Source organism: Diabrotica virgifera, chromosome 6 (genome assembly GCF_917563875.1).
Source record: "Diabrotica virgifera virgifera chromosome 6, PGI_DIABVI_V3a".
NCBI classification, from domain to species: domain Eukaryota; kingdom Metazoa; phylum Arthropoda; class Insecta; order Coleoptera; family Chrysomelidae; genus Diabrotica; species Diabrotica virgifera.
In genome coordinates, this window is record NC_065448.1 from 69,319,348 (window position 1) to 69,391,436 (window position 72,089).

Consider the following 72,089-nt stretch of genomic DNA (forward strand, 5'->3'; position numbering starts at 1 on the left):
TTGATTCAAACACCCTGCTTATGTGTTGATGCCACTCTTCTTTTCTATTCCTTACCCAGGTATTTATATTGCCTACCCCGCACATACGTCTGATTTCCTCACTTCATACCCTGTCCTGTAGTCATTTTCCAGCAATTCTTCTTAATATTTTCATTTCGTTGGTCTCCAGATGTTTTTGTCTGGTCTTCTTTCGGTCGTGTAAGTCATAACTGGTCTAATAACTGACTTACAATTCGGGCCTTAGTTTCCACTCTTTGGTGTTTGATTTTTAAATTTGTGTCGTTTAGTCATCTGGCCTAAGGATCCTACTGATTTTAATTTTATTATTTGGTCTTTAACCTTTTCTTCGATATTGTTGTCGTTTGATAGATTAATTCCCAGGTATTTTATAGTCATTACTTGTATAATTTGATTGTCTAACTACAATCTTATTGGTTCTTTTTTGAGAATCTGTTTACGCCGTATAAAAAATGTTTTAACACTAGAAGCACCAACATTTTTGCATACCTAGAAGCACCGGAGCGGTCAAGATGACGGGTATTAAAATTTTCTATCGCCAGTCGTTTTCATATCGTTTTTTAATTGAAAAAAAACCTACATTGAGTTAATACTTACCAACAAAAGACATTTAGTTAATTTAAATAACTTATTTAATTATTTAAGCACAATTTACGTAGTAACAGAATTTTTTAATTTTGCTTGTACAAGACCTACACACAAATTTTTTACATAGGTATATGATTTTCACATGTTTTATTTTAGTTTTAGTTCTCAGTTTTCTACTTCTTCTTCTTCAGGTGCTATCTCTGCTACAGAGGTTAGCAATCATCATAGCTATTTTAATTTTTGAGTCAGTAGCTCTGAATAGTTGTTTTGAGCTGCATCCAAACTGAGCTGCATATAGCTTTTGTCACTGCCTACGTTTATTATTTGATTGAGGTGTTGTATCTCTGATTTGTTTCCGTTAATGTTGCCCTGCCCTTAATCAGATGATCTTGTCGCAATTCTTCTGCTAACTGAAGTAGGAAATTTTGCCCAGATATTTGACAACCAGTAACTTCCTTATACAGAATCCAAGCATTTCTTCCTACCATATCTAAGATATTAAAAAAAGCATGCAACGGCCATCTTCTTGAAGCTGATTTGGTTGAGCACTGTATGGCCATCTGATCTACAACGTCTACTCCGTATTTTGTATGTTTGTAGTAGATAATGGTTTTAGGTTTCTCCTTTTTGTCTATGCCTCTTTCAATATTGTTTGAGTATAGAGAATTCAGCGCTAGAAAATATGTGATCATTTTTCTCTGGTACACCTGGTTTCCCTGGTTAGCTCAAGTCTTCATGTATGAAAATTTTTGATTTGTATAATTCATCTTTTCGTTTTTTATTGACGGAGGAGTATTCTTTCTTGCTCGGTTTATTGTTCCAGTAATGCTGGTAGCCTTCTTTCGTAATACTTTTTATGTGTCGTGATATTTCTTCCCTTATTCACAAATGGGCTCATTAGACGGCTAATTACATGTTCCCCTAGAAGTTGATTGTCTGGTAGTTGTTCATCTTTCCGTAGGTAAGGAAATCCGTGCAATAAATACTTGGACTAGACATTAGCTGTAACCCAGAATTTGATTCCAAACTTATCGGGTTTATACGCCATGTACTGGGTGAAGTGACATCTTGCCTTTGTGGGGAAAAGCTGTTCGTCGGTAGATATGTTTTAGCTAGTTGTAGGTGGAGCAAAATATACAATTCTCTATAAATAGGTTCCATATTGCCGACGCAAGTGCAAATTTATTTGTTGATCATCGCTCAGATCTATTACTAAGTACATTACACTAAGTACCTACCTGCAAAAGAGAACTTGTAATCCTTAAATAGATGTAGCAAAGTCCTAAATTTTAAGTTTCTAGAATAACTACGAATAAGTAGTAATACAGAGGGTTAAAAATAGAAAGCAGTCAAAATGACCGTCCTGGTGCTTCTAGGTATATATTAACACATCTCAAAAAGTAATCACACTAAGTACCTGTAAAGGAGGAATTATAATGCTCAAGTAGATCTAGGAAAAGTCCTAAATTATGAAATTTCTAAAACAACTAGGAATAAGTAATACAGAGGGTCAAATATAGAAAGCAGTCAAAATGACCGCTCTGGTGCTTCTAGTGTTAAACAACGAATTTTAATGCAGCTGAGATTTTGCAGCAAAATGTTTGTTAGCCCTTTTTATGTCCAATAAACCGTTCTCTTAGAAACAACGATTGAAGCGACCGACGATTTTGAATGTCAGCTGCTAGTGATGTTGAAAAATTATCTACTCGTTACAAAGTACTCGTTACCTACGAATAGAGAAAGTAACGATTACTATATACAGAGAGGCAAATCGTTACTTTGATTACTCTGATTACTTCGTACCAATCGTATCAGAGCGAGTAACGACTATTGTATCTAATTTGATTACTCTGATGACTTCGTTACTTCGTACCAATCGTATTAGAGCGAGTAACTACTATTGTATCTACTTTGACTACTCTGATTACTTGGTTACTTTGTACCTATCGTATCAGAGCGAGTAACGACTATTGTATCTACTTTGATTACTCTGATTACTTCGTTACTTCGTACCAATCGTATCAGAGCGAGTAAGGACTATTGTATCTACAACCAGTACACTTGATTACTTTCTACCAATCGTATCCCAGCGAGTAACGAACGTAACCGGTATTTTACGAGTGTTATCGAATATCGTTATCGGTATGAAGCGTTTTAAGAGTATGAGGGTGAGGAGAAGATAGAAGATGAAACAGAGGGAGGTATAATGGTAAACGTAAAATATGTAATGTATGTCATTAACAAAGATCGAATGCGAGAACCCTATATTTTATCTACATCTACGCGGTTTGCCGATGTAGATTAGATAGTAGATAATTCACAAATTCACAGAATGAAAATAAAAACAAAACCTACCTACTGAGAAATACGATTCTCGATATGATTAACGGTACTCAAATACAAAAGTAACAAAAGTAATCATAGTAGTCACAAATACTGTAAATGATTACTTTATACAAAAGTAACGATTTGTAACGAATACTCGAAAGTAACTATAATCAACATCACTATCAGCTGCGCGTGCGAAATAAATTTTTTAAATAAAATTTGTATCAACTCGACGGCAAAAATTCGATATCTTTTAATCAGATTGTTCTTTTGTCAAAAATCAAAATGCGTTTTACAGACCAAAAATGTGCAGCTGTGATATATAATTTTTGCATTTTGTCGCAAATGAAGTTAGTTTCTATAAAGCTGTTTATATCGCGATATAATTCTCATGAGATCAATAAAATTGATTATTTCCATTAACTGGTTACTATGGAGTTTTCATTATTATACCACAATCCTCAAAACCTCTAACATGGTAGTTCGTTGTTAAGCTTTGGCAACAAATATGAGGCATTTGAAATATTCCTAAAAAATTCTGAATTTACATCACATTATAAAAGATCTCCTGTCACGGGAAATGCTTCCTTACATGAAGGATGCACTGAATATAATTTGTAGCTGAATCGAATAGAAGTAGTTTCCAATGTTGTAAATCGTTTGTAATGTTGATGTTTAAGTGTTCCTGAAAAAATCAGTTTTCATGTACGAAACTTCTATAAAAGATGGAAGAAGTATGAAAAGCAAACATGGGGATCCACACGCCTCGCCGGCAGCACTGGGAGTTGACACATCGAGGAGAATCCTGAAGTGGGATACGGTTGTGACTATTTTGATCCTAGGGAAAAAAGCTAAAAGAGGGTGGGCCAACACCAACACCGAGCACAGAAAATTAAACTGAGTGTATTACTAGCAACATCAAAGAAAATACATTGGTGGATCTAATGAAAGAAGTGAAAAATAATCTTGAGAGGACGAAAGGACAGCGATATAAAAAAGGTTCAGACAGACCAAAGATAAAGGAATATTACAAATTTTACCAAATGGCACCAAACTGTAATTTTTATTAGTTGTGTCACTTAAATGCTATAAAATCTATGAAGATTTTATAGTTAAAAATGTTGGTGTTGGTGATTGTATTCTGTATACCCACCACTGTGTGGGCTCAGTAAATTTTATGGGTAATTATTTTTTTATTGAAATTATACTTCTTTAGGCGCGATTGGGAAAAATGTTGGGAGTGAATTTTTATAAAAGCGACAGTATGAAATACGCGCATACCGACAGTATGAAGTTAGATGCTAAATTTTTCAAGTTACTTATATATCAGTGCAAATAAATAAGTGTGTGAAAAATATAGATATTGGTGTATTTAGTAAATATATTTATTATAATTGTTGTGCCTTTGACTTTGTCTTCGTTAGGAATAGGATAATTGATATTGAAATTTAATGAAAAAAAAAATAAATAAAAAACTTGTGTGGAAAATCTGACGTTTTTTAGATTTTCTACGATTCATCAAGGGAAAATTATTTGCGGGGAGGCCATAGTTCATAAAAAATGACGTATTAACTTTATTTTTAATTTTTGGTATTATTCTAAGTATTAAACTTAGTTTAATATTTAAATGAAAATACAATTTTTTTAAGGTTATGGCAAAAAGACCAGTCATGAAAAATACAATTAAACAGTTTTTCTACGACCGTTCACAGTGCTTGGTCATTATTGGCTATTTTTTAATAGTATTACTTTACCCGTGAGTAATAGTTCATTATTCATGTCAACTCATGCACCTATTACTCAATCGTATATAAATTGGAAATAAAATTACTTAAACTTGCTTATTTAATACAATAATTATTGTAATTTTCATCAATAATTAACGTCGAAAAATTTTTAAAGGAATTTTAGCTGTAACAATGTCAGTATATTTTTTACGTTTATATATTGTTAACTAAAAATTTTGACGTTTATCATTTATTTTAGTGAAAGCGACATTAGAGTATTTTGTTTGTATTAATTGGAACTTATAACTAATACCTATTGTGTTTACTTGACTTACTATTTTAATTTAAAAGAAGGATAGTGTGATTAATAACTGCCACCCCTTGGCTTTAAGTATATGCATATCCAGAGTATCAGCTTTAATAAATGTATAAAACTATTTAAATAAAAAACTTTTAAAAAGTTTTCCAAACTTTCGTGGTTGAATCATTTTAAAATAAAGCAGTATGTAAAATATAAGAGTAATTATTTAAAGTCATAACTTTGAAATGAAAACACAGCGTCTATTCAAAAACTTTTTCCTTGGTGGTTTTGTTAAAAGATTAATTTTGAGCCGTATGTTTTATTAACGACTTTAAGTTTAATCTGGAATTATAAAAATATACTGAAGTTCTAAATTTATTTTTAAGTGATAAATTACAAATTTACCGCGTATGAATGCTCTATAGCGTGTTAGAAATTTCCAGCTAAAAATGTCATTAGTTCCTAGTTATCATCATCATTTATAATCGTTATATTATACAGTATACTACCTTTATACCACAACCTATACAAGATTATACACAAGCAATAATTATAATTGGACTTCGTAAGTTCTGTGTTTTCACCTAGGTGAACGGAAGTGGAACCGCAAATCTATATTTTTGAACTCTTCGTGTAACATTATAAAACAGCTTAGAGTGCTGTCGCCAGAGGGTACAACGGCTTTCTTTATTTAGTTGGACAAACCCCAGTTTGTTATGTATTTTTACCCTTAGAATACGAATTTTTTGGGTAACAGTTGATCCGGATGTCGATAAGATTGCTATAAACAAAGAACTTGCAGAATTACATAACAGCGATTTTTCGCAAAACCAAACATTTTTTTGTATTGTTTGGGTCATTCTAAGCAAAAAATTTTCGTACAAGTTTTTTCGTAGGATGCATAGTTTTTGAGATAAACTACGGTTAAACTTTCAAAAAATAGAAAAATTGCAATTTTTGAACCCGAATAACTTTTGATTCGAAAATAAAATAGCCATTCTGCTTACCACATTTGAAACCTCAAGTTAAATTATACCGGTTCTGATTATTTGGATTGCTAAAAAATAATTTCATTATTGTTAAATATAAATAGTGTGTGAGCGTTTTGACGAGTAACCAATGCATGCGTTTTAAAGTAATGCTACGTAGAAATTGCCTATTTACAGGTGCTTGCACTTGTACCTACTCGTTCGATTTTAAATGAAAAATTCGTTGAAAACATCACTCAAGCACCATCTGTTTATACCTTTGTTTAACAATAAAAAATTAATTTTTAGCAATGCAAATAATTAAAATCGGTAAATTTTACCTGAACTTTCAAATGCTGCAAGCAAAATTGCTATTTTATGTTTTAGTGAAAAGTTATTCGGGTTCAAAAATTGCAATTTTTCGATTTTTTTAAAGTTCAACCGCGTTTATCTCGAATACTATGCATCCTAAGAAAACACTTGTAAGAACATTTTTTCCTTACAATGGCCAAAAAAAAATAAAGTAAATTATCAATCTAAGTAGCACAGAAAACGATAATAAATACCGTTCCCATACCACAAGATTGACAATAGGTGGAATACTTTCTTTGGTTACAACCTCCCGAGATTTTCAAAAATTATAAATCATACAGGATGCCGAGAAAATTAAGATGAGAGAATTTTAAATAATTCACAACCCATCTGCTCAGCGTGGTAAAAGTTCCAACAAGAAAGATTCCTTAGTACTCAACAAAAGAGTAAATGAATTAAAATGTATAAACATTTTCAATTTCTTTGCCACACGAAAATGCAGCATCTGCATAATAATCTGGTTAAATGGGAGAATGCATGAAGAGTCTATATCGGTTTCGGAGGTTTCTTGCTCCTCATCAGTAGTCCCATATCATCTTTTCTCCGATTTCCCCAGGTATCATACTTTGGGCCCTTCCGAATGGCAAAGAACGAAATGCCGCGGATGAACTAGAGCCATCTACCGAAAAACAAAGTAAGTTTGTTTTTTACAAAATATTTTTACAGCAAGTACGGAATAGCTCAAGAAACAAAGTTTACATTATATTCTATGCCGCTTTTACCTTGGGGTGGTTCGCACCCGCACCCCTCCTTGGAGGTATAACCCTAATTTTAAGCAAGAACTGTTCTATATTTTTTTGAAACTGTATACTTTTTGAATTATTCGTGGTTAAAAATATGCCATTTTCATTGAAAAATTACACCTTTTCGGACAGTTTTTTGTTAATACACACCGTCTATTTCCAAACCTTTTTCCTTGGTGGTTTTGATAAAAGATTAAATTTTGAGCAGAATGTTTTATTAACGACTTTAAGTTTAATCAAAAATTATAATAGTATGCAAATTATGCAACAAGCATTTAATGATGGCCATTATGAAGCGAGTAAGAGGGATACGAGACGAGCCGCATAGCGACGAGTTTCGTATAGAGTACGAGCTCCATAATGATAATTAAATGCAAATTGTATACACGTTTTTCTCTATGATCATTCACAGCAAAAAGTATATTTAAATTTATTAATTTTGTAACGCAAACAAATTATTGTTGTTCTGAAGTTATTTCCTTGTGGTATTTTTATAATTATGTATTTTCTATGGGAAATAAGCCACAGTTTTACTAAAAAATGAATTTAATAACGTTTCGAAGCCCAAATCGGGTTTCGTTGTAGTATTTTGTACTTTGACAACGAAACACGATTTGGGCTTCGAAACGTTAATAAATTAATTTTTTAGTAAAATTGTGGCTTAGTTCCCATAGAAAATACTTAATTGCAAATAGTCCAGAAAGCCACTGCGCATCCGCTAGGAAAAATATTCTAATTCGGATTTTTTGCACAATCTTACTCAAAAAGGATCCTTTTAACAAATTTGCATGTTGCCAGGACCAAAAGGTGGTCAAAAATTTTTTAAACGTTTTTTTTTATTTTTTTCCTAAAATTATTTTTTTTTGCATGGAAAAAAGTTTTTTAGGTTTTTTGGATCATTCCAAACAGAAAAGGTCTTTAGTGACTTTTCTCTAAAAATGATAGTTTTTGACATATAAGCGATTAAAAATTGAAAAATTGCGAAATCGGACATTTTTAACCCTCGAAAACTATATGAAAAACTGAAAATTTTAATGTTACCAAGGTAGGTAGATATTCTTTAAACATCGAGTGATGAAATCCCGAAGAGTTTTTTGCAATACAATATTCAAAACACCTTTGTTTTTTAATTGCTAATCAAGCGTGCGCGCCACTATTTTCCACCGACAGTATGGTGCAAATGAAAGGAATAAATTCGTTATTTCGTAAACCGGCGACTTTAAGGAAAAATCCTGAAACAGGTCGATTTTTATTCTTAAGTTATGATATTGTGGCATATATGGTATACTAGTGACGTCATCCGTCTGGGCGTGATGACGTAATCGATGATTTTTTTAAATGAGAATAGGGGTCGTGTGGTAGCTCATCTGAAAGGTTTTTCAATTCACTATTCAGTCATGTAAACATTTACATAATTATTTATACAGGGTGTCCTTCTACTTCTTTTTTTGTCAAATAATTTAATTTAATAAAAATTTTTTGGACACCCTGTATAAATAATTATGTAAATGTTTATATTACTGAATAGAGAATTGAAGAACCTTTAAAATGAGCTAGCACACGACCCCTATTCTCGTTTAAAAAAATCATCGATTACGTCATCACTTCCAGATGGATGACGTCACTAGTATACCATATATGCCATAATATCATAACTTAAAAATAAAAATCGACCTGTTTCGGGATTTTTCCTTAAAGTAGCCGGTTTACGAAATAACGAATTTATTCCTTTCATTTGCACCATACTGTCGGTGGAAAATAGTGTCGCGCACGCTTGATTAGCAATTAAAAAACAAAGGAGTTTTGAATATTGTATTGCAAAAAACTCTTCGGGATTTCATCAGTTGACGTTTAAAGAATATCTACCTACCTTGGCAATATTAAAATTTTCATTTTTTCACATAGTTTTCGAGGGTTAAAAATGGCCGATTTCGCAATTTTTCAATTTTTAATCGCTTATATCTCAAAAACTGTCATTTTTAGAGAAAAGTCACTAAAGATCTTTTCTGTTTGGAATGATCCAAAAAACCTAAAAAAACTTTTTTCCATGCAAAAAAATAATTTTAGGAAAAAAAGCAAAAAAAAACGTTTAAAAAATTTTTGACCACCTTTTGGTCCTGGCAACATGCAAATTTGTTAGAAGGAGTCATTTTTGAGTAAGATTGTGCAAAAAATCCGAATTATAATATTTTTCCTAGCGGATGCGCAGTGGCTTTCTGGACTAAAACAAATTAAGTAGTTTGTCAGTTTGACAGTTTGTTTACGTATTGAGAACTGTCAAAGCGTATGTATTTGACTCGCCATTGGTCACTGCGCGTGTGTCACCTTTATCGCAAATGCCATATCCCGATTCTATTGGTTAAAACTCTGTATCGTAATGAAAATCTGTATCATAATGAAGTTCATTATAATACATGTAGTGAAATCATAATTGATATGGCTGGCACAAAATTCTGGCACCCAAAATTTTTGATTAAGTTTGACAATTTATAACTTTATTATTTATTGTACTCCGATTTTCAAGATTCTTGCATCAGTTTATAGGTACATGTTTTGGTGTCGTTTGTTATTATTTCGGTAACAAAAATTTTTTGCTTAGATGGCACTAGAGGTTGGATTGATAAGATTAGAATGACCCGCATGCAGCCCAGATTAGCAATCCTATTGAGAATTTATGGGATGAATTAAAAATAGCTATTCGCCATCTCCTAGGCCTCCAAAAAATTTTGTACAATTATGGCCCTGGTAGAGGAATATCGGGATATTCCCCAGGCAAGGATAACACACCTTTATTCAATGCCAAACAGATTGCGAGCAATCGTTGCTGCGAGAGGTGGACACACGCACTATTGAATTGTTTGTTTTGTTATTAATTTGTTTTTTGTTGTTAATTTTAGTGGGTTTGATATTTTTAATTAAGTAAACCTTCAAATCAGTGTTTATATTTACAGCTTAAAATAAAAGAGATATTCGGATAATTCGAAAAAAAATATTAGTGATACCTTCAGGATAATACAAAAGGAGTACGTAACAAAATCAGCCCAAAAATTTTTCCAAGAATTTTTTTAAAGTTAGGAGAAAATATAAAGTTTCCATTAACCTCCGTATAATGCCATCTAAGCAAAAAATTTTTGTTACCGGAATAATAAAAAACAACAAGAAAACATGTATGTACATACCTACAAACAAATGCAAGAATCTTGAAAATCAGAGTAAACATAATAAAGTCCTAAATAATTGTCAAACTTGATCAAAAATTTTGGGTGGCGGAATTTTGTGCCGGTGAGTGTATTATAGTATGAGAATAGAAAAAAATATACTAAAGTTCTAAATTTATTTTTAAGTGATAAATTACAAAAATTTACCCTATGAATGCTCTATCGCGTGCCTAGTTAGAACTTTCCAGTTAAAAAAGACATTAGTTCCTAGTTATCATCATCATTATTTATAATCATTATAATATACAGTTTATTATGTTTCAAGATTATAATTATAATACTTTTCACCACACTAGATCAGTGTTCTCAACAATGGACAATGGGATTATTTTGACAGAGCCATTAAATTATAATAAATTTGAAAAAAATATCAAGTTACTACAATGTTAGATTTTTCCTATACTGTTGTACGGAGTTGAGCCGTGGACTCTCGCAGACGCCACCGCCTAGAAGAAAATTGAGGCTTTTGAAATATGGCTTTATCGTAGAATCCTGAAAATATCTTATACCGACCGCGTTACTGATCAGGGTGTTTTATTAAGAATACAAAATGAAAGGAAGAGCTGTTAACCACGATAAAGACAGCCAAAACAGTGCAATGTACAGATTGCTATAATGGTTAAAATGATGGTCGCCAATATCCGAAACGGATTGGCACTACAACAACAAGAAGGAGAAGAAATTATAGTAGACAGGTAAAAATAATCTTCAAATTCAATTATATTTCATTAATAATCTTCTTCTTCTTCAAGTACCGTGCCGAAAATTTAGGGGTGGGTAGCTTCCACGACAATTTGCTGATATCGTTCTCGATCTGGTGCGGCATGTAATAGTTGATCTGCTGATCAGCCAGTCCATTGACGAAGGTTTTGGAGCCATGAATATTTCTTCCTACCAGTTCCTCTTTTTCCGTCGATTTTTCCGTTGAATATTAACTGCAACATCCTATATCTGCTATCTCTCATTATATGCTCGAGATGTTCAAGTTTTCTCTTTTTTTTCATCTTGATTAAGACCTTCGCCTTGACCTACTCGGTTTAAGACTTCTCTGTTTGAAATGCTTGAACCCAACATATTCTATGCATTCTACGATTTTACATCTCGGAGGCCTCTAATTTGTTCATCATGTTAACCTTCATGATCCAGGTTTCACATCAATACAGTAATACAGGATACACATAACATTTTAAGAACTTGATTCTTATAGACGGAGAGACAGCGCTGAAAAGTCTCTTTAAATTTACTAAAGCTAGATTTTTCACAGTTGATTACTGGGATTGTGTAGAGAAACATACTGCGGTCGGTCAACCGAAACTTAAAAGAGAGGTTACTGAGAGGGTATCAAAGTTGCTTTCCTATGAAGGTAATTAAATCCATTTACTAAGGCTGAAAATCAGTACACACATTCTAAATTGAATATAAATAAAAGTTATTATAGTTGGTCAGCTGTATGACGGGACAGAGCCGGTCGGTCGGCCCCAATAGTCGATTGAGGAAATGAAGCATTTTGGCTCGCAATTTTTTCGTCCAGCATGGATTTACTTGAAATTTTTACAAAAGGTAGGGAATAGTCTAGGATTATTTTCTACATCATGCCGCTATCATGCGCTAAAACCTTGGGGGCGGTTACCACCCCATCTCGGGGGTGGGAATTTTTTATTACATTTTAACTATGTAATTCGATGGTAAAAGTAATTCTAAGAAAAAAATGTTTTTTACATTTTCTTCGTAAAAATAATATTTTTCGAGTTATTCGCGCTTGAAAATAACAGTTTTTCGACGAAACAACCGACTTTTCTAGAGGGATTTTTGAGAATACCCCGAAAAATATGCATTTAATAAAAAAAAAACTGTAGATATCAAAATCCTTTAGTAGCACAATTCTTTTCCAATAATATCTTTAAGACCAATACAAACCGAGATACGGGCATGTTAAAGGTTAGCTTTTTTCATCAAATGCATAATTTGAAATATTCAAAGCCAAACAATGGAAAAAATTTGCATTTTTCGAAAAAAAAAATTAAATAATCATTTTTCAAGTATACAGTTAGACCTTTAAAAAAATAATGAAAAGTTTCTGGCATGAAAATTAAGCGACGTAATCAAAAAAATTTTGGTACATGTTTTTCTCTACGAAAAAATCAGTGAAAACAACCCCCTAACTACCTTCCTAATCCAAAATTGGTCTTCACCTTCATGTAGTTTCTTTTATATTTATATTATCAATACACTCTAGGAGTTTGACGTATTTAAAGTGCCTAATTTTGGAAAAATTGGATTTTAAAGAAAAATACATTTTTTGCAATTTGGTATTTTTCACCTTTTACTTCTAAATATCTCCGAAAATACTGAAGATACGAAAAAAATTTTAAACCACTAAATTGTAGCTTTTTTAATTACTAAAATCACTCTGTACATAGATTTTCATGACACTGAACAGTTAACCAGATATAGCTGTTTAAAACCTCTATTTACCAGCAAACACACCCTTATTCGGCCCTTTAAACCCGCCCCAATTAAAAACTAAGGCATATTACGGAATTTGATTTACACAGTCTTATAGCTCTTTAAAAATCCTACAAAATCATTTTTGAAGAAACTTTTTATCGCCAAGAATATTTTTCGAAGTATTCTCAAAAACCCTCTAATAAAGTCGATTTTTTCGTCGAAAAACCGTTATTTTTAGGCGCAAATAACTCGAAAGATATTAGTTTTACGAAGAAAATGTAAAAAACATATTCTTCTTAGAATCACTTTTTCCATCGAATTACAGGGTTAAAATGTAATAAAAAATTCCTACCCCCGTGATGGGATGGCAACCACCCCAAGGTTTTAGCGTATGCTAGCGGCATGATATAGAAAATAATCCTTGGACTATTCCCTACCTTGTGTGAAAATTTAAAGTAAATCCATGCTGGACGAAAAAATTGCGAGCCATGCTTCATTTCCTCAATCGACTATTGGGACCGACCGACCGGCTCTGTCCCGTTATACAGCTGACCGACTATAATAACTTTTATTTATATTTAATTTAGAATTTGTGTATTGATTTTCAGCCTTAGGTAATGGATTTAATTACCTCTGTAATTTTACCTTTTTAATTTTTACCTTTTGTTAATTTAATTCTTCTTCTTCTTGTAGTACCTATCCGTTTCGGATGTTGGCGACCATCATGGCAATCTGCACTTTGCACACTGCTGCTCTGAAAAGATTTGTAGTGGTTGTGTTGAACCACGTTCGTAGATTTTTCAGCCAGGCAATCCTTCGCCTTCCTGGTCCTCGCTTTCCCTCTACCTTTCCCTGTAAGACCAGTTGCAGCAGTCCATATCTCTCACTGTTCCTCATGATGTGACCGAGGTATTCGATTTTGGCTGTTTTTATTTTGATTAACAGCTCTTTTTCTTTTTTCATTCTCAGCAAAACACCCTCATTAGTAATGTGGTCGGTATAAGATATCTTCAGGATTCGACGATAAAGCCACATCTCAGAAGCCTCAATTTTCTTGCAGGTGGCGTCTGTGAGAGTCCACGACTCAACTCCGTACAACAGTATAGGAAATATATAACATCGTAGTAATCTGACTTTTATGGGTATCGACAAATCATGACATTTGAACAACTTTGCCATTTTTTGAAATGCAGATCTTGCTTTCTCTATCCTACATTTGATTTCTATAGAATGGTCCCAATTTTCTTGACGTTCGTACCAAGGTAGGTGTATGTTTTAACTCTTTCTATTTGTTGACCATTCACACTGATTCGTCCAAATTGCTGTTCATTCTTAGAGATCATCATACATTTGGTTTTCTTAGTGTTTAGTGAAAGTCCGTATCTCTGACTGACTTCTGCGATTCTGCTCATTAACTCCTGTAGGGCTTCAGAACTGTCAGCGAATACCACAGTGTCGTCTGCGTATCTTATGTTATTGATACATTCTCCGTTAATTCTAATTCCGGCTTCAACATCACCCAATGCTTCTTGAAAGATTTCCTCAGAGTAGATGTTAAACAGCAGTGGGGATAGTATACATACATATCCATACTTTCTTCCATAAGTTGTAATATATTGTCGTTCATCCAACTTTTTCTCATCTCTTTCTTTTCTATTAGATGTTCTTCTCTGATGTTGCTAAAGGTTTCACATATATTTTGGAGTAATTCTTCGGCATTATATGTTTGCTCCATATTAATTAGATTCTCTGAAAGAATCTGTGCGACTGTCTTTTTTGTTTTCTTATCTTTTAGTATTCTCATATCGCACTTTTTGTTGCTGTTCTTTTTTGCAACCTTCTTGAATCTAAAACTAAATTTACCAACAACAGGAACATGATCTGATGATACGTCAGCACCGGGGTAACCCTTAACCGATAGGCATCCATTACGGAATCTCTTGTTCACCATTATGTAGTCAATTTGATTCCGTATTACGTTTCCTGGTTGATCTTGCGGGGAGACCCAGGTGTACAAGCGTCTTGGTGGTAGTTTGAAGAATGTGTTTAGTATTGTAAATTCTTCTTCTTCTACAAACAGTTTTAATCTGTTTCCCCTTTCATTTCTCTGTCCTAGACCAAAATCACCTATGAATTCACCGCTTCTCCCTTTACCAATTTTCGCATTGAAGTCACCCATAATGATAGTTATATCTTCTTTTTCGTCGTTTAAGTGACTTTATCAACAACTCATAGAATTGCTCTAGACCTTCTTCTGGTTTATCGCTCGTGGGGGCATACACTTGTAATATATTTAATTTGACGGGGCTAGTATTCAGTTGGATTATTATTAATCTTTCAGAAATAGGTATAACATTTGTAACATATTGACGTAATTGGGGAGACACGATTATTCCAACCCCATATATATGTTGACCGTCGTCATTTCCTGAGTGGTATACCATATGGTTGTCAACAATACAAGCACCACTATTTGGCCACCTCATTTCGCTTATGCCCATTATACCGATTCCGAGTCTGGTCATTTCTTGAATGGTATTATGAATTTTTCCAGCCTGATACATTGTCTTCACATTCCAGGTACATATTTTAATAATCAACTCTGCTGTTCTTAGAGACACTTTTCCAATTATGTCACAGGGGTTTCGCTGGGTTACGACCTGGGAGGCCCTGTGGTCTAAAGGTGGATCACCTCCCCTGCCGAATCTTGGCTTCCGTATTCCATGATTAGTAACTATTTCCACTTTAGTTGGATTTGCCATGATAGCTTTTCTAGAGATGTCATCAGGGACCTTTAATGCAGTGGTTTCTCGTTGCCTTCTGCATTCTGATACCGTTGACCACTTTCTTGGTTCTTCCGCCTTTGAGACCAGTTTCAAAGCCTCAGGACAACAGAGTGCCCTTCCATTTACCAGCTCGTCCGCCCGAAGCCGTTGGCCAGTAAATGGTGGATTGCTTATCCCGGCAAACACTCGGACGTCAGAGCCTCGTTAGTTGTCTAGCAGGATGTACCAGATGACCATGATCTAGATCACCATACGAGCAGGTGAGGTTGGCATTTGAACAGGAGAGGCTATATCTTACGCATCATTATCCCTTAACATCCCACTAATTTAATTAACTGTGAAAAATCTAGCTTTAGTAAATTCATAGAGATTTTTTAGCGCTGCCTCTTGATTTATTAGTTGTAAATTCAGCTGAGGGTTGCTCAGAACAGATCTAAGTTTCATAAATGCTCCTCTTGCAATTTCTTTACGCGTTTTAATTTCTTCATTCGTATTTAGTGTCTCGCTTATCCAACATCCTAGGTATTTAAAATGGTTAACGTTTGTTAAAGGTTCATTATTGACAATTGGTTGCATAGGGCCGATGTGTTGTTTGCTAACCACAAGTAACTTTGTCTTTGTTGTATTTATGCTAAGTCCGTTAAAGGAGCATTCTCTAGTGACTTGATCTATAAGGAATTGAAGACCTTATATACTTTCAGCCATGATCGCGGTATCGTCTGCATTTCTGATGTTGTTTATAGTTTCTCCTCCAATTCGAACTCCACATTTCCCTTCCAAGGCTTCCTTAAGAATTATTTCTGAGTATACTTAAAAAAAGTTGAAGATAACACAGCCCTATCTGACACCTCTTTGAATGCAAATTTTGTCTGTTTCTTTGCCATCTACCGAAATAGAAGCTTCTTGATTCCAATATAGATGTTCCAATCATTTCTAGATATCCAAACAGCCTATCTTGTTAAACCTTATCAACGCTTTCTCAAAATCTATAAAGCAGAGGTAAATTGGCTTATGTACTTCCTGTAATCGTTGAAGTAATGTTAGCATTGAGCAAAAGCTTCCCTTGTTCCCAATTCTCACCTGAAACCGAATTGTTGATTTCCCATTGTCTCTTCACATTTCTTCTTCTTCTTGTAGTGACTATCCGTTTCAGATGTCGGCGACCATCATGGCAATATGTACTTTGCACACTGCCGCTCTAAAAATATTTGTGGTTGTTTTGTTGAACCACGTACGTAGATTTTTCAGCCAGGAAAACCTTCTCCTTCCTGGTCCTTGCTTTCCTTCCACTTTTCCCTGCAGGATTAGTTGCAGCAATCCATATCTTTCACTGTTCCTCATGATGTGACAGAGGTATTCGATTTTGGCCCTTTTTCTTTTTGAATTCTCAGCAAAACACCCTGATTTCACATTTCTGCTTGATTCTATCAAGAATTATCTTGAAGTAGCTTGAGGGAGTGGCTCATGAGACTAATTAGTCTAAAGTCTTTCATGATGATTAGGTTTTAGGATTCTTTGGAAGTGGAATAAATGTAGACTCTAATCATATCTGTGGCGTCATCCCAGTTTCGTATATGTGGTTAAAAATTTATAATGGATAATAGTTTTTAATTGTTTTTATAAAGCCGTTGAGTTGAATTCATTCATTAATTCATTATTTCATTAAGAATTATAATCCCTATGGATTATAGCTAACGCCATGTCGTTCAAAATCCTATTCTTGGGTGAGGTTGATTACTCCTCTGTCATTATTTATAGCTTGTTCGTTTTTCTTCTTGTCCAAAGGGGGCTGATTTTTTGTGCTGTTTGTGGAGTTTAGTTTGGGCTGATTTATTGGAGCAAAATACAGCTTGTTGAAAGCATACAGAAACTAGCAAACGAGAAGGGTCACAGATGAATCGAAGTGCAAAATAATAAGATTATTGGTTAGAATATCAAGTATATTACATGGCGGAAATGGAGATATATGGGGAATATTGCAACAATTAGAGACGACATGTAGACAAATGATTGAGTGGAGACCACGAACAGAAGCGAATCTGAACAGACACGCGAATCTGCACAAGCTCCAACGCCTTATTTTGACGACCTTAAAAAATGTTACCAGATGGATAGCAGAGACGCATAACAGAAATATGTGAAAATAACTGGAGGAGGCCTATAGCCAATAATGGATAAATCAGGTCTGAGTAATGATGATGATGATGAACTTCCTCTGCTTACTTACTTGGAATTGCCCATAACCATTTATTTTATAATATTTTAACCCTTTATCTAGTTTTTTGTCATCTTTTGTTTAATTATTTGAAGTTTTACTTATTTTATTTGACTCTGGTTCCTTGTTTTCGGTTTTATTTCTTTTGTTACCTATATTGTATGTATGTACATATAAACATAATATACTGTAATATATTAATATAGATATGCATAGCAAAATAGCGCAACTACGTTCAAATAGCTCTTTCTGTATCCCTCTTTTATGTTGAAAATTTAAAGAATTCTCGTATTGTAACAAGGGAAAATATATGCGTTTCCATCCAACGATTCACCTAGTTTAACCTGGTGAAAAGATATTGATCTAATATATTAACTCCATCGAATACAAAGACCCAAGTCCGGCACGGAAAGTGCTACATTTTCAGGTGAAATTTATTATTGTCCTTGGGTCCGATAAAAATAAAACGGAGCAAAAATATGGAAGCATTTTTTTAATATTTGAAAAAATAAACGAGGAAACTGTAGTAAAACCAAAGTGTTGAGTATACTAAAGCAATCGTTTTTAGTTTTATTTATGATTTTACAAAAACTTACATTAAAAAATTTAATATTTTAATCTTTTTTTTTTTTCTTTATTGGGTATGTAAATATTATTAAAAATTTTGTCATATAGAAGGCAGGAATTTCTTCAACTAAAAAACGTTCTTTGGTTATGTAGTAACTCCTATATTACTAACTAAAAAGAACAAACGAAAAACAAAAATCATACTCTACTAAATTTACAATCAATATGCAAAGAAATAAACAAACCAAGGCACCTTAAATGCTACTATAGTTTATTTTTTTACCAAGAGGAGTAAACTAAGAAGACAGATTCACACCCAAGAAAAGTCACCAAATTCATCTTCTTCCCTCAAAAAGTAAAAGTCCTTCATTAACAAAACCTAACTCTGATCCAATATGTAAAACTATGAGGCGTTTTCCTTTCCCTGATGGATTTTTCAAACCAGTAGACAACCCCTCAATAAAAGCCTGTCTACGGTTTTTTATATCGGTGTCTACCCACACTTTCTCTTTGGTGTGACCTTCATTTACTCATGTTTCGTCAAGGTATTAAATTGGTTTACCTTGACTTCTGTATTCTTTTATAGAAGTTAAGTAACGACGTCTCCATCTTATGATATCATCACGTTCGATAAGATGAATTTTTCGACTTCTCTTCAAGTACCTACAAAATAATAAAATGTACATTTTGACCTTACCTTTATCTTTCTCCATACAAAATGTTCATGTTTAAAACATTCATAACAGAGGTATATTATTATAATAAAAACAATTGGTATTCCGCGATTATTTGGTATAAAAATACCAAAAATACAAAAAAACTAGGTTGAAGGAAGTTGCATTTCAACGTTCAAAATCGGTATATAAAAAAATGCATTTTCTCGACTTCCAATCGAGCAATTTTCTTCATTTTTTTTAAATCTGAGGTAACTTGAGTAGAGCCACCCAATTAGTGCATAATTAAATCTAAAATATGCTTTAGTTTTGTTATAATAAATTTATTTATAACAAAATAAAACCACATGTTTTCCTATGTTGTAGAATGTTTTTTAGAAAAACTTACCACCCGTGTACCTTTTAACGTCATAAATACAAATATTTTTATTTGAATGTTGTATAATTCTTTAGACAATCTTTGTTTAAACAAATTAAAAAATTTTATTGATTTTTTTTACCGGGCGGGAACTGATAGGTTTTAGCGGCTCATTTTGCTTCAGACGGATATGTCATCTGTGTTTATATTTCCTTGATGAAATAAAGACTATTTAATTAAATAAAGATTATTTAAATAATTATACAGCTTTCAAATGAGACAATTTTCATTTAGAGCGTCTACAACATAGGAAAAAATATCCTCTAATTGATTGCCTAACCCAGACATAATATGAATATTTTTTGGGTTGCACTTATTATTTACTATTAATTGTGCCTAACCCATATTTACTTACTTAAAATTAATTTGCCTCAAGAATTTATATAATGATGAACGACACATGTTTGGAAGATCTGGGCGGTTGTTAACTTCACTTAAAATTTTATTTAAAGTGGGCATTTCGTTCTTGAAAAAGAAGCTGTGTACTATCTGTCGTACAGATGTTTTAACTTTTTCATCATATCTTGAAAGTACAGCAGGTCTACCGCCAATATTTTTAGGACATCTTACAGTTCCTGTCTGCTTATATTCCTTAATGGTTCTGTAAATCGTTGAATTCGCAACACCTAAAATTAGCACATTAAGTACTTAGTAAGTCTTTGATTTTAACAATCGGTATTCTGAAAAACTTACCTGTTGCCTGCTTTATTTTTGCTACCATGGCTGTTATTTTCATTTCAGGATCATCAATTTTTATTTGTTTGTACATTTTTATAATGAATTGTTTTTCATTTCATGATAAATGTCGACCCAAATTCACTCCGCGTTTTTTAGGTGGAGAAGGGCAATTACCACTATGACGCTAAATAGTTCTAAAAAGAACTGTTTTTTTATATAAAAGCAGACGGAAAATCAAAAAATTATAGGAATAACGCAAAAAACACCAAAACTCGATATAATTTTTGAATTTTAAATAATAGTGTCAATTTCAGAATGGCATAATTTAGTGGAGTAAACTCGGCTGCGGTTGGACCAATTAGAAACAAGCATTACGGCGCGGTATATTTGAATCACTCCTCTTGGTAAAAAAACAAACAATAGGAGCACTTCCGAATCATAATTTACAATGTATACGTTGTAAATCCCAAATCATGATTTCCAAAGTTTATACATTGTAAATTATAATTCTGGATTGCTCCTAGTAGCATTTAACGTATCTTGGTTTGTTTATTTCTACTGAATTTTGATTTTAAATGTAGTTTATAATTATATCGACTTATTCAACATGTTGCTCTTATTGTTATGTTTTTGTGGAATCTTAATGCAATTTAGTATTTTTGGTGGAAATAAGTCTAAATTTTTGCTTCAAAATTAAGTTTATTTGACGTTTTATATTCCACTTTGAAAATCGTTTTACTACTACTCATATCGGTTTAAAACGTTCTTCCAATCGCCACTTCGTCCGGTTGTTCCATAGTTCCTGTTCTATGTTTCTTTTTCTTAGCACTTTGTCTATTCTTTTGCTCCAGCTTTTTCTTGTTCTACCTCATTTTCTCTTTCCTTCTGGTTGCCATTTTAATATTTCCCTTGGTATTCGTTGCTCATGCATTCTTTGTATATGTCCTTACCAGATAAGACATTTATTGATAAGTGATCCGTGATTGTTCGTTTGATTTCCATGATTGTTCTAAGGCGTTTCTTGGTAATCCTTTCACTTTTAGGTCTTCCTGCTGCTCTTATCCAAAAATCCATTTCTGTTGCTCTCGGCGTTTCTAGTGTTATTTATTTCATCGGTCATACCTCACAACTGTAGATAGTGATACTTTTCACTATAGTCTCATATATCCTCTTTTTAATTTCTTTACTGATGGAATGTTCCCATTATTAACATTTTTATGGCATTTCTACCTGACGTATTTCTGTCTCTCATCGCTTTCGTTCTCTAAATACAAAACATGATTAAATAAAACAATTTTTTTGGTGATTGGTAACTAAAAAATTCTTCTAATAATTTAATTTTATCTAACTCAAACTTTAGTTGATTTGACTTCAAATCAACTTTAACTTAAGAATATCTGTCGGAAAAATCATAACATTGTCATTTGTCTTTAAAAAGACTATCACATATAAGGATGTTAAAAAAATTCTCCTGTTAGTGATCCCAAAGTAAATCGTTAGGAAATAACTGGGACAAAAAACCTCATGAACCACTCAAATTATTCGAAATGAAATTATGACATATATATCCAATAAACACGGGATAATTTTATGAAACAGATAACAGGTATTAGGTCCCTTGTTTATAGAATTTCTGACCTCAAACAATAGCACCCCTCACCCGCAGCTCATTATAAAAATAAGCCCTCTTATATATATTATATTGCTGAAAATTCTGATGTATCGGGACCGCTGTATCCTAATTAAATAATCTTCTTAAACCCCTGCTGTCTTTATTACACGGTTTGCCGCTTACGAAAAGTATGTATAAGTCAAGTGTACTGATTTACGCGGATGACTTTACTATTTTATTATTGTAGCGTGATTAGTGTAATTACTTCTAATTACAATAAAACTAGCGGTTCGTAATTTATATACGACTTTATTTATATAAGTTACAGACGAATTTATCTTATACACTAAACTTATTCACAAAATATGCCCGTATTTATACCCAGTTGTTATTCTGGAACAATCGACTCCCATCTCGAGCTATCGGCTTGTCCCGCCTACGTGACGTACCTTCCAGAACTCTCCGGCGAGGCCTAGCACATCCGATTACGTCATTCTCGAGGTGTTTACTGTTATACGGGGATCGGCCAAGATTTCTCTTCCGCTACACTGCTCCCCTCTTAAGATCTGAGCGTCTCGATCAGCAACTCTAAATGAAGGCCCAGGATGGCGGAATCTACACGACTCTCCAGCTCTGCATACACCCTTCAAGAAGAAATAACAGTCTACTGTCTTTGAAGGGTACGACATCTTCGGGTTCATGCAACACACAGTGATTTGTACACCAGTTCCTCTGAAGACCACTTCAAGCATGCTTCTCACAATCTTCCAATCCAGATTTTCTACTGCATGGCCTATTTTTGGTAAAGCCAAATTTTTGATGTCATAATTACACACGATTTTCTTCAAATTAGTTAGAACACGCCATATGTTCTCGTAGCTTGGCGTGTCCGTATAAGACTTTCTGGTCACCATATACAGCAAAGATCGAGGACCATCTTCCAATCGCAGTACTCTTCCAATTTTAGGCTGCTGATTTCTTAACTCGTCCAGGCGGCCGAACTTTCTATTGAATACGGACGATATTCCTTTAGTCATCTCGAGGTCTTGGGCAACACAGTGGGCCAGAGAGACGTTTTCTGGAACACCAAACGGATCTTGCTGAACTTCTGTGGTCACGCCGAATCTAGCACTCTTTCTCGCTGCGTAATTTGACATAAATTGATTAAAACTTGGCTGTGCGACATCTTTCATCTCCTGTTGGAGGACCCGTGCTTCTTCTGTTTCATTTGAGCCAGCATATGGTGCAAGACGATTTATGTGAATAACTTTTGGTTTACCGTTTGGCAACTTCTTAATTCTATATATTACGTCATTTATTTTCTTCTTAACTTCATATGGACCTTCCCATTGTCTTTGCAGTTTAGGACATAAGCCTCGACGACGTTGCGGATTATAAAGCCAGACAAGATCACCTACTTCGAAGCTTTCATTCTTGCATCGAGAATCATATTGATCTTTCATTCTGTCACTGGCTATCTGGATGTGTTGTCGGGCAAGTTCATGAATGTTGTTCATTCGTAATTTCAGGCGGTCAACGTAGTCTTCGCCTGCAACATGTTCCTCGGAAGGTCCGCAGCCAAACTCTAGGTCGCAGGGCAACCGAACTTCACGACCCAACATCAGGCAGGTTGGTGTTTGACCTGTAGTTTCATTTACGGCCGAGCGGTAGGCCATCAGGAATAAATGAATGTGTTGGTCCCAATCTCGCTGATGTTCAGATACAACTTTGGACAAGTGTTTACCCATCGTTCGGTTCATCCTCTCGACCATCCCATCTGATTGAGGATGCAGGGGTGTTGTTCTGGTCTTATTGGCACCAATCAATTTACAAACGTTTTGGAAAAGAGCTGACTCAAAGTTTCGCCCTTGGTCGGAGTGGATCTCCAAGGGAACACCAAATCGGCTAAAGAATTCTTTAACAAGTACCTCTGCAACGGTAGCAGCTTCTTGATTTGGTAATGCATAGGCCTCAGTCCATTTTGTAAAATAATCCATGGCTACCAGGATGTATTTATTTCCAGCATCGGTTTCTGGAAATGGACCTGCAATGTCGATAGCTACTCTTTCCATAGGACTTCCAACATTGTACTGTCTCATGGGTGCTCTCTTTTTACCAACCGGACCATTACCGGATGCACACGGTTCACATTTTCGGCACCATCTTCTTACATCATCTTTACAGTTCACCCAATAGAACCGTTCTCGAACCTTTTGCAGAGTCTTCGTAATACCAAAGTGTCCACCTGATGTACCGTCATGCAACTGACGCAATACTTCTGACACTTTACTTTTAGGTACAATTAACTGAAGCTTAGATTCTGTACCATCATCGTTCTCAAAGGTTCTGTACAGAAGATCATCTTTTAGTACCAGGCAATTCCATTGGCTCCAGTAGGCCTTGACTTCTGGACTACATGCACTAATGTTCTGCCAACTAGGTCTCTCACCTTGCCGCATCCAATCCAATACTCTTTTTATACATGGATCATATTCTTGGGCGTCTTGTAACTGTTGGGGCTGCCATTGCTCATTAATTACGGTGGTTCGTCTCACGGGGCAAAATCGTTCCTCTAATTTGGCACAGTGATTACAATTCGCACTGCATGGTCGTCTCGAAAGGGCATCAGCATTTGAGTGAACTCTTCCGGCCCTGTGTTCTATCTCGTAATCATATTCTTGTAATCGTTCTAACCATCTTGCCATCTGGCCCTCTGGATTACGGAATTGTATGAGCCATTTTAGAGCAGCGTGATCTGTTCGAAGAAGGAACTTTCTGCCGTACAAGTATTTATGGAAATGTTCGCAAGCCTTCACTACACCCAGCAGTTCTCTTCTGGTAACGCAATAGTTTCTTTCTGGTTTCGACAGGACTTTGCTGAAATAAGCGATGACTTTTTCCTGTCCATCCTGGATTTGTGAGAGAACAGCTCCTATGGCACTGTTGCTAGCATCGGTATCCAAAACAAATTTTCCTGCCTGTCCCGGGTAGCTTAATATCGGTGCACTGATCAGAGCCCTTTGTAGTTGTTCGAAAGCTTTTTGACACTCCTTACTCCATGTATATTCTTTGCCCTCCTCCGTCAACTTTGTTAGGGGCTTGGAGATATTGGCAAATCCTTTGACAAATCGTCGGTAATATGTACATAGGCCAAGGAAACTTCTAATTTCATGTTTATCTTTTGGTACTGGCCAATCTTTAATTGCATCAATCTTTTCAGGATCAGCTGTTACACCATTACTCGATACAATATGTCCTAAGTACTTAACTTCTCGTCGAAACATGTGACATTTCTTCGGACTTAACTTCAAGTTCGCTGCCCTCAATCGTTGAAAGACGTCTATTAGATTCTTGGCATGTTCATCAAAGGACCTTCCAACCACAATTACATCATCCAAGTAAACCAGGCATGTTTTCCATGTTAGACCTCTTAAAACTGCCTCCATTAATCTTTCAAATGTGGCAGGGGCATTACATAAACCAAACGGCATAGCCGTAAACTGCCAAAGCCCTGATCCTATCGAAAATGCGGTTTTCTCCCGATCGGCTGGCTCCATGTCTACTTGCCAATATCCACTTTTTAAATCGAGTGTGGAAAACCAACGAGAACCGGAGAGAGTATCCAATGTATCGTCTATTCTGGGCAAAGGATAACTATCTTTTTTTGTTACCGCATTGAGCTGGCGGTAGTCGATACAAAAACGCGTTGAACCATCTTTCTTCTTTACCAGAACTACTGGTGATGTCCATGGACTGTTCGATGGTTCAATTACCCCTTGTTTGTCCATATCCTTGATAATCTCTTCGGCTTCATCTCTTTTCGCAAATGGAAGTCGTCTAGGCCGTTGTTTGATTGGCTGAGCGTCTCCGGTATTTATTTTATGCGTTACTATGCTTGTTTTGCCCTTATCCTTCTTATCAATAGCAAAAACATCTTGATACTCTATCAGCATAGACCTTACTTTTTCCGTTCGTTCATAGTCAAGGTCTTGGCATCTTTCAATGATCATCTCGACAAGGTCTTTTGGATACTTTGACTTTGATGATTTCTCATTGGTATTCATAGAGCAAATTGAAGCCACGGGAACACACTGTCCGATCAAAGCTCCTCTACTTAACTTAATAGCAGTTTCCCTTAAATTCATAACTCTTACAGGGATGACATCTCGAACTTTTACCAAAGTTTTCGCCGTTAGGAACTCGACATTTTCTACATCTTCGACCATCCTTAAACTTCCCTCTCGGCAGTGTCCATCAAGCATGGTCATCAGAATTTTCTCACTATTACCGGGTATGGTTACGTCGCATGTAGTTAGTAAGCGGATGACATCTTCTTTGTCGTCGTGAAAGGGCAACTCTTCACCGTTGATCCTGAGAACTCCATTTTGAACATCCAATATTGCCCCCACTTTCCTTAGTACGTCCATCCCCAATATGAATTGGTCGGAGATCTCGGCAATTAATACTTGATGTTCAACTGTGGTCTGGCCAATGGATACTGACATATTAGCCTCGCCATATGTATTAATTAGCTCACCAGTCGCTGTTCTAAGCTTTACTGTTGCAGGTGATAATTTATTATGGTCTCGTACTACATCTGGACGTGCGATAGTTCTCGTTGCACCTGTATCCACCAAAAATGATCTACATCTATTACTGATACGACCTTCGATGTATAAGTTGTGGATTCCACCGGAGGACGTAAGGTTGACAGTTACTATGGGGGCTCTAGTTCTCGAGGTCGGCAGTTGCCCCTTGGTGTCGACCCGCTCTAGTTTTCCGACGGCTGTACGATCTTCTTACAATTACGACGAATGTGGCCTACGTCTCCACAATTCCAACATCTAGGCTCGCGTCTCTTTGGCATCTGATTACTTAATACTCTCCGTATCATTTCCTCCAGACGTTCATCGTTGTGTTCGTCACTTTCTTCAATGGTTCTTACTCTATGGCCTCGTGAAGTTTGACTAGCCGTTTCGTGTTCCAATGCAATAGCAAGTGCTTCATCTAAAACTTTCGGTCTTGCTAGTCGTAAAGCTTTCTGTAGTTCATTATCTTTCAGCCCATTGACGAAGGTATCTACTGCAATTTCTTCTAAAACGCTGTCTGGCACCTCTGGATAAGCCAACCGCACCACACGAGCCACATCTGCTTCAAATTCTTGCAGATTCTCACTTGCTCGTTGACTTCTACTTCGCAGTTGTGCTTTGTATACTTGTTGTAGATGGGCATCTCCATAGCGTTTTTCTAGACGAGTGAACAAGGTCTGGTAACAATTTTCTTGACCCTTGGGAATTGACCTTAATATATCTGCAGCATCACCTCGTAAAGCAGCAGTCAAGGAAACAGCCTTTTCTTGTTCGGTCCAATGATTGGCGGTCGCAATAGCTTCAAACTGTCTAAGATATATGGACCAAGAGGACTTTCCATCAAATGGTGGTAATTTGAATCTCATATTATGCGACGTTTCGTCTCTCGGTAGTTCATCTTTCACTAAAGGATCTAACGTTGCTGCATTAACTGATGGTTGTACTTTTGTATCGGTTATCCTGCTCTCTAGCTGTTTGATCTTTTCTTCTACGGTCTCTACACTTTTCTGCATCTTATCGAATGTTCTAGAAACTTCTTCAAATTTCTCATTGTTCTGTTTACAAACTTCTTCTAGTTTTTCGTTGTTTTGCCTACAGACCTCTTTAATTATTTGAGAAGTCTCATCGAATCTTTTAGCAACATTTTCGAATTTCTCGTCGCTTTTTCTACTAACTTCTTCAAGTTTCTCGTCGCTTCTTCTACTAACTTCTTCAAGTTTCTCGTCGCTTCTTCTAGAAGTTTCATCGATCTTTTGAGAAACACTTTCAAATTTCTCGTTGTTCTGTCTACTAACTTCTTCAAGTTTCTCGTCGCTTCTTCTAGAAGTTTCATCGATCGTTTCAGAAACAGTTTTTAATTTCGATAAGATTACTTGTTCTGCTGACTGGAAGTGGAACGTCTTTGGGTCTTCTCCGTTCTTCGTGAGGACATCCTCGAGTCGTGCTTGTAGGACTATCTTGAGCCCACTGCTGTCCAGATCCCGTTCCTCGAGCTGTTCACGGAGCTGTTTTACTGTAAGTTCTTGTAGCAACATCTTTGGTCGGCACACACGTACTTTCCAAAATGTCTTTTAACAGTCTTTCCGAATACCGAACAATTAACGCACTCCGGTTGTTCCCGACGAATAAAGTTCAAAAGTCTTTTAAAGTCTCTCTGTAATTCACTTATTTATATCGCACTAAGTTAACCGAACACCGACACCAACTGTAGCGTGATTAGTGTAATTACTTCTAATTACAATAAAACTAGCGGTTCGTAATTTATATACGACTTTATTTATATAAGTTACAGACGAATTTATCTTATACACTAAACTTATTCACAAAATATGCCCGTATTTATACCCAGTTGTTATTCTGGAACAATCGACTCCCATCTCGAGCTATCGGCTTGTCCCGCCTACGTGACGTACCTTCCAGAATTCTCCGGCGAGGCCTAGCACATCCGATTACGTCATTCTCGAGGTGTTTACTGTTATACGGGGATCGGCCAAGATTTCTCTTCCGCTACATTATTTATGTTTTTAGGCACTAGCTTTAATTTAAATTAACGAAGACTTACTTTATATTATTTTATTTTACATCATTTATTTGATTTATTTAAGGCTTGCAAATAAATTACACATAAATAAATTAGTTTGATTACACATCCAATTTATTTACAATCCCAAATTTATGAGTTTGCTAACTAAAACATAATAATTTCAATAACTAATACATTTCAAAATACACGGCGAACAACTCGATTCGAATACAATAATTATTATTACGCGTCGATAACTGACTGCCCTGCTAGCAAGCAAGCAAGCAATTTGATTCAACCCGACCTGTGGGAGATTTTCACCCTTTCGAAAAAGAGACATTCGGGTGTAACAATTCATTGGGGCGAGGTGTTTTGGCCCGAGTATAAATACAGGGATCACCCCACCTCGCTCCAATGCCCCAGGCCTTCCCTCTCCCCCTATAGCACGCTAATGTGCGATAGGGGCACAACTATCAGCCAAATGCTCTTCACAATTGAACCCTGGGTAACAGGATTCCAATGTGGTACCCTAATCGAATGCAAAACTAGGCCAGCGTTAAGCGCTCTAAGCCTTTTATCCTCTTAATTACTTAACCGCGGGAACTAAAATTGCTTGCTTGGGCTCCAAGCCATTGTACCGAGCCCCAATGGGCTCCGTCCAATGGCTTGACGCTCTAATTTTATGTTGATTTTTTTATTTTGTGTGATTTTTTTGGTGGCTTACGCCTTTTTTTGATTTGTTTAATTGTATGGTGGTTTTACCTGATCGTCTGTCTGGTATCTTGGATGACTTCCTGGACTACCTTGGTCACTATGTTGGTGACTAGTCTGACCAGGTATTCTTCGTCTGGGAAGATCGCTGTGGTGGCTTGTTGGTTTTTGCCCTGTGTGACTTTGGCATAGGAGGCTCCGTTTGCCTGTTGTCGTCTGTTGGTCTGTTGTTGTGGCCTCTGTTGTGGTGGTCTGTTCCAGGTTGGACTTCTCGGGCATCCTCTGTAGCTTGCGGGGTGACTTCCTTTGCAGTTAGCGCAGGTTGCCTTTGTTTCTCTGGGTCTTTTACACATCTTCGTGTGGTGGTCTTCTCCGCATTTCACACATTTGGGATGTTTATGGCACGCGTTCTGTGCATGGTTGAAGCCTTGGCAGTTTAAGCACTGCGTTGGCTCTGTCGCTTTTCTTAGGTCTTCTACCTCTATCTTCATGTGGCACAGATTGGTGCTCAGCTTAGCCTTTTCTACGTCCTCACGATTCAGTGTCAGTACGAACATCGGTAGTTGCCTTTTGGGGCCGACTCTTGTTGTCATATTCTTGGCTGCTTGGCAGACTATTTGGTGTCTTGCTTCCATCTCTTCTTGGATTTCCTCCTCGGTGGTATTTGAGGGCAATCCTTTTAAAACCAATTTGGGTTTTTTTATCCTCTTCTACTGGGAAGGCTACCCATTGTAGCCTTCTGTTCTTGTGTGCCTCTGCGTATTCTTCTATTATCCTCACCATTTTCTTGTAATGTTCCAGGCTTTTCGCCTGGATGAGTGTTTCTTTGCCGCTCCTGGAGATTTTGTTTGTCGTGTAGACTTTTAGTCTTTGGGCTATGGCGAGGATAGCCCCTGTCTCATTCACGCTCTGTAATTTAATAACAGGCGGCTTTCTGTGAGGTGTTGCCTGTTGTTCGGGCAACACGGTGGTTTCTTCGGTTGTTTCCATGTCCTCTGTCTCTGAATCGCCAGGACGCCGCAAGGTAGGCGTCTCACCGTCTGTGTTCTGCTCTGGGAGGGGCTGGCTTCTTGGTCTATCTCTGGGCTGGCTGGTGTTGGTTGCCAGTGGTGGGAAGTCTTCTTTCTGCTAAAGGAATTTCTCGTTCTTATATATACTTCGGTATCCCTCGTTGCGAGTGCCGTGGAAAGGCGGTTATATCTCGTAACGACGAGAAGCTTCGGAAAGAAATAGGCCAGGCTGTGAGCGGACTATAAATAGTGTCACACAAGACAAGGTAATATGGATGTGCATGTGCATGTACCTTACCGCAGCACTGAAAATTCTACTAGTTTATATTTTATTGTTACAAAGTAATAGGCGGAATGTGCACTGTATACTTAATTTTTACGCTGTATACTAATTGCATTAATTTTTTTGCGAATTCTGAGAAAACTAATAAATATTTTTGAAAAATTTAAACCGATAATGAAAGATTGCATTATTACCGAGGGCCGAAAGTCCCTAAAAACATCTATAATATTTATTTTAATAAGTTACAAGGGTAAAAAACAAAAAATTTAGTGTGATTTTAAATTTAAAATATCTCATTCATAAGAAGCTCTTCGGTTACTGTAAGGAACTTTCGGCCCTCGGTTATAACGTAATCTTTCATTTTTCGTTTAAATTTTCAAAAATACTTATTAGTTTTCTCAGTATTCGAAAAAAATTTAATGCATTTACAACATATTGAAGCGAAATTTTGCGCCTACGCCCTTTACGTGGTCACAGTTTTTCCAACGGATCTTTGCACAAACGTAAGGATTGATTTACTGTCAACGTAATTATTAGGAAATGGCTATTATCCCGATGGACTTCTTTAATAAAGATATTTTATTTATGGTTTAGTGTTTAATCTTTTTTCACTATTAAGGAGATTGATGGACTCAACATTTAACAGACTGAACTTCATTCCGACTATTGCTAATGTAAAGATGAATACAGATATAACGGTAATAAATTAATTACAAAAACCAAAAAATCAAACAGTAGTCTCGAAAACAAACAAATACTTTTCCGTTCGACAGAACTATATTAACACTCATGTAGTATAATGACAATTTGTAGGTTAAAAAATAGTACTTGTCTCATTAGATTAAAAATGAATAATTACCGGAAGTAATCAAATAAGAGAGCAACAGTTGGTCTTCCTGTTGCTGAGTTGGACGTTCCTGTACTATATATGCAGCAAATAAAGAAGATTCAACAATAGTGAGCGAAGCAGTTGCTAGTGATATTAAAACAGTGTTTAAATCCAAAATCCAGTGCCAGTGACAAAGTCAATGGGCAACTTCCAATCTAAATTAAAAGAAATTAAACCATCTACAAAAACGGGGAGAAAGCTAAACACAAGTATAGCCTACCAGGTTACAGCTTACCAGCCTACTTTTTGAATTATTTGCCAAAAATTGTCTAAAAACGTGTGTGTTTTGTTAAAAAATGAACATATTCACTCGCAAATAACTCGAAAAGTATTAACTTGGTGAAACTCACCCCCAGGGCAAAAGCACACATCGGCACAATATCACTTTTTTTCTTTGACATGTTGGCTATGCGTATGGCAAATTTTATATCAATCCAAACTGTTCTTTAAAATTTACAGCAAAAACCGTCAAATAATATACTATTGTTCAATATTGGCTTGATCTTATGGATCTTTAGCATCTTTTACAACCAGACATTGTTCTTACTCTGGGTTTTGTTTGTACCATTTAGTGACTTGAAACCGTTGACCTGAAGATGCTCTGCATACTTTAGAGAGCGAAACCGGTCGTCGGAAGTTACAATAAATGATTGAGAGTACGTCTGTCTTTTATTTCATTCATAAACAATATTGTAAATTTTCTTAAGGAGATTCAGTTTTTTAATCTATTGTAAATTAATTAAGTAATTGTACCTTAACGTCGCTAATGACCATTAGTAGTTGATGCGACTGATGATAAAAAAAGACTAAAAGTTTAAATAATATGAATAACCATTTTTATTAAATTTCATGGTCCAAATTGGCATATTAAATATGCCAATTTGGACCATGTCAAGTGGCTTAATTTAGAGATACTAGTTTCTGTGAGTGAAAAGGAGATCTGGTATAGAAAGCAATTCGTGAATAATTGAATGCATGTGCAAAGACCCGTTGAAACATCTGTAGTTACAATTTTTTCAAATATTTCTTTCAATGATCAAAAGCAATATCACCTTGTATTTTTCTCGTGTAGCCGTATTTACAACTTCCAACCTTTCAACTCCGGATACCGCAATTCTAAATATCAGTCAGTTGGTGAAAAGCGAGGGCTCGAAATAACTGTCGTCATATTGAAAACCAATAGTTTTCATGATATTGATATTTTGCAAACAGTTGCCATGGGAATGCTATATTTGATTGAAATAAGGAAGTAAACTTACATAGAAAATCAAATTAGGACGCATCTCAAGTCTCAGGCCCTATCTCGTTTCTCCAGAGACTGAAAATAAATAAATAAACGTTAAAATAGGATGATTCAGGGCATGGAACGGGTTGTTAAAGACTTCTTGAACAAGTAAAATTGTAAAATAAATAAGTATTCTCTAATAAATATTTAGTTTAAGTTTCAATTAATCAATATTCAAATGCATTGCCACTGTGTTTGTAGAAAGATATAGGTCTGGATCCCGCGTATGAAATAAAATTGATTAATAGCAAGCTGAAAATTGGTTAATAGCTTAAGGGTGTCTAGTCGGATAAACTTTGATATATGGGAACACTGGAACAGGGGCAATTTTAATTGTGGAACAGGTTAAAAATTTGGAGCGGTCAGACCACGAAAACGGCACATTTATTTTGTCCGACAGAACAGACTTAAACTCTCCGAACAGAGATTAAACTCTCATGCAAAGATCAGACTGCAATTTATCACCTGTCATAATTCCTGTCATTTGACATATTCTACATGTTCCACTCATTAAAACACCCATTTGGTGATAAATAGCAGTCTGATTTTTGCATGAGAGTTTAATCTCTGTTCGGAGAGTTTAAGTCTGTTCTGTCGGACAAAATAAATGTGCCGTTTTCTTGGTCTGACCGCTCCAAATTTTTAACCTGTTCCACAATTAAAACTGCCCCTGTTCCAGTGTTCCCATATATCAAGGTTTATCCGACTAGACACGCTTAAGCTAGTAAAAAATTTTCAGCTTGCTATTAATCAACTTTTTTTTCATACGCGGGATCCAGACCTATAGTGAACTTAAATAAAATAAACTGAGGCTATATACAGGATGTTTCATTAATAATTGTCCATATCCTAACTGGAGAAACCTTAGCACAAAATACGAAGATTTAACCCAAAACACTTAAATAAAATATTCTTCCTTACCGAGATACAGAGTGTTTTATTAAAATTATTTATGTTCTAAAATGATTTTAGCCCATTGTTAACGCTCCTTTTAATATGTTTTGTACAAACTTGATACACAGTTTACACATGGTACTGGCAGGATACTTTAACTAGTTTTGAAAGATAGTTTTCCGCTGTTACCAGAGGCATGACGTATGTGTTTTTGATTTCTTGTTATGTTTTACATAAATATCATCCTTTTGTCTCATTGCGATAAAATAATTAGTTTTTAAGTTATTTGCGTTTAAAGATAATGGATTCCATAAGACTATGTATTTTAAACTACAGTGGAACTTCGATAACTCGGTTTAATCGGGACCGCAGCCGATCCGGGTTATCGAAAATCCGGTTTAGCCGGAGAATATGGTTAAAATTATTAAAATACGGTATACTTACAGATAACCTCCGCTAGAATTGAAATAACATGAAATATATATAAATATGCACAGTACCTACATATCTAAATTACTAAAAACACGCAAACACAAACGGAAGGGAACAATAGAAGACTGTAGACACACAATACAGTCACCACAATCGGAATGATGTTATTGTTATTTAAGAACAGTGAAAACTAACGACCATTGTTTAAAACAAATTTTTAATAATCTTTTAGTCTTTTTTAAACAGTGCTTAGACAGTTTGAAATATGTAAATATGTAAAGGAATACTAGAGACAGGTGCCTGTTGTTTCTGCCGGCGTGTTCCATGAGTCATTTTTACTATCGTATTGTTCAAATTACACAAATACATTATCTCTCAAATATTATATTACATAGATTTTTATTGTTGAAATGTTTGTCTGATAATTAACTATTTTGATGGGAAATAAGCCACAATTAAATTGAAGAATAATTTTATTAACGTTTCGACGGTTTTTTATTATATTTTAATAATCGGGTGTCGTTGTCAAAATACAAATGTACTGAAAATCAAAATGTTTATCTGATGAAAATCGGTTTGGGTTAGCCGGACTTACGGGTTATCGGGGGCCGACTTATCGGGGTTCCACTGTGCATTCAATCAGATTATGTGTCTAAAATACATAATTTAATTGAATCCATTACATTCAAACACAAATAACTTAAAAACTACTGACTCTATCGCATTGAGAAAAAAGGATGATATTTACGTAAAAAGTAATATAACGAAGAATCAAAAAAACATACTGAAATGACTATTACGATAGTAGCGTAGATTGTAAGGGGCGAAAAGAAAGTATACATCCCTACAGCACGCCTCTAGTAACAGCGGAAAACTATCGTTTAACACTAGTTAAATTATTCTCATATGCGCAAACTGTGTGCTAAGTTTGAACAAAAAATATTAAAAGGTACTTTAACAATGGGCTAAAATTATTTTAGAACATTTGTAATAAAACACTCTGTATCTCGGTAATGAAGAATATTTTTGTGTTAAATCTTCGTATTTTGTGGTAAGGTTTCTCCAGTTACGATTTGGACAATTGCTAATCAAACATCCTGTATACTCTAGTAACTACTTAAGTACGAGAGAAAAATTATGTGTTGAAGAAGAATGAAGTGTTTTGATAACTAAATACATTCAATCGTCCATGTTTTGATTCAACTCTATTAGAATCTATGAATATTGCCACAACAGGAGAACGTTTACAATCTTTTATAATCTTCTTCTTCTTAAAGTTCCGTCTTCTGTCAAAATTTCGATATCAACGTGGAATTTTCACGTTACCTATTTAAGGTAGCTGTAGCAAGTTAAATGGAGCTCAACTGAAACCCTTCTCACATAATACGCAACCAAGAGGTTAGTCTGCTTCCTATATTCCTTCCCATTTTAACTTCCCTAAATAACTTTAGCATAACTTTGAACTGCAGAATATCTACAAGCATACGTTTGGTGGAAACGTTATTACCACTGTAATTAAGCGAAACCGTCTGCATTGGACAGCACATGTAGCCCGGGCCCCTGAATCGAACATGATAAAAAAGATTATAACAGCACAACCCGTGAGAATGAGAAGACGGGGTAGACCAAAGCTGAGGTGGATGGACGGGGTAACATAAGTTGCCGAGAAGATCGGAGTCGACAACTGTAAAATGCAAGCAAGGGATAGAACAGAATGGCGTAGAAAGCTTGAGAAGGTCGAGGCACTCTATGGGCTGTAGCACCAAGATGATGATGATGATGATGATGATTATGAAGTAACTGTATAAGTCTCTATTTTGATCCTCTCAGAACATATCAAAAATGTTTAAGGTCTCGCTTTTTATTAATTCGACTTCATTTTTATAAATCCTGGAATTTCATATATGAATTTCTCATATAGCAATTTAATATTTATAACTAATATATGTATCTAACATTTCGTCTTGTGGATATTTTGTGATAACCATTAATTTTATATTCCTTAAGTTCATTATGTTATATGAGCAATATATATTACCATCAATTGTTACTTAACCCCACATAAACATGATCTTTAACTTAGACATGCCACAAGAAAACAGTTTCCTTATTCTTTTACCGATGTCATCATAATATATACGTTGAACTACATTTGTGCTTCGTTGACTAAGGAAAAGCTTTCGATAGAGTAAGACGTAAAAAACAAATATCAATACTTTTGAATAAGAACGTTGTCAGCCAGATTATAAAGCAGAGTATTAACCTTCGGATGACCAAGGGGGGTAAATTTGGACCCCAGCGGATATTTTTGTTTAATAAATTCAAAAGTGTTTTTAATTTTTAACTCATTAATTTTTTATTTGACTTTAATATCATTCTAGATATCCTCATATTTTGAAATAGAAATTCCCTATATTTTACAAATAAAAAATATATTCTGAAGTTAATGTTTAATAAAATACCGTCTATTATGTGGAATTCCAAGTAGTTTTACACTGTGCGTTATCAAAATCAATTTTTAGACTGTGGTGCCTGTTATGTACGAATCATGACATTCTTGTCTGCTACAGTTAGTCATTATTATTATTTCCTGGCGTATAATATTATAGTTTCTTAGTATTTTGTGTACATATAAGATATGGCCAGCAAATACCTTACTGAGGCTGAGTTGCAGGAAATTATTACTGCTAACGATTTTTATGATAAAATAGAAAATGAAATAGTATCAGAAAACGAGGATGTATTGTTAGATGAAGATTTAAATGCTGAAAACATTCATTCCAGGTCATTTTTGACCTGGGGTCATGTTTTACCCCCGTTGGTCATCCGTTTAACAAAAAAAGTTTGGTCATTGGAAGGTTAAATTGCAAATTCATGGACAATACTCGGCAGAAACGAGTATCTGTATCGGAGTTAAAGGGTTAGATATGGAAGCGTTTTATCGCCCTTTTTTCAAAGAATATTTTGAATAAATATTTAAAAGTAGATTCATTCGTATCAAAGCAGTAATTGCCGGTAACGGAATATTAGTTAACAGCTTGAGATGTGAAAATAACACTGTGATCATTTCAATAAGCATAGAAGGTCTACAACACCTTAAGCGTATACACGAATAGAGCTGAGTTGGGATTAATATAAATAATGCCAATAAACAAAATAATACCATGCTTCTTTCAAAAAGACTACAAAATATGGAACCAATAATTTCAATAAATGACAGAAACATTAGAAAAATGTAGAAAAATAATGACTAACTATGGGTAAACAAGCAATTGGACTTTGTAAGTCCTTGTTTTTCACCAAACGTGACTGTAAGTAGATTAAAAGTCTTCGTGTAACTTTACGTCGAGTGATATTATATGATTTCACTCAGCTTGACTTTGCAATATGCGATGATTGATAGAGATCATTATTTGTACTATTTCTGCGACTATAATGTGGCACTTCCGATTACACTTCTTTAATCGGAAGTTAAATAAAAACCGGAAGTAAATATTTATTCTCGTCTTGCTAATGCGCGTCGAGTATTATATCGCTTGTACTATTTCGGAGAATTTTAAACAGTACTTCCAATTGCAACTCTGTAACCGGAAGTCTGAGTTTTAATTTCTTGAATTTAACACCGTCCTTGGGTTATAAGCTACCACTCGACGCCTCATTTGTCTTGTATCAGTTAGGAGTTGTATTTACAAAGTCTGTGTGACAGACGGACATCGATAATTCAACGTTTTCACATTTTATCAAAATGGGCCAAAAAAATAACATTTCTGAATTGAAATTACAATAAAAAAGTAAAACGAAAACTTAGATCTATATTCCAAGCGGATTTTACAAATCCTCGTTCAAGTTCTGATCCTTTTAAACACTATCGCGGCTTTGTCGTTCCTTGCATGTGGCCTGTAATTGCGAGGCTCACTGTTGCCAGCTGAACATTTTATTTTTCGATATACAGTATTCCTTATACCTACATAAGCCTTTTTCGCCTGGCCTCTTCCTTGGTATGTTTGATGCAAAATATATTTTTCATAAACATAAATTTAAGAAGATCTATCAATTAAACCGACTAGAGATAACACACCCCATTCGAATGGGGTGATAAAGGAATAAATGTGGACGGAGAGATGCTACACCACCTAAGCTACGCAGACGATATAGTCCTGATTGCAGACGATTTGGGACAAATAAAGAAAATGTTGGAAGAACTTGGTACGGCATGTCATAAAATAGGCTTAAAAATGAATATAACAAAAACAAAATATATGACGAACTTAGTACCAAGTAAACACCTTGAAATACAAAATGAACAAATAGAACTGGTAGACAAATATATATATCTGAGTCACGAAATTAAGATGGGTAAGGACAATCAAACAACAGAAGTATCCAGAAGAATAATACAAGGATGGGCAGCATACGGAGCTCTTAGGGACATTTTTAAGAGTGACATCCCAACTAACATGAAGAAGAAAGTTTTCGACCAATGCGTGCTACCGGTGATGACCTATGGTGCAGAAGCATTATCGCTCACAAAGAAAAACGCACAAACACTAAGAGTAGCGCAGAGAAGAATGGAGCGATCAGTGATAGGGGCCACTCTGCGAGACAGGATTAGAAACGAAGATCTACGAGCTAAGACCAAAGTCATAGACGTCATTGAAAGAAGCTGTAATTTAAAATGAAAATTGGCTGGACACGTTTCCAGAAAGAAGGACGGAAAATGGACTCGCAAACTAGTTAAATGAAGATCAAGGGCCGATAAACGTAGCAGAGGAAGACCACCAATACGATGGCAAGACGACTTACGAAAGACAACAAAATACTGGATACAGAAAGCACAAGATAGAACACTTTGGAGACAAACAGGGGAGGCCTATGTCCAGCAGTGGATTGGGAAAGGCTAATGATGATGATGATGAGAGATAACACTCTTTTTATTTTCAGTATGTTTTTGCTTACGAAAATCTGAAATCTGACAGAAAGAGAGCAAACAGAAAAATCAAGTCGTTTTGTGTGATATAACTTGATGCAAATTGGATCGGTGTGAATATTAAAAAGGACAAATAGACACATAGACCGATCTATATAAAAATGGTAGACTATTACAGACTAAAACTAAAACATGGTGCTGTAGATTCCAATTCAATTAAAGAAACGGCAATTCGGCAGCTGTAATTCATTTTTGTACTGTACGTACGGTGCTAATATAAAATGTTTAGAAAAGGCTATTTTAAATATTGCTCTTTTAACCTATTTATTTATTACAGAAATAATATTTAACTGTTACTAATAAAAATTTTCTTTTTTACAGGTAAGTTATGCCGTTTTCTCTAAGGCCATCGTAAGTACTTTATAAATATAATTCATAAGTATATTAAAATAATAGAAGAATTACATAATTTTCCCGAAATCCATATATTCAATTATGGTTTAAGTCAACTTGTGGCGAAATTTCAAACTTTTAACATTAATAAAAAAAAAGTAAATGTGTGTGTTGAGTAAATGTTTTGTTACTTAGTAAAGTCGACTTAAATAACAAAATAAAATTAACATGAAGTAAAACTCCCTAGTGTAGTTGGTATATTTAATAAAAATTATAAAAATTTTTAAAAATCCAAACGGATTACGTTCAAAACGTTTTCGGACTTATCAGTCCATCATCAGTGAACTCTCTGTCCTTGCTAAATAGCCACAATGCCAAACACTGGTCAAGATGTATGTTCTAACTACATGGTGAAATCTGATCTACAATTTGGCTTACATTGGATGCCAACGGGTAGTTCAATGTAGACCTAATTATAAAAAAATCTCTTAATTAATGGAGTAGAGCATCATGTTCCTAGTACTAATCCGTTGGCATCCAATGTGGCATTGTGGCTATTTAGCAAGGACAGAGAGTTCACTGATGATGGACTGATAAGTCCGAAAACGTTTTGAACGTAATCCGTTTGGATTTTTAAAAATTTTTATAATTTTTATTAAATATACCAACTACACTAGGGAGTTTTACTTCATGTTAATTTTATTTAACTAGATGGTATACAGCCAACCTTCGGGTATTATCCCGTTTTATAATTTTTTTAAATAACAAAAGTTGTTGATTGGTGATATACGTTGTTGGTCAACTAATAATTTTAGGTGTCGAGAACCGTACCATGTACGATAACGCTTCTGCGCAATAGATAAAATGCGTTTCCACTGAAAATGGACCGTTCATTGTACCGTCCCTTTGTCGTTCCAACTCAACTTGGGATCGTCCGACGGACGGTTTCTAAATCGTCATTTCAGTACCTGGTCAAAAGCTATTACCGTTTTGGACTGACCTGTGCATTATGCAGTACTCCAAAAATTCTCATTTTAGTTCAGGATCAGGTCTGCCGTACTTTGGCAAAACCTAGTAACTATGATTTAGACAATTATTCAGGAGAACAGATTTTGTAAAATTGGATTGCCCTTATTTCTAATAAAAGCTGAAACAAGACTAATGATGGAAATCTATATACTTTTTAGCGAAAATTTCGATAAAATAAGAAAAAAGTAACCTATGTTAGTCCTTTATAACTAAATCTTACTTACTATGTTTTGCTGCGGCTAAGATTGTGTTTTTTTTTAGAATTAAGCAAATCGTAAAATATAGTATTTTTAGTTGCTAGTTTATGCTTAGGCATCTCAACTGACATTTATGTTCACTGAAACTGAAACAAAATATAGTAAGTCGATGAAATAAAACGAAAAAATTATTTTATTATTAAATTTATTTTTTTTAAATAAACTGAAATACAACTTAAAATGTTTCTAAAGTTTTAATGAAAAGTATGTGCGCTTATCATTGACAATAAACAATAAACTTAAACATGTAGCTTATACATTAATATATCCAACATAATACTAAATATATGAAATATGTTAAAAATATAAATATATTATATCAATACTAAACTTATATACTAGACCTCGGATACTGTACATAAATCACGAGAACTATTGTCTGATGGTAAATATGTCCAGAATAATTTTTTTCTTTCATCACTAAACAGTGGGCAGAGCGTTTTTAAAATCTTCTCTTTTTTATCCGTGTTTATCCCTATACATTCCGAACGTGGAGCGGATGGCATATTTGGTTCAAATTTTGTCTTTAGAAAATCTGACTCGATATATACCTCATTGGACATTTTATTCTTATAAAAAAGGTTTTTGGAACCTTAACGAAACTGAACTTGTTTAATTGCCTACAATGCCTACCATGTTTTGACGCCATTTTTATTATCGTCGCTTTCTTTTACCCATGCCCTGAGAATTTGATGATCTTAGCTTCTATAATAAAGAAAATATTGTGGTTTTTGAACATGCACATTTTCATATTTTCACCCTGTATATCCGTAGAGAGACCAATTATTTTAAATCGCAAAAAGCAACGAACGAATTACGGTTGGTCACGCATTAAAGTAGGTTCGCAACTTTTTTCCCATTTATCCGACCCTATAACCCTGTTTTCGATTTCTCTATTTACCCCCAAGTACATAATTTTAATCTGGACACCCAGTATTTCACCCATGTTTTCTCTCTGTGCCCTGCACACTCAAGTAGAAAATGACCTATTCTATAATCGATGTTAAAACAAATAAAAAAATAAACTTTCTATTTCACCACTATCACAGATTCTAATGGATAGAAAAATTATAGGAAATCATGGCGCTTACCTTTTAACACACAATCACACTAATAATTTACTCCTATTTGAAAGATAATTAGAATTATCCATTTTACTTTAATTGTTTACAAACGCAGCAGCTTTCTTGCCGTAATATGTAACACTCGCGGCTTTACTTAACTAGGGACACGCTCCAACTCGTAACTTTTAATGACAAAAATTTTCAAATCAATATGTACACCGGCCAATTCGTAACTTTTCTATTACCTGACCTGCCAACTCGAAACTTTCTTCAGGCGAATTCGAAACCATTGATTAAATATAATACCTTAAATCTAAACCGAATGTTTCTTGGTTTGCTTAAAAACATTATATTTCTATTATATTATGTACCTATAAAAAATAGCAAAAATTGAAATATCTTAATAAAATAATTGAAACAATATTATAGTGTTTCATTAACACGTGTTATAAATATTATTTCCATCAAGTATAGCTTTACACGAGCTTCGTTTTTATCAAGTAATTGTAAATTCAATATTTAGATGTTTAGAAATGATAAATTATTTAAATCCATCTGATAATTTAAAAGCAAAAAGATTTTCCATATGTTTATTTCAAGTCTAAATGATTATACCTTTGTTTAGTTACGAATTCACCGGTAGTTGATTGGTTACCGAAAAATTAACTGAGGGCCAGAGTTACCAATTGGCCTGTAATTAGGATGGGGGATTAAAATATTTACGAATTCACCGGGACCCTTAACTAGTAGCGAACCCAAACAAAACACGTCTGTTCTCGTTGATTAACTACTGAGCTCTGTTAGTTATGCAGCAAACTCAAGAGAAAATGAAATGTGTAAAACCTAGCATATTGATATGCTACTATCAGTGGTCGTTGAAATGGTGGAAATAAACGTTGTATAAACTAGTAACTGAAAATTGCTGTCTTTTGACAAGTTCCTACGCCAAAATGTTTAGGTCAAAATAATTATTTAAAAGCTAGTATCTTCAAACCACTGGCGCCAATATATTATAAATTTTGACGAAATAATTTTCCAAAACCTAGTAACTTAAAATACTAGTTTTTACTTATTGTAGATCTTAGTAAAATAAAGAAGAGCGAGGTAGTAACTTTATTTGCTATCTTCTTCTCTAGGATATCTATTCTATTCATCGACTTACTAAAAAAAGAGATCAGCTGATTGGGTTAGCCTGTAGAATGTAAAATGTAAAAAAAATATATAATACGTAATTCTTAACGGGGATTTCAAAAATCATGTAATTTTTTAAAACCTAGTAACTCGAGTTACTATGTTTTGTTAAAGTAGGGCAGAGGTGCAGGTGGTCGTTTTATTTTTATTTCAAAGTGAAGTTAAGTGCTTTCGGCCGCACTTTTATATTATTTATTGTTAACATTTTCTTATTATTAAATGATTAACTTTTATTTCAATTATTATATTATTTTTGCTTCAATTTGATTGATTCTTCTTTTAATTTGTTGTTTGTTTTTTAAGTATTTCTCAGTCTTGGTCAAAAGTTCATTATAGTAATTCACAGAATTCTAATTTGACAGGTGTATTTGGTGTTTATGTACCAATATCAATACCGGGTGTCCCAATAAGAATGGCGCTCGGCCATATCTCAAGAACCGTTTATAGTACAGCTTTGGGAAAAAAAATTTTTAAGAAAAGTTGCCTCGAGAAAAACCTGGAAATTATTTTCATAATTGTAAGTCCACCGCTAGAGGGCGTAATTGAATATCAAAAATTAAAAAATCGAAATTTTACAAAATTTGCCTAATGAAAGGGCACTGGAAATCCGATTATCGTATTTTTTATAAAATTCTGCGCATATTTTATTTCACAAGTTTAAGTCTACCTGTGCAAATAAGAGGTGGGGTGAGTGGGAACCTTTTTATGAAAAAATCGTTGTAAGTCCGGTTCTGTTTAATCGATTTTTGCAAACTTGGTCTTGTTGAAAACAGCTCCTTTTCGTCAATGTAATGGTTATAATTTGAAAACAGCCTATTACGTAATATGCCGGCTAGGAGGCGCTATTTATTTTCTTTTTAGAAATCTAGTTTTCTTTGGAAAATATTAAATACAAGTATATATTTTTTTTTCTTGTATTAAAAAATTAGACCAAATTAGCAACAGAATACCGAAAACCGCATGTCTATACCTTTTTTCTATCTCGAGATATCTTAAGAAACGTGTAAATTTTAAACATAACTGTTGCTGTCATATGAGGGAAATATATAGAAGCAAGCAGTGTGCTATGGAAAAAACAAAGAAACATTTGCAGATGTCACCGTATATAATAAATCAAAACAAAATATGAAAAACTCTACTACTGGGGTGACGTCTTTTGGGATATTTCATTGCATATATTCTAGCCGCAACAGTTGCATTTCTTATGCATTCAAGGAATGTGGCTATCATGTCAAATGCTTCTTAGTTTGTAAGAATCATCTTGAATTTCACTCTGTATAAATTTTATATAAAATTTAATAGAAACAAACCGCAACAAACCATCAATGCACACATTTTTATGTTTTACTGATTTGACACATAATTTGACACATTATGACTTCTTAAAGTTAATACTTCTAATAGTTCTATTCTTTCCATAGCACACTACTTGTTTCCTCTTTGACTTCCTTAACTTAGTTTACCGGTGGAAATAACAGTTATGTATTTATCTTAGTTGGGAATAGGATAATTGATATTAGAATATCATGAAATAAAAATTAAAAATTTGTGTAGAAAATCTGACGTTTTTACATTTTCTACGATTCATCGAGAGAAAAGCAAATGCGCGGAGGCAACAAAGAATAAAAATTTACATATTAACGCTATTTTTTTTGGTATTATTTTAAGTATTAAAATTAGTGTAATATTTAAATAAAAATAAAATTAAACTGTTTAAAACATATTTATTTCGTTAAAATCATAATAATAGAAGTATAACTTCTTCTCGCGTACAAAGTACACACACTCTTTTTTTGTTATATTTTATAGTGTTATTTTTCTTATTGTTGTTCTGAATCATTATATACGGTGACATCTGGACAATGTTCCTTTGTTTTTTTCATAGCAGACTACGTGCTTCTATATATTTCCACTTATATGACAGCATCAGTTATGTTTAAAATTTTCACGTTTCTTAAGATATCTCGAGACAAAAATAAAGGTATCGACATGCGGTTTTCGGTATTCTGTTGCTAATTTGGTCTAATTTTGTAATACAGGAAAAAAATACATATTTGTATTTAATATTTTCCAAAGAAAACTAGATTTCTAAAAAAAATAAATAGCGCCGTCTAGCCTGCATATTACGTAATAGGCTGTTTCCAAATTATAACTATTACATTAACGAAAAAGAGCTGTTTTCAACAAGACCAAGTTTGTAAAAATAGATTAAGCAGAACCGGACTTACAGCGATTTTTTCATAACAAGGTTCCCACTCACCCCCACCTCTTATTTGCACAGGTAGACTTAAACTTGTGAAATAAAATATGCACAGAATTGTATGAAGAATATGATGATTGGATTTCCAGTTTCCTTTCATTAGGCAAATTTTGTAAAATTTCGATTTTTTAATTTTTGATATTCAATTACGCCCTCTAGCGGTGGACTTACAATTATGGAAATAATTTCCAGGCTTTTCTCGGGGCAACTTTTGTTATAAATTTTTTTTCCCAAAGCTGTAGTATAAACGGTTCCTTAGATATATGGCCAGGAGCCATTCTTAGTGGGACACCCGGTACATGGAATTTCTTTGTTCTGCTTTATTATCATTTAAATTTTGGGGTATTTTTAGTCTCAGTAATTTGGTATTTTTGATTTCTAAATTACCAAGTTTGCATTATTTATATTTTATATACATGTAATTCTAATAATAATTTGGTATCGTTTTCGTTCCATTTTATAACCGAACTGGATGTTTGTGTTTTGTGAAGATAGTTCTGGCATGTATGGATAAACAATTACGTATTCTCAAAAATATAAATAGGTATTACGTATTCTTATGCACAATGTTTCAATTAGTAACTTACTAAGGTAACTAATAATTTTTCAAATATTAAGAAAAATAAATCACTATTTCTGGTTAAAATACAGAAAGAGGAGACAAAGTGGCCAACAAACAAATGACAAGAAATAAATTGTTGTTCTTTATTTATTTTTTGGCCTATTTTAAACAAATGGCCAGAATTCAAACCGTCAAACAAATAACCAGTACTTAGAATAGTGTCAAAATCCGTTCCAACACGTCTCACCTTCGCCACAGCCTTCGTACCGTAAGCAAACGATGCTAAGTCAAAGCATGCACATAAAATAGATGTCAAACAGTTTCGTGATCGTTTTAAAACCGTACAAAAGTGAAGGTTGGAACAAACCTTTTATATATCTGTAGTTATCCTATTTTTATTTACTTATAACTGTGTACTTAATTTTTTAAATTAATTTAAAATCAAGCTCACACCTGCTACTTACTTCTGCTACTCAGGAGACAAGCGTCTGAAGACATTTTCGACTGTCTAGAAAAATGGCAATGTCAAAAAACGCTGACAAAATTCAGCGTGTCTAATGTTGTTCAGTCATTTTCCATTAATGATTTAATAATAACGGGGACAGTATACATAAATCCCTGTAATACACCTTTTTATAGTTTAGTTTAGTTTCTGAGTTTTTTAATAAGATCTGTATATGGATAGCGAACTTCCTTGAATCCTTTTCCGGTGGTCCCACTGTCTTTACTTACCATGCAGGGTTACTAAATTGATGTTTTTGGTAGTTAATTTTAGTTCAATTATGTGTCACAGCTACCGACAAGAAAATGTAAGGTGAACGCCTACGCAAAAATGCAGGGCACCTTAAAATGAAGAAGAAGAAAAATACCGCTTCACGCAACTGATCATCCAGATGAAGAATGAAGAAAAACGTGGTCCTGGTAAGCGCCAGATTTCATGGCTTAAAAAGATCAGAGACTGGATAGGTCTTGAGTCAATATTTTGTTTAGGGCCGCATTGGACTGAGACAGATTTTCCAGTGTAGTCGCTAACCTCCACTATAGGAGACAGCAGCGCAAAAAGAAGAAGAATTTTACTTCGCAATCATCTTTGTGGTCTTTGCTAATAGTATTCTATTGTTTCCGTAGAACACAGCGTAAAAAGACCGAACGTTGATTTTTACCTAAAATACAGGTTAACGGTAATTAAAATAAATAATTTCATAATTTTAAACTTTTTTTAGGTATCATTGATCATGGCTGTTGAGGTACTTTATGTAATATTAGGTATGTAATATTTTATAGATACAAATAAAAAAAATAAAACCGTTTAATCCTACTTTGTTATAACAATATAAAGGTAAACAAGATTAAAAAAAAAACATTTTTTTTAGAATCTCATCATATTTGTATCTTAAAATTGAAAATAAATAAATAGTATGGTATAAGTAGACCCAAACCCAGACATCCAAAGTGAAAGTTATCCTCCAACACCAAATTGTTCTATATGGTCCACATAATGTTCAGAAAAAAGTCACACCATTTTGAGCGTCGGGTTTGGGAGGAAGAGGGGGGGAGAAATCGGTAAAATTCGTAGTTTTTTACGTTTTTCTTCAAATATTTCTAAAACTATGAGGTTTAGCATGAACAACCTTCGATACAAAAATATTCTACATTAAATTTGAAATAAAAAACGTCCTATGCATAATGCTTCTAAAATGAAGGGTTCCAAAGTTACGGAGGTAGTAGTGGTCCAAAAAACGGCCTAACCCAAACATCCAAAGTAAAAGTTTTCCTCCAACACCAAATTGTTCTACCTATATAGTCCACATATTGTTCAGTAAAAAGTTACACCATTTTGAGCGTCCGGTTTGGAGGGAGATGGGGGAGAAGTCGGTAAATTAGTAGTTTTTTGTCAGTATTTCTAAAACTATACTTTAGCATAAACAATGTTCTATACAGAAATGTTCTACATAAAAAACAAAAAAGGCCCTGTTATAAAATCAACGGTTCTAGAGTTACGGAGGGTGAAAAGTGGAGATTTTTGATACTTTTTATATTTTTTGGGCAATTTATAATAATATTACTGTTTAAAGAAATTTTCTTTAACAGGATTGTGTTTTGTAAATAAAACTTGCTATTTCAGTGGTCGTTGGTATGTTAGTGATAAGCCCTTGAAGAAACGTCAACCTCACCAACCAAAATCATCATCAATTGCCCAAAAAATATAGAAAGTATCGAAAACCTCCACTTTTCACTCTCCTTAACTCTGGAACCGTTGATTTTATAACAATTATGTATAAGGCCTGTTTAAATTTCATTTAAACATACGAAATAATTTAAAATATTTCGTCAAGTTCCATTTTCCTTAATGTCAATTTGTCATTATAATATATTTGTACGTAGAGTTTAAGATTAGCAATAAGTGACAATGTGTAAGGAAATGAAAACAGTTTACCGTGCTCTGAACTGTCAAAAAAACTTCAAGCAAGAAAAGTCAGAAAATCAGAAAAAACTTAGATGAATTTTTTCTCTTGAAGAAATACGTTGTTTCTAAAAGTTTTCACTCACAAGAAACAATACTTTGTTTCTCTCCAAGTTTTACATATTACTTTATGTAGAATAATAGTTTTTTACTGATAAGAAGCAATACTTCGTTTCTTTAAGTTTTTGTTCTCAAGATAACACAATACTGTTTACTACCACCTGACTCCAGATACTCCAAGAATTATACTGAAAATTCTCAGATTGGACAACCTCACCCTCCACTCCCTTTGTGATTTAAAGACGAACTTTTTTTCCGTTTTATTTTAGTCAGTTTATGTCACGGACTAGTCAACATATCTGTAAGTTTGTAAGTTAATTTATTGTTACATTTATTTCTAAAGTTCAGCTAGAATAGGGTTTTCAGGTTTTTTTTTTTCATTTAACTATATATTTTGGTTGGGGTGGCCTTCCAATTTCTCGTGGTGTCTGTTGGCTCTTTCTTGAATTACTGTGCTGACTAACGGGATGTTTAGGTCTGTATGAAGGGTTTGGTTGGAAATGTACCACGGGGCATTTGCGATGGTGCGTAGAATTTTTGATTGAGTTTTTTGGATAATTTTTGTATTTGATTTGCTGGCACAACTCCATAGTTCTATACCGTACGTCCAAATAGGTTTGATGACTGTTTTATAAATCAGCAGTTTGTTCTCAATTGAGAGTCGAGATTTTCTACCTATAAGCCAATTAATTTCTTTCACTCTCAACTCAATTTGTTTCTTCTTCTTTAAAATGTGTTGTTTCCAGTTTAATTTAGAATCAAGATGAAGCCCCAGGTATTTGACGATGTTCTGTTGTGGTATGTTGACTTGATTAAGGCTAATATTTGGGCATTGGTCTTTCCTTAGTGTGAAAGTTATATGTGGTGACTAAGTTTCATTAACTTTTATCTTCCTTTCCTTTAACCACTGTCCAATTTGGTCTAGGTGTTCTTGAAGTTTTAATACTGCAGCTCTTGGATCCTCTTCAGTTGCAAATATTGCTGTGTCATCAGCGAAAGTTTCAATGGTGGTTTGTGGAGAGGTTGGTAAATCGGATGTGTACAGTACATAAAGAAGTGGACCCAATATACTACCTTGTGGGACTCCTGATTGAATTTTGTGACGGTTTTATAGTTCATCCTCCACTTTAGTTTCAAATTCTCTGTGATTTAGGTATGATTTTAATAGGTCAAATTATTTGTTGGGTAGAGATTTTTTTATTTTATAAAGTAATCCTGGGTGCCATACCTTATCAAATGCTTGGCTGATGTCCAGAAAGGCTGCTGTGCAATACTGTTTATTGTCCAAAGCTCTATTAATTACATTTGATATGCGACGGCATTGTTGCACTGTAGAATGACCTTGCCGGAATCCAAATTGGTGTTCTGGGATCCAGTTTTGGAATTCTAGGTCGCTCATAATTCTTTTAGGTAACAGCTTTTCAAGAAGTTTTGACATTATTGGCAGTAGACTTATTGGGCGGTATACTGAAATATCCGTTAAAGCTTTACCAGGTTTCGGTATCATAATTACTTGGGCAATTTTTAGTGATATAAGCCAATAATTATTAAGTCTTAAGATTGCATTTAATATGTACAATAACTTCATTATACCTTTTTTAGGAAGTTGTTTTAGCATTGTTGCTGTTATGAGATCAGTGCCAGGTGGTGCCTTCTTTTCATTCAAATGATTAATTTCATCTTTAATCTCCTTCGGTGTAATTAAAGTTAGTCGCTCTCGTTGATTAATTGGTAAGGCTAGTTCCTGCTCTACTTCTTGTACTTGGTCATTGTTGTGTGGCTTGAAGACTTCAGTTAGATGTTCAGCAAATAAATCAGCTTTTTCTTTATTGCTTTTGGCCCATGGTCCTGGTGGCATTGAGTTTTTCCGAATTGGAAGTGAAGTATTCATTGGTTTATTTTTGTTTTTGATTGGTTTCCAGATATAGTTATCTTGACGCGAAAGGTTTAATACATAGTTTTCAAATGAGTTGTTTCTCATCTGTTCTAGAGCTGTTTTTATGTTTCTAGTTTTGTTATTATAAATTGTCCTGTCGTCTGGTCTGTGAGTTCTTTGCCAAATTGATCTGGCTTTTCGTTTTTCTGCTACTAGTCTTTATTTAAAGAGGAATGTTGGTTGAAAATTTTTTTTGGTCCAGGTTGAGGGGTAGACTCTTTGGCAGCATTTTGAATAAGTTGATTGAATTATTAGTTTCTGTTTCTATTTGTTCGGGAGTTTGCAATCTCACTAGTAGATTTACTTCCTGTTCTATGATTAGCCGGTATGTGTCCCAATTTGTTTTGAAGCTATGCAGTCGAGGTGTTGGTTTTTTGATTATCACCGTTGTGCTAATTGTGGCAATTATGGGACTATGATCTGATGATAAATCAAAACTTGGTACTACATCTGTATATGATTGAGATATTCCGTTTTTAATAAAGAAATCCATTAGGTCTGGTTTTTATTTGGATCGGTTGGCCAATATGTCGGTGATTCCGTCGATAGGAATGAGTAGCTTTTATCCTGGATAACTTTTGCTAGCTCTCTGCCTTTAGTGGTTGTTAGGCGTGAACCCCATAGCGTATGTTTACAGTTGTAATCTCCACCTGCTATAAATTTTGGCCCTAGAGTGTCGAAAAAGGGTAGAAGATATTCTTTTGTAAGTCTATGCCTGGGCGGACAATAAATTGCTGTAACAGTTATATCATATGGAAGAGTTTGTATTTTTATCGATGTAGCTTGAATGTGTTTTGAATGTAGCTTTGTTTCGTATTTTAGCATTTCATAATGTTTTATAGTTTCTCTTATCAATATGGCTGAACCTCCGTGGGCTATACCATCTGGGTGATTTGTGTAATTTAATTTATACTTAGGTATCTTGAAGTAGGTTCTGTCTGTAAAATGGGTTTCACTTACTAGTAGTAATGTCTATGAAATTTTGTTCCAGATATAGTTTTATATCTTCTTTATGATTAGGAAGACCATTGGCATTTCATTGGGCAATTCTTATGAACTTAGACATTGTTAGTTTACTTTATTTACTAGCATGGAAATCATGTTGAGCACCATATTGTTTTGTTGCATTAGCTGGTTAAATAAATTTTTAAACTCTTCTAGAAATTTGGTAAGTATACTCGCTATAACTTCGTTATTGTTCTGATTATTTGCTGCAGCTTGAGCGTAACTTTGATACTGTTTCTGAATCCTGGGTTGTGTATATATTCTGGGTTGTGTCGTTGTGTATGTATTTGATTTATTGCTGGATTTAATACGTTTACTCTGTTATGACACCTGTTATTAATATTATAAATTTTTTGGTAATGTTCACATCCTTTAAAATTTGCGGGGTCATCCCCACCACATAATGCACATTTTGCTGGAGTTTCTCTAGTCTTCTTACAAGTTGTGGTATTGTGGGCTCCTCCGCATTTGACGCATACAAATGGTTTATTGCAATATGACTTTAAGTGACCGTATGATTGGCATCTCATGCATTGTATTATGCGATTTTTGGTTGTTCGGGGAGGTTCAATTTCAATAACTCTATTCTGTAGCTCCCTTAAGTTATAAATATCTTTGTTATTTGCTGCCGGTTAGAATTAATATTGCCAATTAATACAACCAATTAATATTACCATTACTGCAGCCACTAAACAACAGAAGATTGCGAAGATTATTGCCCATAGATCTTCGCTGAAACTGAGGTGAAACCGCTGGGTGATGTACCTCATAACGCCATTTTAGTGTACAATACTACATTGATATAAGTTATTGTACTTGTTATCAAATTAACTCATAGAATATGTAATTCTGATTGTTAATAAATGCTTACACAAAAAAACTATATATTTCTTGGTCCTCTTGTTTACTATTATTTTGCTTTTCTCATCCACAGAGAACGGCAGTTCTCACCAGTGGCGCACAACACCCCTACATGCGACACTATATATACACGAAATTTTCGATTTTCTAAACCTGACTGACTTGAAAATTGGGCCAAATCCCATCTTAAAGTTTAGGAAAAGACTCGTCCATCCATATGTTACTTCTCCATTTTGGTCCAAGGGTGTGGATTTTACGGCCCTTCGCATTTAAAGCCAGTTTTTCGTTCTCGTCCCCAAAACTCCCAAAAATTTCAAAAATTTAAGTCTGATCTTTGCGGCTTTTGATAGCACAGATCATTACCTTTCTAACGCATGTTTAATTTTGAAAATCGGATATACCATTCAATAGTTATCGAGCTCAGAAATACGACTCAATTTTTATTTAAAAAATGGAAAATGTTTGTGGATATGTATGTATGTATGTATGTATGTATGTATGTGTGTAGAAAAGTTAAACCGATCTGAATTATTTTTTTTTTTTCAAGAGGATGTGAGGGCCGATTCAGAACCGGTCTAATTTTTGACTTCTGACTACCCGTAAGTCAGCTAGAGGGCTAGGTAGATACAAAATAGCTTATTGTTTGGGCATATATATCTTAGGTTTAAGGAAAGACAGGAAAACCGCAAATACACCAAATCAATAGAGTTGAGTTAAGCTTTCCAATGGGGCCTAACAGATCAAGCTGAGACATACACACTGCTTACCATAGCCAAAAAACTGAAAAATTAAACTTTGTCAATTTTGGTTTTTCGACAATTACTCAAAATTTCAACCTACGAATTGCGCCAATAAATGAGCGTTTGTAGAAGGACTCAGAACGCGTCTAACGGTGTATACCTTATATCTGGAAAAATTCTAATTTTTAAGTTATAGGCTTCATAAATATGATCAAATCTATTTCTTATGGGAAAAACGGTTTTTCAAGCTCAATAATTCCTGTAATACGTTCAGTTATCATACTCGATCTTGGATGCATCATATACTACTTGCCAATACGTTTCAAATTCATGTTTAGTGATCAACATCAGGTAAGCCGTTCAGAAGTTATAGGGCTCTCAAAGTATAATTAGTCCAGGAACTGAAATTTTTCACTTCGCAATTTTTACAGAATGGATAGATTTGATTGAAAATTTGACAATAAGTATTGGATAGTCCAAGGATCAAAATCTATATGATGCCGAAAGAAGCTTTTACCATGGGGTGGTTGCCACCTCATCTCGAGGGTGGAATTTTTTTTTTATTTTGCCCGCAAATGCTGGTAAAAATATTAATTATAAGCAACAATTGTTCGTTATACATTTTTTTGATAAAATTAATAGTTTTCGATTTATTAGTTATCGAAGCTGTTAGTTTTATATCGAAAATATTACCAGATAACGGCAGTTCTCGCCAGTGGCGCAGAAATACACCAGCCAACATGCGACACTATTATATACACGAAATATTCAATCTTCAAGTTCAGAAAAAGACTCACCCATTCATATGTCAACCATCCATTTTGGTCCAAGGGTGTCGATTTTACGGCCCTTCCTATTTAGGGTCTGTTTTTCGTTCTGGTCCCCAAAACTCCCAAAAACTTCGAAAATTTAAGTCCGATATTTGCGGCTTCTAACAGTCCTGATCATTAACTTTCCAACGCATGTCTAATTTTGAACATTACCAGAGAACGGCAGTTCTCGCCAGTGGCGCATACCCACACCCCCTACACGCGACACTATATATACACAAAATTTTCGATTTTCTAAATCTGACTGAATTGAAAATTGGGCCAACTCCCATCTTAAAGTTCAGAAAAAGACTCACCCATTTATATGTCAACCATCGATTTTGGTCCAAGGGTGTAGATTTTACGGCCCTTCCTATTTAGGGTCTGTTTTTCGTTCTCGTTCCCAAAACTCCCAAAAAGTTTAAAAATTTAAGTCCAACCTTTGCGGCTTCTAATAGAACTGATCATTACCTTTCCAACGCATGTCTAATTTTGAAAATCGGTTATACTATTCAAAAGTTATAGAGCTTAGAATTGTGACTCAATTTTTATTTAAAAAAAGGGAAAATGTTTGTGGATATGTATGTATGTGTGTTTGAAAGTTAAACTGATTTGATATTTTTTCTCTGTGTTTAAAGATGGGGTCAGGGCCGATTTAGAACCGGTGTTGTTTGTGACTTTTGACCACCCATAAGCCAGCTATAGAACTTGGTAAGTACCTACAAAACGGCATATTTTTTGGGGGTATATATATTCGGATCAAGAAAAGGCAGGAGAACCGCAAATACATCAAATCAATAGTTGACTTAAGCTTTCAAATGATGTCTAAGCCGTCAGGATCAGACATACACAAGGCTCAGTATAGCCGAAAACTGAAAAACTAAACTTTGAAAATTTTGGTTTTTAGACAATTACTCAACATTTCAATCTACGAATTGCGCCAATAACTTAGAGTTTGTAGAAGGACTCAAGACGAATCTAACGGTGTATACCTCATATCCGGGATATTTCGAATTTTTAGGTTATAGGCTTCATAAATATGATAAAATCTATTTCTTCTGGGAAAAACGGTTTCTCAAGCTCAATAATTCCTGTAATAGCTTCAGTTATCATACTTGACCTTAGATACATCAGATACCACTGCTCAATACGTTTCAAACTCATGTTTACTGATCAAAATCGGTTAAGCCGTTTAGAAATTATTAAACTACAAAAGTACAATCCAATTAACGATTATTCCCCAAATGGTTTATGTAGTTGTAGTGGTTACGACGCTAAATTTGATCTGGCAACGGGCAATCCGACTTCATTTACCGGCCATCTCAACATTTTTTTTTCAGTCTATTTCGAATAGAAAAAAATCTAGTGTACATTCGATGGCAGTGTTGCCAATCGCATTTCTCTAGATTATTCGATGATCGCTCGAAAAATATCCGATTTGTCACGAAAAGGTACGCTAGGTCAAAAATTATTCTGTTATTAAAATCAATGTTGCCAATGTTATTCTTTTAGTCCCCTTAACAACCATCAAATAACAAAATACGTTGTTCGTACGCCAATCTGCGTTACGTAATACTTGAACGCTCCCTTATTAACATAATTGATTAATTAATCAATTAATCTCATAATTGTAATTAATTATGTTTTCAGCAACCCAATCAGAGTTGACATTGACAGTAATTAAATATTTGATAATGATCAGTTGATTCCATTTCTGATTAGCGTTCCAACAACCGGCCCTTTAATCTACTGGATTCTTTATTTCACGGTTTAAAAATTTTCGTTTATAGATGAAAATCTCGTATCCTAGCTGATTATTACCTAATTCATGTATGTAAATACTATTTACTTATTATTATTATATTATTCGTATTTTGTATTATCGTAAGTGTTAAATTCTAAATAAATAAATAAATCTAAGTATTTCGTTATTTGGATCGTTATATTAATTTATTATAATTATTTAAGTAAAAAAAAAAACACTTTTAAATATTATTTTATTAAAACGTAATAACTACCTAAAACTAGGTACTGGAAAAATAAATAATAAATAAATCAATACAAAATAACCTACAGCCACATAATAGCATAGGCGCAAAATTTCTGGTCTAGGCTTTTAAAATGCATTATTTTTATCGAATCCTGAGTTACTTTAGCACTGCACTACATAAAATAAAAATAAAACTAAATCGTGCGTGAATTAGCTTCCATAAGTTTAAAGACTAAAAACTAAAAACTCATCGGACGGGAATAAACTCATACTCATGGAACTAATACTCATCAAAACAATAACATCGGACGGCAGACGGTTTTTGAAATTTGAATTGTATTAGTATGCCTTAAGTGAATGCACTTGTGCATTTAAATTCTAAACAAAAAATCGGCACATGTCCCTTTTGTTAAAAGATGAAAAGTATCGGATGTCACTAACATTCATCCAGTATAGGCTATTTATAAAAATTTGGGTGGAACCAAACAAAATTAATGTGTTGTTGGTGTTGGGAATATATGGATGAGAAAGTTTTAGTTGATGGTAGATCTCAAAAATACACTGAAAAATATCCGCAAATATCCGATTTGTTTAAAGATACGAAGAAGACACGACAACTTTCAAAAAGGTACGCAAATCGGATAATTATCCGCCGATTGGCAACACTGTTCGATGGACACTAGATCATTTGGGAGATAATGCGACAAAAGTGACCATTTATAAAGCTTGATGTGTAATAGAGGAACATTGCATTCAGCTTTATACATTTAATTTATAAATAACTTTAAAAAATTCCTGATACAAGAATAAAAAACCGCTAAACGCCGTAAAAATGAGTGGCGCATAAAATATTCCAGCTACAAAAGATCTGATATGAATGTTACGTGGCGCGAAAATGGATTTTCATTTGATGCAAAACAAAATTCTAGTTTTATTTTAAAATATTTTTCCATAATATTTGCTAAATTTGAAGTAAACGCGCCACAAAAGAGTTTCAAAATTCAAACTGTATCAAAGTTACTCTTTTGTGGCGCGTTTACTTCAAATTTAGCAAATATTATGGAAAAATCTTTTAAAATAAAACTAGAATTTTGTTTTGCATCAAATGAAAATCCATTTTCGCGCCACGTAACATTCATATCAGATCTTTTGTAGCTGGAATATTTTATGCGCCACTCATTTTTACGGCGTTTAGCGGTTTTTTATTCTTGTTTACAATATACAATTGTCCTAGTTATAAGTTCTTTTTAATTTATCTTTAGCTTTAGTGGAATTATATGTCAGCTCATTTTTCTCTTTAGTACCTTTGCCATCTACAGTATTTTCTTTTAAGGCACAATATTGATATTTCGATATTAAAGCAAGAGCTCTTCTATTTACGATCCTGCACCTGTGCTTGTACATCTCTAATCCAAGATCTTTTCAAGATTTTTGGACACTTGGTTAACTCAATTGTTAACAAGGCCATCTTTATTTTAAATTTTATGTAGAACATTTCTTTATAGAACATTGTTTATGCTAAAGCATAGTTTTAGAAATATTGACGAAAAACTTAAAAAAACTACTAATTTACCGACTTCTCCCCTCCATTTCCCCCCCCCCCCCCTTCAAACCGGACGCTCAAAATGGTGTAACCTTTTACTGAACAATATGTGGACCATATAGAACAATTTGGTGTTTGAGGAAAACTTTTACTTTGGATGTTTGGGTTAGGTCTTTTTTGGACCAACTATACTCTACTACCTCCGTAACTTTGGAACAGTTTATTTTAGAAGGATTATGCATAGGACCTTTTTTATTTCAAATTTAATGTAGAACAATTTTGTAAGAAAGGTTGTTCATGCTAAACCTCATCGTTTTAGAATTATTGAAGAAAAACGTAAAAAATTACGAATTTACCGATTTCTTCCCCCTCCCCCGCCGAACCCGACGCTTAAAATGTTTTTTTTAACTTTTATTAGCATTATGTGGACCATATAAAACAATTTGGTGTTGGAGGATAACTTTCACTTTGGATGTCTGGGTTATTCCATCTTTTGGATCAATAATTGTATCATACTAAAATCAGATGTTCTCTTTTCGTCTGAAATATTTTTTCTCCATAAAAAAATAAATCGAATACATAATATAATCGCCCCCAACGGTCCTGTTTTATTTTCCGTATAGGTCCTTTGATGTTCATTGAATTGCGCCATACCTGGATGACTAATTTCGAAATTGAACTCCGTCTATTATTTAACTCATTTCAGGAAGCACTTGTCACCGGCCAAAATTTACGGACAAGCCAACGAAACTGGGAACTGGAAGTGGTCTTTTGACTTATTCGACCCGCACATATAATGAGGGTAGGGATCCTCCGTGACCCGTTATTTTGACATTTGACCTCGCTGCTAAGGGAATGGTGGTTTAGATAAGATTTATACAAAGCAAATACTGCAGATAAGTCGAACTGAGAAAATGGAGACGATTCAGGGGTCGAATCTAATTAGAAATTGAGATACGAGTAGACTGGAAACTTTGAATAGCAAAAAGAGGATATTCAAATTTAAACCTATTCAGATTCCTTTAAATAATTAACAGGGTGCCCTAGTAGAAATAAGGTACACGACTTGTCAACAATAATTTTATTACGTAAAGTAAAACAGTTTTAATACTGCAACATCGTAATTCATTCTACATTTGAGTCTGGGGTTCTTTACCCGTGCGTCATTAATACATGCAGAGATAAATTTCATACTTTTAATCTAGCATCATTGTCTTCCACGTATGAAACTAGAGACAAACCACATACCGCCTGTTTAGACAAGGCGAAAATGGCGGGTTCGTTGGGAAAATATTCCCATGACATTTTTTTGCATAAAATAATTACATTCGTGAGACATCCCAGAATAAGGTTCAAGAAGTCGCCCACGTGAAAAGTGGGCCAAATTTTAAAAAAAAAATTTTTTTTATTAAATTGCGAAAATCAATATTTTTGGCCCGGACAATTTTTTTGTAGGTATTTTGGACCATTCTGAATAAAAAAGGTCTCTTACTATTTTTTTCTAAAGTTGCTCGTATCGTTTTCGAGTTATAAGCAATTTAAAATTGAAAAAAACGAAAAATGGCGATTTTCAAGGCTTAATAACTCGGTTAAGAGTAATTATTATGAAAGTCAGAAAGTGACTAAATCAAAGTGTAATGCCCCCCCCCCCCTACAAGATCCTGAAGAAATTTTTGTCATTATTTTATTACTAAGCTGTTATTTTTAAGTAATAATATTGAGCGCCGTGCACGTGGTAGCCGGCCGTAAATGCTGAGTGCGAAAGAGATGCCACTCCGGCAGTCCAATTGTGCATCTTACTTGCACTCACATTTACGGCCGCCTACCTCGTGCATTGCGCTTATTATTATTACTTAAAAATAACAGCTTAGTAATAAAATAATGAAAAAATTTCTTCAGGATCTTGTAGGGGGGCAATAAACTTTGATTTAGCCACTTTCTGACTTTCATAATAATAACTTTTAACCGAGTTATTAAGCCTTGAAAATCGCCATTTTTCGTTTTTTTTTTTTCAATTTTAAATTGCTTATAACTCGAAAGCGATCAACTTTAGAGAAAAATTTTAAGAGACCTTTTTTATCCAGAATGGTCCAAAAAACCTACAAAAAAAATTTCCGAGCTAAAAATATTGATTTTTGCAATTTAATTAAAAAGAAATTGTTAAAAAAAATTGAACCACTTTTCACGTGGGCTACTTCTTGAACCTTATTCTGGGATGTCTCACGAATGTGATTATGCAAAAAAATCTTAGGGGAATATTTTTCCCAACGGACCCGCCGTTTTCGCCTTGTCTAGTTATTAAGTAAAGACACACGTTATTTTTATAAACGCTCAAGAGTCAGTACATCGAAAAGAAATAGGAACAAAAAAGACGCTTGCGAACGTTTTCAGATTTGATAAGTACAATCAGATAAGTACAAGTTGTGGCATTTCTGGTTTGTTTATTACTTGTCACTGTCAGTTTGTTGGATTTTTTGCTGTTTTTTATCCTGTTTTTGCATTTAGAAATTTTTTATATCAAATAAACAGGTGCTTTCACAAATAATTTTGTAATGGAGTTCGCCATTTTATTGAGTGTGTATTTATTTTATTTTGTCATTAATTTACATACAAAGTTAAATTCATTTACAATTGCTAAGGAATGGTTTTGTTTAAATTTCCGTAAAAGTGAAATAAATAACAAAAAGAAAATATTTTATTTCCAAATATCGTCGGCCTCATATGAAAAGTGCTTCAGTCCCAAAATAAGCAAAAATGATATTTTTGCGGCATCTGATTAATATTTATGGTACGCATGCATAGCAAGACAAAAAAGTTCAAAAAAGTCAATAGATGTCGCTAGAACCACAAAAAAGAATTCTACCCAACTCCACGGCGTTAGGTAAATCACATGAAACTTGCCAAAGTCCATCATTTTCATTGAGGTTAGATGTACTTTTGTTGCGCTGCTGTGTTATATCTTCAAGAAAAGTATTATAAGCTAACATATCTTCATGGAAATAGTGTAAACTTATTGAAGGTAAGTTCAATTTGATCAGATTAATATAGTTTTTGTGTTAACTACATTTAAGTAGCATTATTATCCTTAAAACCCCGTAAGGTTTTTCTTGTGGGACTGAAACATTTTTCACAGTCTATTTTTTGCGACTTTTTATGGAGTTACGCATATTTCTTCATGTTTTTCGTTATTAAATGTGCCTAACTTCAAAATTTTATCTTATTTTAAAAATAAAAGTCGCCTAACTCCATTTTTAAAGTAATAATCTTTTAAAAATAGATCTATCTTTATGAGAAGGCTGACGGACACTATTCTAGGTAACTGTGTCAAATAAGATAAAGTTTTAAGTCAAAATCATGTGTTAAATAAGTTTTTTTCGTCTCCTGTAAAATTTGTTATATGGACTTAGACACTTTTCATATGAGGCCGACGATATTTATATTATAACAATTATTTAATATCACTAATGCTATAAATTTAACATGTTAATAATTTTCTCAAACAAGAGTGAATGCATGGTTATAACAGCAGATCTAATAAGGTGTAATTACAGCTGGAGGGTCAAATAATAGAACAAGTCATGAAGTTTAAATATCTAGGCATCACACTATCTAGCTACGGAAAGCTCGAAACGGAAGTGGAAGATCAGGTGAATAAAGCAAACAGAGCCGCAGGTTGCCTGAATGAAACAATATGGAGAAATAAAAACATCGGAAAAGAAATGAAAGGCAGAGTTTACAAAACAGTCATCAGACCAATAACAACATACGCGGCTGATACAGACAGGACAAAAAGAATACTAGAAACAGCAGAGATGAAAACACTGCGAAAAGTCGATGGTAAGACACTGTGGGATAGAGCTAGAAGTGCAGATATATGACGGAGATGCAAGGTGGACAACATTATTAACTGGGTGAAGAACAGAAGAGTAGAATGGAACGATCACATATATGCCGAATGACAACAAATATAGTAGTAAGGACGGCGAGAGACGGTTCCCCAATAGGAAGACGATCAGTGGGAAGACCACGAAAAAGATGGAATGACAACTTTCTGGAGACACAATGAAAAACAGACAAGGTCATGTCTACGTAAAAATAAGAAGAAGGAGACTAATGCTATTAAAACAATTTATTAAGCCGCTTCAAATGTAGCTGTATTTCTGCACCACAATTTTACATTCTATTTATTTTATAACGTCAAAATTCAAAATACAATCGGTGATCGGAACAGTAGTCAGTTTCTGTCACTTTACTTGCTATTGCGTGGAATAGATTTCCGAATTATTTCGTATGCTTTACATGATAACGCGCGGGTAAAGGATCATGGACTCAGGTGTATGTAAGAAAATTTCAATAGCTAAAAAGATTTTACCAGAGATAGGCAGTTCTCCTCAGTGGCGCACACCCACACCCCCCTACACGCGACACTATATTATATACACGAAATTTTCGATTTTCTAAATCTGACTGAACTGAAAATTGTGCCAACTCCCATCTTAAATTTCCGGAAAAACTCACCCATTTATATGTCAACCATCCATTTTGGTCCAAGGGTATGGATTTTACGGCCCTTCCTATTTAGAGTCTGTTTTTCGTTCTCTTCCCCAAAACTCCCAAAAACTTCGAAAATTTAAGTCCGATCTTTACGGCTTCTAATAGTACTGATCATTGCCTTTCCAACGCCTGTCTAATTTTGAAAATCGGTTATATCATTAAAAAGTTACCGAGATCAGAAATATGACTCAATTTCTATTTAAAAAAGGGAACATGTTTGTGGATTATGTATATATGTGGAAAAGTTAAACCGATCTATTTTTTTTTCTGTGTTTGAAGAGGGGGTCAGGCCCGATTTAAAACCGGTGAAGTTTTTAAATTTTAACCAACCATAAGCCAGCTATATAGGACTTGGTAGGTACAAAATGGCATATTTTTGGGGGTACATATTTTCGGTTTAAGAAGAGACAGGAGAACCGCAAATAAACCAAATCAATAGTGTTGAGTTATGCTTTGAAATGGTGTCTAAGCTGTCAGGATCAGACCTACACACGGCTCAGTATCGCCAAAAAACTGAAAAACAAACTTTGAAAGTTTTGTTTTTTTTTTTAATTACCGAAAATTTCAACCTACGAATTGCGCCAATAACTGAGCGTTTGTAGAAGGACTCTAGACGAATCTTAAGGTGTATACCTCATATCCGGAAAAATTCGAATTTTTAAGTTATAGGCTTCATAAGTATAATCAAATCTATTTCCTATGGGAAAAAACGGTTATTCAAGCTCAATTATTACTGTAATCGCTTTAGTTATCATACTTGACCTTAGATGCATGAGATACTATTTGTCAATACGTTTCAAACTCATGGTTAATGATCGAAATCGGTTAAGCCGTTTAGAAGTTATTAAGCTACAAAAGTATAATCCAATTAACGATTATTCCCGAAATGGTTTATGTAGTTGTAGTGGTTACGACGCTAAATTTGATCTAGTAACGGGCAATCCGAGTATATCTACCGGCTATCCCAATATTTTTTTCAATATATTTCGAATAGAAAAAAATCTAGTGTACATTCGATGGACACTAGATCATTTTGGAGATAATGCGACAAAGGCGACCATTTATAAAGCTTAACGTGTAATCTAGAAACATTGCATTCAACTTCACACATTTATAAATAACTTTGAAAAACTCCTGATACAAGAATAAAAAACCGCTAAACGCCGTAAAAATGAGTGGCGCATACAATATTCCAGCTACAAAAGATCTGATATGAATATCACGTGGCGCGACAATGTATTTTCATTGTGATGCAAAACAAAATTCTTGTTTTATTTTAAAATATTTTTCCATAATATTTGCTAAATTTGAAGCAAACGCGCCACAAAAAAGTTTCAAAATTCAAACTGTATCAAAGTTACTCTTTTGTGGCGCGTTTTACTTCAAATTGAGCAAATATTATGAAAAAATCTTGTAAAATAAAAGTAGAATTTTGTTTTGCATCAAAATGGAAACACATTTTCGCGCCACGTAATATTCATATCAGATCTTTTGTAGCTGGAATATTGTATGCGCCACTCATTTTTACGGCGTTTAGCGGTTCTTCATTCTTGTGTATAGTCCAGTAAAATAAGATCTAAGAAAACTGTGTAAGTAACCATGTAAGTAGGTACCCACAAATGTTTACCTATCCAATTTCTGTTATAATGTGCTCATTTAACTCTTTTACAGTATTTATTCGATTCTGATACCTTTTGCTCTTCAAATATCCCCATAAAAGCTATAGACGTTGCTCTTTAAATATCTTCATACAAAAACTCTAGCGGTGTCAAATCTGGAAACCTTGGTGGCCGTTCGATAGATCCCGTTCTACCTACAAAATAACTCGCAAAATATTATTGAAGCAATTTCGAACCTCAACGACGTACTGTGAGACAGCCCCATCCTGTGGAACTACAAACCAATTTTATTTGAAAATAGGTGATTCAGCTTTGGCATCAGATAATGCAGAAGATATGCCAGGTAACGAGAAACTAACCTTTCCTAAAAAGTATGGCTCTATAATATGACTGTTTGTAAGCTTATAATGCCGGCCGAAACATTTACCTTTTGAGGATATTGTGCCCCTATGTTCCAGTGGCGGTGGCAGTGCCGACCCACACATTTATGGACACATTACAGATTTTTTTAAATGTATAAGTTAATCAGAGTTGATGATATTCGTTTCTGTGAAATAAAAAAAATATCTGTGAGATAATATAGACTAAATTTTATTTATTGTTTTTTAAAAGAATTCGATCGATCCGATACGTTAAATGATCCCTGTGCGCTGTGCGTAAAAGACTTTTCAAATTAGTGATCCTAGCCATACACTCGATTGCGATTGTGTGAATTCAAGGCCCGCTTCGGCAAGCCGTCGCTCAGATTGACCATTTGCTTGTACTAAAAAGCTATGGAATATTAGCCGGTAGGCAACCAATTATACATTCCCCGTATTTATTTGAATGCCAAGTACGGCAGATAAACAATATGCCCAGCGGTGATCTGCAAACGGCAACAAGACACGTAGGTATAGACCAGGGCGCGTCTGTAAAAATATTAGTAACATTAATTTGGACGTTGAGAGGTGACTCATATTTGTTTGCAGAAACTCCCACTCAAAAATGTCCGTAGCATTGTTTAAATAATCAAAATGTCAAAAAATAAAGGAAAAATTCGCTTTTATACGCCACAAGAAAATACATTTAAAAACAGCGGATTTGTTTTTTTTTTGAAAAAATACACTTAATTGTTTGTTATAAATCTTATTCGGCATCAGTGGGATTATTCTCAGTAAGCCAATTGGGATTTATAACTGGAATCATGAAATAACTAGATTCCATGATAAATAAAATTACTAATATAACATTTTTTGGAATGTAATTTTTTACAGGAGAAAAAGTATTGTTTATAAAGAAAAATATATTTTGTGAAATAATGACTAAGAAACAATTGAAATATGTACTTATATTACGACTTAGATTAATATAATCGTGACTTATATTGTCCACCACCGGAAACAACAAATAATAAACTGTAAATTACGATCTTCCCAGAACGCAGATTATAACGAAACTAAAACCAAATTGCAAAGCACATTCCAGTGATAGGTTATAGAGATAAACAAGATCAAAAATTAAATTTTTAAATATATTTGCAGTAGAATTCTTATATCTGGCGTACAAAATACGCCAGCGCGTGTAGTTAAAGGTTAATTTTTTGATTATAACTTTAAAAGTATTCATTTTAGAGAAAAGTTGCACTAATATAAAAGTTGCGTAATTGAATTTCCTACAATATAGGATTAGTTAAAAATTTTAAAAATTGTCACCCTTGTTGCAAAATAGCAATAATTGCAAAAAAATCATAAAAACAAGTACATATTCGCATTTTACGTTTTTCAACCGTTTATGCTACACTTAGGACCTTCATAATTTTACCCAGAGAAACTATATCATATAATAAAACAATACTGTGAATTTCATTAAAATCGATTCCATAGATTTTGCAATCCAGCTTTCGCAAAAAATTCATTTTTTCAAAATGTTGCAGAACTGAAAATAAAGCAGACAGCAAGTTGAATTTATTTTTACGTATAGAAGAATACTGTACCTTCCTTCTATATGTAACAAAAATTCAACTTACTATCTGCTTTATTGTCAGTACTGCAACATTTTAAAAAAATGAATTTTTTTTGCAAAAGCTGGATTGCAAAATTTATTTTGCAAAATGTATGAAATCGATCTTAATGAAATTTACAGTATTCTTTTATTATATCATAGAGGTTTTCTGGTTAAAATATGAAGGTTGTAAGCGTAGCATAAATGGTTGAAAAACGTAAAATGCCAATACTTATTTTTTATGTTTGTTTCGCAATTATTGCTGTTGGGCAACAAGAATGACACTTTTTAAAATTTCTAACCAATCCTATATTGTAGGAAATTTAATTATGCAACTTTTATGTCGGTATAACTTTTCTCAGAAGTGAATACTTTGAAAGTTAAAACCAAAAAACGAAGAAAAACATCGAAGTGTTTCTTCATTTTTTGACATTTTGATTATTTAAACAATGTTCCGGACCTTTTTGAGTGAAAGGATAACCCAATTATAATTTCCAAAGAATTTTCAAAATATCTATTAGACAAGTTCATTAAAAATTATCCTTCATTCTTTAATCAAATAAAATAAGAAAATTGATTAACCGTTTTATATGCTGATCTAAATATTTTCGGAAGGTGGAATAAGTTACAAAATATGTTTAATTTTATACACTGCAATTCATTAGGTATAACAAACTGTTCCCGAAATTAATAAATTATTGTGCTCAAATGTGGGCAAATTCTGCCTCAAATGAACGGGATTCCTCTTGTCTCAAAAGAGTCAAAACGTATTGTCGAATAACCATGAAACAAGAGAGAATGTCAAACTTGTCTCAAATGTCAATAGAAAAAAACTTTTAAAACCTCTCCAAAACAATAATGAATTTTGTTTTTAAAAAAAAAACAAAAACCAAAAATATTCTAAGAAATTGAAGCCTTTTAATTAGATGGCATACCTATCTGAGGAGACAAAACCTTACCGACCCTGTCCCTAAAGCCACGAGCCGCCACTGCTATGTTCTTCCATACAATGTGGGTGGAAGAATTCGCTTGCCCAGTGTCGGTATAGGCAAGTTAATCATCAAAGACGCGTCATATCAAAAAAATGACTTTTCTATGGAACTCTGATATCTGTTACATCGTTCCATAGTGGCCTCGCAGATTCGATTCTTCTATCAAAGTCATCTTTTGGCTTATTCGACCCGCACATATAAGGGGCCACAGATCATCCGTGACCCCTTATTTTGACATTTGACGTCGCTGCTAAGGGAATGGTGGTTTAGATAAGATTTATACAAAGCAAGTATTACAGATAAGTCGAACTGAGAAAATAAAGACGTTTAAGGGGTCGAATTTAATTATAAATTGAGATATGAGTAGACTGGAACTTTGAATAGTAAAAAAAGAACCTTCAACTTTAAACCTATTATGGCCGTCTTCACACAGAGCTACTAAAAAGAAACTATACTAGTTATTAACTAGAATCACCAACTGGTTACTAACTATGGCTCGCACACTACGCTACTGAAAATTAATAAAAACGAGTCCCTTCTTGACTGTACGAGTAGTTTTGTTGTACGGTGTTTAAATTTTAAACTTATACATTTTAAAATGTCTAGCGATTCAAGTGATGGAGATATTATTCTTTATTATTATAACAGAAGACGTAAAGAGCAGAAAAAAAGGAAGTATTGGGTTCATCTCTACATTTCAAACAATGTAAATTGCAGAGCTCTTGTTGCTGCAAAAATATTATAAGAAAGTGATGCTAAATTTCTTGCAATTTATAGGATGTCAAAAGAATCTTATTGACATTTATTAGTACAATTATATATACATTAGCACTTCGACCCAAGCAGGCTCATGGCTTGGTTTACAATCTTCCTCCATTCTTGCTTGTTCTTCGCTTTTTCTTTCCAATTGGTTGCATTGAGATACCTCAGGTCATCATTAACTTCATGGCTCCATCTGGTCCTAGGTCTTCCTTTTCTCTTTTTACCACCTATTGTAGCGCTTAACATGATTTTAGGCATTCTAACTTGGGCCATTCTTTGGACATGTCCTAACCATCTAAGTCTTTGTGATCTTACAACTGCAATTATATTGGGCTCCTTATACAATTCTTCTAACTCCATGTTTGTTCTTCGTGTCCACTGATTGTTGATTATTTTTCCCCCAAATATCCTTCTAAGTATTTTTCTTTCCCATACTTTTAACATTGATTGCTCGGTTTTTGTCATAGTCCAGGTTTCTGAGGCATACGTAACTATTGGTCGCATCACAGTTTTATACGTTCATAATTTAGCTGATTTCGATATATTTTTGCTTCTGAGTATTCTATTGAGTGCATACATGCAACGATTCCCTGACATTAGTCTTTTGTGTATTTCTTCCCGGATATTTGGTCTACTAGAAAATAAGGTCCCTAAATATTCAAATCTATCTACCTTTTCAAATTTATACATTTTTCCTTCATTCGTTGTTATCATTAAATATTGCCCCTGTTCAAATTTTTTGTCGGTCCTTTCCATGTACTTGGTTTTTGTTTCATTTATATAAAGTCCTTTTTCTCGAGCTGCCTTCTCTAGTCGTTCTACTACCACTTTTAATTGTTTCTTGCTTCTGGATAGAATCACTACATCATCCGCGAATGCCAAACATTAGTATTTTTTATGATATATGTGTCCTGATCTGTTAATATTAGCCTCTTTTATTACCATTTCCGATAACATTAAATAGCAGCGATGACAACGGATCCCCCTGTCGTACTCCTTCTTTTACTTCAAAATTTTCTGTTAGTTTGTTATTTACTTTTACTCTATTTTCTGTTTTCGTAAGTGTAAGCATTATCATTCTTATTATTTTTGGTGAAACTTCTAGATTTGTTAACGCTTTATATATTTCTTTCCTTTTTATTCTATCGAAAGCTTGCTTAAAATCTATGAAGAGTGCCATTGTTGGTTTATTATATTCATAGCTCTCAGCGTGTATTTCTCTTAAAGCAAAGATGTTATCTATAGTACTTCTCCCTTTTCTAAAGCCACACTGGTATTCACCTATGCTATTGTTAAGAATTCTTGCTAGCTTGTTTTTTATGTGGACTGCTAATATCTTATATATTACATTTAATAGTGCCACACCCCTATAATTTTGACATTCTGCTTTGTCCCCCTTTTTATAAAGAGGACATATCACTGCTTGCTTCTACTCCATTGGTAGTTCTTCCTTTTCCCATATGTTTTTTAATAATTTGTGTATTTTGTCTGTCAGCTGCGCTCCTCCATATTTTAACATTTCCGCTGTTATAGAATCACTTCCAAGACATTTATAGTTTTTTAGATTCTTAATAATAATTTCGACTTCATTTAGGGATGGTGCTAGATCTTCCGTACTGTCTGTTTGCATATTCATTATTTCGTCTGTGTATCCTTCATTATCGTGCTTTATGTGTTCTTCATTTCCATCATCTGTGTCTTCTTCATTGTGATTATTTGTGTACTCCCCGTTTAACAATTCATCAAGATATTGTTTCCATCGTTTTAATATTTCTTGGTCAGCAAATATCATTTTTCCTTCTTTATCTTTTTAATAAGTGGGCTGTGGTTTTTATTTTCTTTTTTGATTTTTAATGCCTTGATATAAATTTCTAATAAGATTATTTTTGTAGTTCTCTTCAATGTCTTTCAACTTATCTTCATAAAATTTTCTCTTTTTATTTCGTAAAATTGCGCCTGTGTTTCTTCTTTGGTCTATGTAAAGTGTTTCCTCTGTTTTTGATTTCAGTCTTAGACTTTCTAATCGTAGCTTGTTCCGTTTCTCTATTTCTAGTTTGCATTCATCGTCGAACCATGCCTTTTGTTGTTTCTTGATTGGCTTGTTAGTATCATCTGCTACGGCTTTTAAAGTATTTTTAATTAAGTTCCATGTTTGTTCTACATTGTCATTTTTTGTAATAAGTTCCAGTTTCTTGTTAAGTGTCAACTGGTATACCTTTTTTTCTTCTTCTGTTTGTAACCTGACTAGCTTGTTCATCATAGGTTTTTCTCTGTTTCTGTTTCTATTTATAGGTATCATTTGTTTCATTTTTATTCCCACTAAAAAGTGGTCTGAGTCTATATCTGACCCTCTATATCAACGTATATGCATTATGCTTTTTTCTACATCCTTCTCTATTAAAACATGGTCTATTTGGTTTACCGTTTGACCGTCCGGCGATCTCCAAGTGCCCTTGTGAATCTCCTTTCTCTGGAAGTAGGTACTTTTTATTAAAAGGTTTTTTCCCTTGCAAAGTCGATGAGCATGTGTCCATTTTGATTCGTTGTTGGATGGAAGCTGTATTTTCCTATAGTAGGCATAAATATGTCCTCTCGACCTATTTTGGCATTGGTATCTCCAAGAACTATTTTGAGATCATACACTCGGGTGCAAAATTAACCGGACACCTTAAAAATGGGTAATTTTTGATGTCTCGCAATTCCTAAACCTGTTGTCCGATTTAAGTGATTTTTAATATGTTATAGCCTTATTCTTTAACAATACCGTTTTAATAATATTGTTGCTAAACAGGTAAATTTTCATTGTATACGAGGTGTACCAATGAAACTGTGTTTTTTTATTAAACTTCGCATCACCCTGTGGAATATTCTAGCATTTACAAAATACTTAAATTGAAATCTAACTACAGTCTCATGTTTTCTAAACATTTTGCTTTTTGGTTCATTTGCGTACATTGCACCATAAAAAAGTTAGGTAATTTAACAACTAGCCATGTTTTTCATCAATACAGGGTCTTTTTAAATAAGTATGGCAACCTTTAAAGGGTAATTCAGCATAAAAAAATAATGACAGTTTGCTTTATAAACGGTATGTTCGCAAATGCTTCGTTTCTGAGATAGGGGGTGTTGAAATTTTTCTTACAAACTCATAATTTATTTATTGCTTTAAAACAGGTTGAGATATGTTAATGAAATTTGGTTGGTTTTAAGACGTAGTTATTGCACATTTTTTGACATACAATTAAGAATTTAATATTCACCATTGGCGCGCATACGGGTAATATGACTGCTCATATTACCCGTTTGAACGCCAATGTTGAATATTAAATTCTAACTTGTATGTCAAAAGTTGTATAATAACTACGTCTTAAAACCCACCAAATTTCATTTGCATATCTCAACCGGTTTTAAAGCAATAAATAAATCGTCAGCTTATAAGAAAAATTTCAACACCCTCTATCTTAGAAACTAAGCATTTGCGGACATAGGTTTATAAAGCAAACTGTCATTATTTTTTCATGTAGAATAACTCTATAAAGTTTGCCATGCTTATTTAAAAACATACTGTTTTGATAAAAAACATGGCTAACTGTTAAAGTACCTAACTTTTTAACGGTCCAACATAAGCGAATGACTCAAAAAACAGAATGTTGAGAAAACATGAGGCTATATTTGGGTTTAAATTTGAGTATTTTGTAAATATTAGAATACTGCACAGGGCGATGCGAAATTTGAGAAAAAAACACAATTTCATTGGTACACCCGGTATACAATGAAAATTTACCTGTTTAGCAACAATATTATTGGAGCGATATTGTTGAGGAATAAGGTTATAACATATTAAAAAATCACTCAAATCGGACAACAGGTTTAGGAATTGCGAGACATCAAAAATTACCCATTTTTAAGGTGTCCGGTTAATTTTGCACCCGAGTGTATTTGGGGATGCTTTCATATGCTTGGTCCAGTAGGTTATAAAACTCTTCCTTTACTTCTATTTCTTTTTCTTCCGAAGGTGCATGCATATTTACAAATGAAATTTTTTGGAATTTTCCCTTTACTCTAAGAACACTAAGTCTATCGGATATTGCTCTGAACTCGACAATTGATGCTCTAAAGTTTTTATGTATTAAAAAGTCTGTACTTAGCATTCTATTTTGCCCTCCACTATTAAAGAATAAGTAGTCTTCTATTTCCTGACTGTATTGCCCTAATTGCTTTGTTTCTTGTAATGCGACGATCTGAAAACTAAATGTTTTAAGTTCAAGTACCATTTGTTTTAATTTTCCTTCTTTGTGACTTCCTCTTATATTCCATGTCGCCATTCGAATTACTTCATTTGATTTTATTGTCTTCTTTTTGTTTCGTCTCTTCCCTCTTGTCTCCTTTTTCTTTGCCGTGTCATCTTTATAGTATTGTTCTGTCCGATATTCCTTATTAGTTTTTTGAGCGGTTATAATTTACTTTTTCCAGCTTTTCTCTTTTAGTACAATTGCTTGTATAATTGCTTATACCTGCAATTTACAACAAAAATACTCCAATGCGAGAATGTGTTGGGGCTGAAGAAAGGATTTTAATAACCCTCAGGTAAGGAAGTAACATTTATTTAATTTCTTTAAATGAAAACATTCTAAACCACTAATACTACTTAAACTAATATTACTTAAGATGTAGCCAAATTAAATATTCTCCTGTTAAACTTTAATAAAATATCATAACAAACTAGAAACTAGTCCCCAAGTACCTACACGTCTAGTCCGCTGTCGAATTTAAACATAAAAATAGCTGCAATATGAATTTAATGCAACGCCTAATTTTTAAATTTAAAATTGATAAGTTGTGTACCTAATGCTTCATCTTACCTACATCATTTTAGTTATGGCATCAAAATCATACATAAAATACAGGTAAATAGGGAGAAGTGTACTTTTGAAGTGTGTAAACTAAATAATTGCTAGCTGAGCGCTTTCGGCTTATAAAGCCATCTTCAGAGCTATGCTACAATAAAAAGGTCTCTAATGAATAATTGATTTTAGAATTCAAAAGTTTAACTTGCGTCAAAATGTTCAAAATACCACTATGAAGAGAGCATCCAATGTATGATATAAAAATACTTCTATTTTCTTATGTAGTTTTTTTAATCGATGGAAAAAAAATTGGAAAAACCTTGTCTGACTGTTGAAAAATGCTCATCTTTGCTATTGTTTTAAGGTCGGAAAAGTTAAAAACATCTATTACAAGCACAAAGGACTTTCACACGAAAAATCACATTACATAAAACGACAATTCAATAGTCAGACAAGGTTTTTTTCCA

General features: G+C 34.1%; 1 pseudogene; it reads right to left on the reverse strand.

The window, feature by feature from the left end:
- Window positions 1-18,614: 18,614 nt before the first annotated feature.
- On the reverse strand, window positions 18,615-56,793 carry LOC126886088 (uncharacterized; annotated as a pseudogene).
- Between the last annotated feature and the right edge of the window lie 15,296 nt (window positions 56,794-72,089).